Raw genomic sequence first — 72089 nt, forward strand, 5'->3', positions numbered from 1 at the left:
GAGATAGCTTTAGACAAAGTGTTTGTGAGGGGTGGAGCCTGTTGAAAGAACTAAGGTATATGTGAAGTTAGAGTCTGTGTTCTAAGAAAGATTAAGGCCACTGGAGATCTCTACAAACTTCAGTCTAGGAAGAATGAACAAGATCCTGAAAAGATCAATTTTAATCCTAGGCCTTCACTTAGCCTGTGAGTCAAAGAGAAGAAACTTTAGAATATTATGAGATTAATATGGAGGCATGAGAAATTAGGGAACCAAACAAAATCAGAAATGTCAAAGCTATAAGCAAGTAGTACATTCCTGGAAACCTAATGATATCTGTTATTTCTCCACACAGGGGTGAGTGGCCAGCAAAAGGGGAGACCTGATCAGCTGCAGGTGAGGCAAAGTCCCCAATCTCTGACAGTCTGGGAAGGAAGGACTTCAGTTTTGAACTGCACTTATGAGGACAGCACATTTGACTATTTCCCATGGTACCGGCAGTTCCCTGGTGAAGGCCCTGAATTACTAATAGCCATACAACTAGTGTCAAACAAAAAGGAAGATGGACGATTCACAGTCTTCTTCAGGAAAAGTGATAAACAGCTCTCCTTGCACATCACAGATTCTCAGCCTGGAGACTCAGCCACCTACTTTTGTGCAGCAAGTGCACAGTGATCTCCAGGCACCTGCAGCCCACACCCAAACCTGCAGCTGTGCTCCCTCAAAGCCCTGCTGTGGGGTCGAGCCTGGCAGAGGTGCAGAGGAGTTTTCATTTGCAAAAACAGGTGACTGGAATCTCAGTGAACTTAAGAATTAGACTCATTAAGGCCACAGACAGACCAAGATGAAGTTACAACTTGCTTTTCTCCAGTCTCCCTTTGTTCCTCAGGCAACACTGGAGTTATTCATGTATTTACTTAACTAGTTTAATTAAAATGTTTTCCGGAGTAATTGTACAAATATTTATCTGTTATGTTGGTTTGTACTAAGTAGAAATTATAAATTCCCCATCTCCCTACACTCTTGTCAACAATGTTATTAATGTGTGGTTATTACAGCACAATGTCGGTCACTTTGTACCTTATGTGATAGAAATCACACAGAATTGTCTTTTACCTTAATCTCCTCTGAGGACAGGAAAGTGATGATTTATGTGACCACCGACTACATCTACTTTTTCTTTTCCTTTTATATCCCCATCCACCCTCAATAAATTAAAGTGTGTAAACCAGGAGGCACTCAAAAGGATGCAGGTGTGTTTACAATAGATAAATTACAACTGCCTGTAAAGAATTCAATTCACTCATATCATGAAAATATATAAATTTCACCAAGGAAATTGCTTCACACATGCATTTCATAAATGAACAAAATAAAATTTCAAATGTAATTCATTTTTAGATAACATAAAGAGCTGCAGGTTTTATGGCCATCAGCAGTGCATACAATGGAGAAAGGACCTCTCATTGCCTAACACATTGCAGGGTTTACTCACTTAATGCTACATAAATACTAACAAGATTGCCACTGGGGAAAATTTTAATCAGCTTATAAATTTAAATGCTTCCATGCTACATAGTTGAAGGTTGGGGGAGCTCTAACCACCGAGGAAACCAAGAAGGAGGCTTGAGCTGGATTTTGAAGTCTGGCTTGAGCAGCATAGTGAAACTACGCTGTCTGAGAAAACCAAATCCAACAAAATAATGTGGATAATGTTTAACTTAAATATGTAAATTCTGCAAGTTCTCCTTCTTATCTGCAGTGAGTAGTTTTTCAATATCCAAAAGGGAAAGTTAAGCAGGAAAATATGTCAGTTGACTCTTAGCAGTAGGAGACATATCTCACATACCAGTGGGTGAATTGCCCTTATCTTTCAAAGTGTTATATCCTTGTCAAGTTTAAACTTGAGTTAGATTTGGTAACTGTTTGTATCATATTGGAAATGGCTTCACTGAATACAAACACTTAGTTTGGAAGTCAGCAAGAGAAGAAACGCTTTCTTGAAGATGCAGAAGAGAGAACTGTAAAACTCTGGGCACCTCAAGACAGAATCCTGATCTTCCTATGGGTTGAGAGGCTGGAAAATATTTAAAGAGATCTGAGAGCAAAAGAAGACAGTTTAATTATAATAACATAATCATCACTACTTGGATGTCTTCATGTGGTGTCCAAGGCAGAATGTAAGTTTCAGAACAACTTGGTCTACTGAGTGAGTGTCAGGACAGGCAAGCTAGATAGTAAAAGAGATAATTGAAATCAGAAAGGTGGTGGATATGTAATTCAAAAAGGGAGACAGTTCTAGCCTTAGCAAACAGCAGAAGTTGGCAGCCATGGTCACATGGGTTCTATTTTAGAACCAATGATGAACTCTGTGGAACTCTCCCTGCAACCAAGGGAAGCCACTGTGGCCAGGTATGTAGTGGTGATGTGCCTGAATGGAGGTATAGAAAGGCAATTCCATGAAGTTGTAAAGGTTCAGCCTGCATTGCATTGGAGACCCTAGTACCATGTTTTCTTGAATGACTGAATTCTTTTTTACTATTCTTTAAATATAAAGCTTTATTTTTTAAGATATAACTTTTATTTACATTTGTGTGTGTGCAGACCCATGTGAATATCCGCAAGCTTGTGTGTATACATGGGTACATGCACCTGTGTGCGTGTGAAGGACAAAAGATGGTGTCCACTCAAAACTGGAGCTGCAAGTTTTACACGATGCTTAGCTTGTCAAGTAAGTTCTGAGATCTGAACTTCCATCATTATGATTAGCAGCAAGTGCTTTCCACTGCTGAGCCACCTCTCCACCAACCCTAAGCTTTATCTTCACTGGGAAGTATTGTTTGTCAATTACATCACAAGGAAAGACAAGGCAGCATTTAGAATGAGACCAATTGTCCAGCCCATCACTCAAACCCAGTGCGCTCCACAGCCCCATCTCAGAGGCTGTGGCTATGCAACATGGAGAGCATTCAGCTGCTCTGTGAAGAACAAGAGCAGGGGCACAGCCCTGTCATCCTGAGCTCCATGGGCTACTGTGGCTCCCATGGTCTCCTGCTTAGCCACAGAGACTGCAGTCCAGGGCATGTGCTGCCTGTCAGCCCTCAGCAGTGAGATGGGCAGAGGAGTATATCTCAGATACCAGAAACTTGTCCCTAGTGTACATGTTGACCTTGCTTGAACTGTCTTGAGACAAATGAAAGTTTAAGAGCTACAGTCTAAATGACGATACAGCAGTGCCCCAGATCCAAACTATGGAGCTTTAATTTTGGATTAATCTTACTAAAACTCTCAATGTTCACAAAGATTCACTATAGCAGGCAAAAACCTGACTAATAGGGTTTGAGGGTAAACGAAATAAATAAACCCACATGAATCTTTCATCATGTCGCATGTATTATTTCCATGCCCTCTCTAATGCCCGTGCTGTTCCTCGTTCCTTGCTGTTTCTGTTGTTCTTACTGTGGTTGTGTACTGTTGTTCCCCCACATATAAGGATTTTAATCTAAATAACCCACATAGACATTAACAATGGTATCAACATGCACTGCAGAACCAGTAAAAGCCAGCACTCCTAGAAAAGATGACCACACCCAGAAAGTAGAAACTCAAGACAGGAATCTGGAGGCAGGGATTAAAGTAGAGATCATGGAAAAATTCTACTCATTGCCTTAATTCACTGACCACTCTGATTACATTTTTATACACCCCAGAACTTCATGTCCAAGGGAGGTCCTACCTACAGTGCGATGGGCCATTGTTGTAATAAGAGCGGCGGGGCTGCTTCCCACCACCCGGCTAGCTTATGTCCCGAAATAATTACACAGAAACTGTATTCTTTTAAACACTGCTTGGCCCATTAGTTCTACCCTCTTATTGGCTAACTCTTACATATTGATATAACCCATTTCTAATATTCTGTGTAGCACCACGAGCTGGCTTACCAGGAAAGATCTTAACCTGCGTCTGTCTGGAGTGGGAGAATCATGGTGACTCCCTGACTTGGCTTCTTTCTCCTAGCATTCTGTTCTGTTTACTCCGCCTACCTAATTTTTTGTCCTATCAGGCCAAGCAGTTTTATTTATCAGTTAACCAATGAAAGCAACAGATAAAATACAAGACCCACCTCCATCAGCCCATCCCTCATAAATTATTAATCAAGAAAATGCTGCACAGATAATCCTACATTTCAGTATGAATAAGAAGATTACTCAGTTGAGGTTTCTTCTTCCCAAGTGATTGTGGTTGTGTTTAGTTGTAAAATAATAACATGTCACTATTAAACTATAATTTTCATATCTTACTGATTCTTAGGATATCATAATAATATCACAATATAAAACATCATAATACTTTAAAATATTCATTCTTTTTTAAAAATATTCAGACTCTAGAATCTCAATGTCCCTTAAAATATCAAAATTCTTTTAATTATGAAACTGCATATAATTAAAACAAGTAAAAAAAACTATTTTACTCCAAGAAGGAAGAACTAGGTAACAATTAAAATCAGATCAAAGCTAAAACCCAAAGCTCTAAAGAAAATATTATATTGACTGATGTTTGGAACTCACTCATGATTTTCTGGGCTCCAAGAGACTTGGAAATATACACTTCTATTGGTTTGCCATCTATAGCAAAAATAACTTCTATTGTAGGGTAAACTGATCCTACTATATTTGTTGGTGGTCCCACAGTCCTAGTATCATCAATATGTTTGAGTCTCCACAGCTACAGAGGTTGAACTTTCATTAATAGCCTCTCTTGCTTCTCACCATGATATCTAACCCTGGTATCTCTACTAAGACTATGTCCCCTTTTAAGTCATTGTCATGCTGTTTTATTATTATGGTATTGTAGTATATTTTGAAATCCATAATGCTGATACCTCCCTCAGTTTTCTTTTTATTTAGGTATGCTTTGGCCTAGTTTGGTCTTTTGTACTTCCATATAAAGTTTTAGGTTTTTTTTATTATTATCTGTGAAAAACAGTCTTGAAAATTTGTTCATGGATCACATGAATTAATCTCATAAAAAAAGGCTCCTTAACCAAAAAATTCAGTATGTAGATACAATGTAATCACAATAAAATTTCCGGGTATATTTTAAAAGTGGTTTCCCTTTCCTTCTCTAATGGTATTAGAGTTTAAGGTCTTGCATTGAGATAGTTGATTAATTTTTAATGAATTTTGCTCAGGGTGACAAAGGCATAGTTTTATTCTACTACAGGGAGATATTTATTTGTACCATTTGTAGGGATAAGTCCCGCCCCTTGGGGGGCGTGTTCACCTCGGGCTAATGTTTGCCTATAAATTTGGCAAGCGTGCTCCCAGCCGTTGCTTCTGCTTTCCTGGTCTCCACAGGAATGGTTGTTCTGTAAGTAGATTTCTACATTAAAGATATATATATATATATATATATATATATATATATATATATATTTACAATCTGTTTGCATTCGTTTATGCCATTACATTTTGGCATCCAACATGGGCTATTTTTCCCCCCAACTCAAGCGGGTAGCCTGCTAGCTAACACAGCACCCTACCGGTGCTGTTTTTTAGTTCGTGGCTCGGGCCCCAGTGTCGAGTCCGAGACACACTTGGCCACACAGGCCCATTCTGCCTGCCTTGGATACGTTTGCCATGGAACCCCACTGCCTGAATTAGCAGAAGCTCAAGTACCTGCGGTTTTGCAACCAAAGCCGCCACAGTGGCAGATTTGGTCTGATACAAAGTGACTTGGCCAGGTGGTGGTGGCACACACCTTTGATACCAGCACTTGGGAGGCAGAGACAGGCAGATCTCTCTGAGTTCGAGGCCAGCCTGGTCTACAAGAGCTAGTTCTAGGACAGGCTCCAAAAACACAGAGACCACTGGCAGGAACTGATCATTGCAGGTAAAAAAATTTTTCTTTTATAAATAAAATGTCTGAACACGTTAGTATTCAAGAATTTAACAGTTTTTTTAATTGTACCATGTGGGAGATTTTACAAGAGGTGTCTATCACCCCACATCTATGGATCCTTCTGGGATTCGTAGTTTTCATTGCCACTAAATGGTTTGATAATAGAAATATGATAAAGTCTTTACGAGATGAATCCAGGATTCTTAAGGCAGAGATTGAATGCTTAAAAACAATTGAGAATGACAACAATCTTCCCAAGAATCAGTTTGAAGTTCTCCAGGCTGATGTTAAGGAGAAATTCATTACTATAGAAGAGGGAACAGCTGATTTGGATCGTAAGCTTCAGTCCCTTTCTGTAGGAACTGAAACATTAGTGGCTGATATTAAGGAGAAATTCATTACTATATAAGAGGGAACAGCTGATTTGGATCGTAAGATTCAGTACCTTTCTGTAGGAAATGAAACATTAACTGAGAGAATCAAAACTGCTGAATGTGACAATCGGATTTTGTCTAAAGCTTATGACAGATTGGTGAAAAGATTGTCAATACAAGAAGGCACAGTTATGCCATAAAAAATTATGTCCAAAGATGAGATGTTATCTCTAACAGACAAACTTCATACTTTAGAATCCTCAATGAAGGCTTTGGAACATAATTCTGGACAGGAGATTCAGACATTGCAGAAGGCAATGGTGAATAGAATTGAAAAGATTGAGGAATTTCTAAATTCTGATGAAGAAGAGCAAAGGGTAGAAAGGCAAATTTTAACTACATCTATGGGTAAATCTCTCTGGGACAATTTCCACAAAGCTCTACCTACAGCTCTACCTGCCTTTCCAATAATAACAACAGAGAAGGTGATTGGTTCCAGAAACCCTAGGGTCATCAAGGAGGATACATGGGAGCCTGTCCGTATGAATGATCTCAAGGAAATAAAACAGGCTGTCATGACTTTGGGGTGCAAGCCTCATTTGTTAAAGAGATGCTAAGATCTTGGGCCACAACAAGCAGAGCAACCCCCTCGGACTGGCTCCAGCTGAGCTCTGAGGTACTTGAGAGTGGACCGCAATTGAAATGGAAATGCTTATTCAGGCAAGAGGCTAGACTCTTAGAACAGCAGGAAAAAGCGAAGGGAATTGACATTTCCCTAGATAAAATTCTAGGTGAAGGGCTCTTTTCCGACCTTCAGGAACAAGCTAATTTGGATGAAAACACACTCTCCATGTGTACTACAGCAGCCTTAAGGGCTTGGGACAGGGTACAAGACCCAGGACAGAGAATGGAATCATTTGTCAGAGTTAAACAGGGTCAGAGAGAACCCTTTAGTGACTTTTTACAAAGATTAACTAAGGCTGTATAAATAGGGATATCTGACCCAGAAGCAAGATGTATAATGATTGAGTCTTTGGCTTATGAAAATGCAAATGTGGAATGCAAAAAGATTTTGGGGCCTTTAAAACTCAGATCAGCACCCTTGGAAGAATGTGTCTTGCATACACTCAATGTTGATACATTTGATTATGGCACTGAAGCATGGGTAGAAGAAGCAATTTCCAATGGTAAAAGGAGACACCAGAATACCAAATGTTTTAATTGTGGAAAAATGGGTCATATGAAAAGGAATTGTAGACAAGGGATTTTCAGAAATAATAATAGTAATAATAATAATACATCTTTCAGACATAATAATAATAATGCATCTTCTAGAAATAACAGAAATAGGAAGACTCAGCCTTCAGGTTTATGTAGAAGATGTGGAAAAGGCAGACATTGGACAAATGAATGCAGGTCTACAAGAGATAGACAAGGCAACCAAATACAGTCGGGAAACGTGAGAGGGGGGCCTCACAGGCCCCCATGGCAAAAATGGTTCAGTCATTTCCAGTTTCTGCAGAGAACGTGCCTCATCAGGACAATTAGGAAGCCCCATGCCTACTGTTACAAGCAATAATGATCAGAAAGATAAGTTACGTGTGTTTTGGCAAACTTCTATAAATGATCAAAGACCTAAACTGAGAGTGTGTGTAAATGGCATTTTTATTACTGGCCTGCTGGACACAGGTGCTGATGTAAGTATCATTACCCCAGAATCTTGGCATCCGTATTGGCCTCTTCAGAATGTAAATGTTCAGCTCCTGGGAATTGGAACCCTATCTCGAGTAAGGCAGAGCACGAGATGGGTTGAATGTATAGGGCCAGAGGGACAAATAGGAAAATTAAAGCCATATGTAGCCAATATCGCAACGAATTTATGGGGTCATGACCTATTACAACAATGGAATACCGAAATTAACATTCCTGCTACTTCTAGAGCCTATATTTCTGAGAATAATATTAAAAGATATTACAAACGGAGAAAACCAGCCATTCTGGCTGTACAAGAACAAGCAATTGATGTCCCTTTAGAGATACCAACAGCCTTACCTCTAAAATGGTTGACTGAGAAACCAATATGGACAAAACAATGGCCTTTAGCTGAGGAAAAGTTGCAGGCTTTAGAACAGCTGGTACAAGAGCAATTAGATGCTGGACATATAGAAGAATCTACCAGCCCTTGGAATTCTCCTGTATTTGTGGTTAAGAAAAAATCAGGTAAATGGAGAATGGTGACAGATCTCAGGGCCATCAACAAGGTTATTCAACCTATGGGCCCCCTACAACCTGGAATTCCTTTGCCCTCTTTATTACCAAAAGGATGGCCTCTCATAGTTATTGATTTAATGGATTGTTTTTTCATTATACCTTTGCAAAAAGAAGATAGATAAAAATTTGCCTTCACAGTGCCTACTTATAACAATTCTAAACCTTTGAGGAGGTACCTTGGACCGTCCTCCTGCAGGGTATGTTAAATAGCCCCTCCCTGTGCCAATATTTTGTGAACCAACCATTGCAAATTATACACAAGAAATTTCCCAAATCTATAGTATACCATTAGATGGACGACATTTTGTTATCCAATTCAAACATGGATACCTTGAACAGACTGATGAAATAAAGATACTTTTACCTAAATGGGGATTGCAAATCACTCCTGAAAAGATTCAGAAGGGAGATTCTGTTAATTATTATGTTATAAAATCGGTTTGCAATAAATTAAGACACAAAAAGCACAAATTAGGAGAGATCGCCTACGGACTCTTAATGACTTTCAAAGATTGTTAGGAGACATTTCCAGTCTATGAGCAGCTATTGGAATAACACCTGATCTAATAATTCATTTGAACAAAACCTTGGATGGTGATAAAGATTTAAACAGTCCCAGAGAATTAACAGCTGAAGCAGAAAAGGAACTGACAATGATTGAGGAAAAATTACAACAGGCACATGTGGACAGGGTGAATCCAGAGCTCGATTGTATTCTCGTCATACTACCATCAAAAATTTCTCCTACATGAATTTTAATGCAGAGAGATGATATTATTTTGGAATGGATCTTTTTACCACATAAACCAAGTAAGAAACTGAAAACTTATGTGGAGAAAGTCTCTGAGTTAATTATAAAAGGCAAGCTGAGACTTTGTCAACTAGCAGGCATAGACCCAGCAGAAATTATAGTGCCTTTCACTGCTGATGAACTAAAGAAATTATGGGAAGATAATGAACCATGGCAAAGAGCTTGTGCTAATTTTTTTGGGAGACATTAATAACAACTATCCAAAAAGCAAGAGGCTTAACTTCATAAAGAGAACATCTTGGATTCTTCCTCGAATCATCCGTGATGCTCCAGTAACTGGAGCCCGTACATTCTATACTGATGCCAATAAATCAGGGTAGGCAGGTTACAAATCAGAAGACTTGGGTAAGGTGGAAACAAGTCCGTATAATTCTGTCCAGAAGGTGGAATAATATGCCATTCTTATGGTGCTAAGGGATTTTAAAAAACGTATTAATATAGTTACTGATTCACAATACGCAGAAAGAGTTATTTTACATATTGAAACTGCTGAATTTATACCTGATGATACTGAACTAACCTCATTGTTTCTCCAGGTTCAAGATTTGATCAGGAACAGGCTTTGCCCTATGTACATAACACACATCCGATCCCATACGGGTCTGCCAGGTCCTCTAGCACAAGGTAATGCAGAAATTGATCAATTATTGATTGGTAGTGTGCTACAAGCCTCTGAATTTCATAAAAAACATCATGTTAATAGCAAAGGTTTGAAGAAAGAGTTTTCAATTACATGGCAACAAGCTAAGGAGATTGTAAAGAAATGCCCTACTTGCTCTTTCTATAACCAAACGCCACTGCCTGCAGGGGCTAATCCAAAGGGCACCCAAAGGAATGAAATCTGGCAGATGGATGTGTTCCACTTTGCAGAATTTGGCAAATTAAAATATGTTCATCACACCATTGACACTTATTCAGGCTTTCAGTGGGCAACTGCTTTAAGTTCAGAAAAAGCTGATTCAGTAATCAATCATTTATTAGAGGTCATGGCTATCATGGGTATACCTACACAAATAAAGATGGATAATGGTCCTGCTTATGTCTCTAGGAAAATGAAACGGTTTTTTGATTATTACAATATCAAACATGTTACAGGTATACCATACAATCCTACAGGTCAAGCAGTCATAGAAAGATCAAATCGAACTATAAAGGATATGTTTAACAAACAGAAAGGGGTGAAAAACACCCCCAGAAATAGGTTACATAATGCTTTGTTAACCTTGAATTTTCTCAATGCTAATGAGAAGGGAACAACGGCTGCAGAAAGACATTGGATAATGGAAAAGTCTACTGAACTAAATCAACCAGTTTATTTCAAGGATATGCTGACCTCACAATGGAAGCCAGGAGATGTGCTATGTTGGGGAAGGGGTTTTGCTCTGATCTCCACAGGTGAGGAAAAATTGTGGATACCGTCAAAATTAATAAAGGTTGGTTTGAAGAAGAGAAGCCACTTGGAAAAGATAAATAACAATTCTTTCATAAGGATGGCGAGCATACTGATGGTAAGAAATACAGATAGGTTGGAGGCAGGGTTCTTTTCTTATCTCCACAGAAAAATACTCATCTTCAAAGAAATTAAGGGACCCTGAATATTTAATTACTGATGGATGGACACATTTTATAAGTATTAATTTATATATATATATATATATATATATATATATATATATATGTCTTATTAAACATTTCTTTATAAATATGTAGAGCTGGTTTTGAAGTTGGACTCTGGCTCAGTCCCTCTCCAATTCCAAATCTGTTAGTAAGAGAAAAACCCAGAGTTTCTGGAGTTTCTGTCTCATGTCAAGAGCCATGCTATGGGACAGAAAGAAATATGAGTTTAGAAAACATCTTTGCTTTTCTTCATATCTATCATACTTTTCATTGAATATATCTATCATGCCTTTCATTGAATATATATATATGTATATATATATATGTCTATATGATTAATGTTTAAGTTTTTCACAATGAACAATGAGTTTTTCCTGAAGTGACATTTGAAGTTTCCAGGAAGAAGATGGGGCCCCACAACAACAACTCTACCTGGTTGATATGATGTCATGATACTGATAGCGCTACTACAAAGCCTGTTTTGGATACCAGCTGCACAAGACGATCCCAACTTGGTTAGCTGAAATGGTGCACATCTTGTACAACATTCTGGCCAGACCTACACAAAATACTCAGAGACTGTTTGCAATTTTAAAAGACATTTATCTTGAAATTTAACCATCATTTTACTTTCACAGGATCCCCCAGAAAGAACGTCGCCCCCATGACAGCTGGAAGTAATTCTAGAGGACGATGTCCCCTCTCCCAGTAAAGTTTACCCCTGGGTTTAGGGACATCATTTAGGGGTTAGGAGGTTGGGGGATGAATTTTATAAACTCAGGGATCATTTTGGAAAAAAAAAGAGGGAATGATGGGATAATAGATTTATAGTTGTGAGTTACTGCTTTTAGACAAATATATTGGTATCTATTCTTGTATATTGTTACAAAGTTAAATTACATTGACTATTGTATGCATGCATGTTTCTATCTCTGTTTAAAACATTTTTTATGTATTGACATATATTGTATTTATAAATATATATTGTATATATTTACCATACTGCAGTGTACATTTCTACCTCTGATTAAGATACTTATATAATGTTTGTGTATTGATATATATTTACCATATTGCAATGTATATTTGTACAGTGTTTATATTTGTAGGTCATTATCCTCATTTGTTACACAGTTGTTTATTGTCTTAGTCTTTAAGTTAGATAGATATTGAGAATTATATAGATAAATAGTCATCTAAGTTTGTCATTTATAATTAGGCTAATCAGGTTCTCTAGATATATAGAGATTATACTCGGTATAGATAGATAATCTTCGACCTCTTCAAAGAGCTGTAGAAAATGGCCTTTTATCTAACTCAGAGTTTCGTGATAGTGAGACACAATTGCTCCTGGCAACACTGCTCTATTCCCGAGAGAATGATGAGCACCAAAGACACTCCACCTGGAGCCTTTCTATTTGGCAGAACTGGCCTTGGGGCAAAGAAATGCCCATACCTCAACCACTGACAGAGATACAGAGCGTGCATCAATGGATAAAACAGGACTGTCTTATCCTGCCAAGACAGGGTAAGATAGTTTTGAAAAGTTCCTTGCCTTTAATAATGGTATGTCAGTTATGTTAGGCCTTAGCCAAAATTGGTTGACTCAACATTGCAAACGAGATTTTGGGTGATTGCCCAGGTAGTCAGTTGTCTCTGTCAATTGTTGCACATTTTGGATATATCTCGTTTGTTGAATAGTGTTTATTCCCTTCTCAGATCTTTGACGGAGTTGAAGATTATATAATTGTAGTTACTCTCTACATTATTTGGACTCCTTGAGATAGAATGTTTAGCAAAGCTTTTGTTCTCAATATTGTTTGTTATATTTATTATTTGTTGTTATTGTATATAGTTGTATTTGGTTTGGTTCTGTCTTATTTAGACAAAAAGGGGAGATGTAGGGATAAGTCCCGCCCCTTGGGGGGCGTGTTCGCCTCGGGCTAATGTTTGCCTATAAATTTGGCGAGCGTGCTCCCACCGTTGCTTCTGCTTTCCTGGTCTCCGCGGGAACGGTGGTTCTGTAAGTCGATTTCTACATTAAAGCTATATATATATTTACAATCTGTCTGCATTTGTTTACGCCATTACAACCATTTACTGAAGGTGTCTTTCACCATTGCATGTGCTATAGTTATATTGCTTTATGAGTCTTCAAGTATAATTCCATTGGTTCATGTATCTCTTTCATTAGAACAAAATGTGTTTTTCATCCATAATGTAGCCTTATAATTAGATATCATAAATTGTGCTATCTCATACCTTACTATTTCTACTTAGGATTAGCTTTGACTATTTTGGTAATTTTGTTAATTCATATGTTATTAATGCTTTTATATCTCTGTGAATCATAGTATTGGATTTATGATAGTACTATTATTGAATCTTTAGATTTCTTCCAGTCGAATACCAATTTCATAAAATTAAAAACAAACAAAATTCTTGGCAAGGAGGCTGCACTGTGGCCCAGTGATTCACACAGTATACTCTTTAGTCCATACATATTTTCTTGTAAGTCCTCCATGACTCTTGTAGGAAAGTAAAATGGCAGGAGCACACACTATCCCCCACAACTAACCCTCCTCCTGCTAGGTTTAGGACTACCAGAGGGAGATTCACGGTGAAAACTATGGGACAAGGTACTGAGAAGATACCAGAGAGCTCAGAAGGTAAAAAGGTATAACAATACCCAGAAGCATTAAAAATAAAAAAATAGCGTTTCCTGATGAAGTTCTTGTTGACTGGGCCAGCATATTACACTGAGGTTTTCTTTCCCTTATTTTGACTGAGAGACATCCAGATGGCGAGAATCCTCAAAAGGGCAGAAATCTGTACTGGTGACCTACTTGGTTCTAACTGATTTTCCCAGCTTGACCTCCTACCTCTTTTTGGGAACACTGCCTTGATACTGCAGCTTTTCTGCCAAGTCTCTTTGTGGGGGAACCAGCTCCTTCTTCTTCAGGAGGGTTTTCAGTCTTTTATCTATGCTTTCTTGCTCCTGTTCATTAGAAGATTATGTTCTCAGTGGATGGTTGTTCACTCACATACACGTACACTCATGAACATACACATGCATATGAATGCACACATACAAGCACCGTGTAATGCAATAACATGTGTAGTTTCCCAGGTCATGCTAATATAAGGAGCAATCATCAGGGATACTATTGAGAAGAAGGCTCACCTTTGATAGATAAGAGAAGAACACAGTGGACATGAGAGATAGGCCAGCTCAGTCATTGAAATCCCATATATCTAATGCACAGTCAGGTGGAATTCCATGGTCCTGGCCCATTAGCCAACCAAGCCTGCTTAGAAATTTTCCCAGGCTGTATAGTTATGTTACAGAAATGTTACAGCTCCACCCACCAACAGGATGGTGGCTGGTTAGCCCGCTGGTCTTGTTCACTGCTTCCTAGTTGTCCCCAAAATGAGCAACTTCTTACAAAAGGAGATCCATATACCACAGGCTGCCTCACTTTAGACCTTAAGCAATGAGGTCAGGAAACTAGAAAATCTTTCACAACCAGGAGTCAAAATCAACATTTCCTCCCTGTAAGGTGATTGTTTAAGTGATTTTTTTGAGTAATAAAAACTGACTAAGTCAGAGTCAAATGCTTACACTTATTACTTCATGTTGAACAATATTCCATGGAAGGACTCAACCACATTATCATTTTTCACTAATCAAATGATGGACATCTAGATAGTTTCTACTTCAAGGTTACTCTGAGGATTGATGCTACAAGCTGGATGTCCCCTAGCTTCTCTGTGGGTACCTACTTTATGTTCTAGAATCACTGGGTCACCTGGGTATGGCTTCTCACTGTGATACATCATTTTATACCACCAACAATCTCTGAGGGTCCTCATTACTCCCAAATTTCAATGAGGCTGATTTTAATTCAGAATGAACAACTTTGAGTACAAGCAGTAACTGAGTTCTTAAGATACAGCAGAGGGTGAGTGCTTTAGACCATCATGACCCTAAATGGGGTGCACTAAGACAGCCATTCTCACACCACGGTGTGACTATAGGACATGTGCTGGAGTTAGATGCAGCTAAAAGAACTCTCCAAGTCAGAATCACTCAACAAATAAATTCCAGTCCAAGCTGCAAGACCAAGGTAAACTATGCCAAGGTTAGGCAAAGGTAGAAAGAAAATGTTAGCAAGCAATGCATATGAGGACAAAGCAGGGGACAGAGAAGACACAGTGAGCCAGCTGACCATTGAGTGTGCAGTCATCATACACCCAGAGCAGGGAAGGGACACAAATGCTCAGCAAGCCTATCCTGCCCCTCAGACACCTTTATTTACCACAGTGGCCTCCTCCACTGTACTGCATTCCTTTGATTTGCTCAGAATTTGCTTTTCTTGAAGATAAATATTTTTCCTCTACAAATACCAGAAACGACTGAATTACAGTAATTTTGTGTTCTAGAGAGCTAGGTGGATTTGCAGAAAGCTGGACAGCAGCATACAATATTTGATGGATGTAAAGTGAGCAGGCACAAACTTTTCAAAATAATTGGGCTCTAGCATCATTAAAGATAATTCATGAGGGGCGAAAGTAGCCGGAGCGGGCGGGCGGCAAGGTGAGGCGAGAGCTGCACAGGGCCCTACGCGACCGTGTAAGCATGTCGGACTTCGACAGTTTGAGCGGCAGCTCAACGAAAATAAACAAGAACGGGACAAGGAGAACCGCCATCGGAAGCGTAGCCACAGCCGCTCTAGAAGCCGGGACCAGAAGCGCAGGAGCCGGAGCTGAGATCGGCGTAACAGGGACCAGCGCAGTGCCTCCCTAGACAGACGAAGGCGAAGCAAACCTTTGACCAGAGGCACTAAAGAGGAGCACGGTGGATTGATTCGTTCCCCTTGCCATGAGAAGAAGAAGAAGTTGCGTAAATACTGGGACATGCCACCACCTGGCTTTGAGCCCATCACCCCAATGAAGTACAAGGCCATGCAAGCTGCGGGTCAGATTCCAGCCACTGCCCTTCTCCCCACTATGACTCCTGATGGTCTGGCTGTGACCCCAACGCCTGTGCCTGTTGTTGGGAGCCAGATGACCAGAAAAGCCAGACGCCTCTACGTGGGCAACATCCCATTTGGCATCACTGAGGAAGCTATGATGGACTTCTTCAACGCCCAGATGCGCTTGGTGTGATTGACTCAGGCCCCTGGCAACCCAGTCTTGGCTGTGCAGATTAATCAAGACAAGAATTTTGCCTTTTTGGAGTTCCACTCAGTGGATGAAACAACCCAGGCCATGGCCTTTGATGACATCATCTTCCATCTCAGTGGATGGTTGTTCACTCACATACACGTACACTCATGAACATACACATGCATATGAATGCACACATACAAGCACCGTGTAATGCAATAACATGTATAGTCATTGAAGATTCGAAGGCCTCATGACTATCAGCCACTGCCTGGCATGTCAGAGAACCCCTCTGTTCATGTGCCTGGCATTGTGTCCACTGTAGTTCCAGACTCTGCCCACAAACTGTTCATCGGGGGCTTGCCCAACTACCTGAATGATGACCAGGTGAAAGAATTGCTGACGTCCTTTGGGCCTCTGAAGGCCTTCAACTTGGTCAAGGATAGTGCCTCAGGGCTCTCCAAGGGCTATGCCTTCTATGGGTACGTGACATCAACGTCACAGATCAGGCCATTGCGGGGCTGAATGGGATGCAGCTAGGGGACAAGAAGCTGCTTGTCCAGAGGGCGAGTGTGGGAGCTAAGAATGCCACACTGCGTACCATCAATCAGACACCTGTAACCCTTCAAGTGCCCGGCCTGATGAGCTCTCAGGTGCAGATGGGCGGTCACCCGACTGAGGTCCTGTGCCTCATGAACATGGTGCTGCCTGAAGAGCTGTTGGATGATGAGGAGTACGAGGAGATTGTAGAGGATGAGCGAGACGAGTGCAGCAAGTATGGGCTGGTCAAGTCCATTGAGATTCCCCGGCCCGTGGATGGCGTCGAGGTGCCTGGCTGTGGAGAGATCTTTGTGGAGTTCACCTCTGTGTTTGACTGCCAGAAATCCATGCAGGGCCTAACCGGCCGCCAGTTCGCCAACAGAGTGTTGGTCACAAAATACTGTGACCCTGACTCTTACCACCGCTGGGACTCTGGTAGAGGTGGCTGGGGGAGGGTGGGGACAGGGCTGGCTGGGGACTTTACCCCCACCTGTCCCCCCCTCCTTTCTCCGCTCTGAAGATGATGGGCAGAGGAGTGACAGCCGAATGACAGCCAGCAGCAACTGAAATGGCAGCAATTACGGGGGTGGGGGTGGGGGGCTAGGGCAGGAAGGGGACTGGGCAAGTGCACACAGGCCCACATAGACACAGAGGGAAGGGACAGGGATGGGGACTGTGTGCACAGCAGGGCGGGTAGGACCCTCACAGCCCCGTTCCAAACAGCCTCTTCTTATCCCTTACACCCTTTTCCTCGGCCCTTTCCCCATGGTAGGAACATAGCCTGTTTATATTTTATGGCCAAACTATTTTGAATTTTGTTGTCTAGCCCTCAGTGCCCTGCCCTCTCCCTTTGCAGGACCACAGCTCCCGTCCTCTGGCTTTTGGTCCTTCCAGTTCTCCACCCTGGTTTCTTAAGTAGTTGATTCTTTAGCCTTTTCCTGACCCCCAACCCTCCTGTCCCGCTCCTCCTCTCTGTGACAGTTTCATATTTGCTAATAAGAATTTGCTCATTAAACATTTTGTTGTATTTTTTAAAAAGAAGATAATTCATGAGTAAGTGAGCATATAAATATACAGAAATACAGACACAGTGATGCTCACAAACACATACCTGCACATATAAACACACATTCACCAAAACTCACACAAGCACTTATCCTTACATATATAGGAAACACGGGCAACACAACCACACTCAAACTACACATGGGCATACACACACACACACACACACACACACACACACAAAAGGACACTACTGTACAAGAAACAGGCAGGAGAAACACTTAGAGACACATACAAACACACATAGAAATCCACACACAGAGATATGCAGAAATGTACCACATAACACAGACATAGATTCACACACACAAAACACACACATACAGACTTCTGAACCCAGAATAACCAGGGAGAAGGTTCTTACCTTTCATAACCTTTTCTGATGCAGCGGGAGGGAGTGGGTCCTCCCTGCTGTCTACAGGCTATTAGACTAAGTCAAACTCTGCTCCCCTGGCCTGCATTTACTTTTCCTTCCATGAACTTTATCCATACTGATATTCACTGACCCCACAGGTGCCAAGATGATCCATCATAGTCTCATCACTAAACCTACCCTGTCACCTCCACAAAAGACCTTGGCAGCTTAAGTGAAAGAAAGTGACCCATGGTCAATACTCAGGAAAGTTTCAACAATTACAGTGCATATAATATGAATTCATCTCCAGTGTTAGTCAGAAGGAGGCTAGTGATGTCACCTGAATTGCTTTTTAGGAATGCAGATCTCTGTACAACTATGAGAGGGAGTCTGTCCTAAGACACAACCATGCCCATATCATAGTCAGCAACACCGTCAGCAAGGAGATGCACTGGGGGATTCCATGCTGTGAAGTCAATGAGACAAACCAGACATTTCCTGTGGTGTTAGTTCTGTGTAGTGAAAGGAAAGAAGTCTATTTTTCATTTTTAAAATAAGTTTCGTTTGAATTTTGTTATTTATTACAAAACACACAAAAGTAAATATGTGTAAAATGCAGAGAGAGCTACTATGTCCTTCTCCTTTACAAGCAATTGAAACTTAAAACAATTAGAAGAGATAAAACAATACAGAAGGTCCACTTTAGAGAGCAGAGGAGATCCAAAGAGTGCTGACCAAGCAGATACACTAAAACATAAAATTTCAGGGTCCTCGAGAGACTTGAGCTCAAAGCAATAAGGAAAAGAGAAACAGAGGGTAACTCTAAGTGTCATTTTTTAAGTCTGCAACAAACACACAAATGTATTCATCTACACATGCATGCATACATCACAAAGACAACATAAATCATAATTCAGTAGAAAAAATGAAGAGAACATTATTCTGAATGAACAGTTGAATTTATATTATGTACACCAGGTATTTCAATTGAGACCCACAACGCTATTATCCATCCAATGGGAACTAAAAAATTCTAGGGGAGCATACAACTTAGTCAATCTATGTTGAGTTGATTAAAGAAAATGTTCTCTTGAAGCCTAAGATGTGTCACCCCAACCTTCAGCCTGTCAAAAGTCCTACATATATAGTCACCCAGACAGCTCCAGAGGAGAAACTCCAGGGAGAACTGTCCAGGACCCCCCACAGAAAGCAGGGTTGACAAACTGATATTCAGGATTCTTTCAGTGTGAATCAAGAGTTGAGCAAAGGAAATAGAACACATTGGGCTACAGGAAGAATGGAGCAGACCACACCCCCTTATCTGACAATGAGAACCACTTACCTGGCCCTGGCACTGGGCACTTAACAACGCCACTCACCTGGCACTGTCACTTGACCTTCCAAGCTGCTTCCTATCTGTGATCTCAGGTGACCTCTGCTAAGCAAATGAACCACAGAACACTGATCTCATCAATGAAAGCTCTTTCCTATTCCCTAAGCAGCTCCTTGCACAGCAGCCCTTTATCCATGATGAAATGTAGGTGCGTGCTTTGTAACTGATCCATCTCTCTCAATGGAGAACAGTTTCCAGCAGAGCAGGAGGCTTTGCTTGCCAATCATCCAGTTTCTTTCAAGAACATAACTCCAGAAAGACTTGTGAATGATCACAGAAATGAACAATAGGATGTTATGTAGGTGAGGGTCTGGACGGATGGGTGGGTGCTTGGTTGCATGTGTGTCTCTATGTGGTTGAACCGGTGAGCAGTTTGCCTCCGTCGCCTCAGTCTACCTCCTGCTGCACAGCACAGGGGTCACAGATCCTCTCACGGACCTCCTTCGAGAGCCTCTTCACCTCCTCACAGCACTCTCACAATGCAGTCTTCCTCTGCCACAGCTTTCTCTTCTTGAGTTTCAACACACGTACATTATTTTTAAGCTCAGTCAGATCTCGTTGGAACAGGCTGTGGAAGTAACTGAACCACCATCCAAACATGGTGAGCTCCATTCAACCTCCATTTTCCATCCTTTATTTCAAACATCACCATCCCTAAAATGTCCCAGACCCCAAGAAGAACAAGACTGGAGCTCACAGTAGCCAAGCCAGCATCAGTCAGATATAGTCCAAACCCAGAAAATAACCAAATTCCAGAAAAATTGAAACTACATCTAAAAACCTTGGGGATTCTCATTGGTACCTATTGCTGTATAGAGTACCAGAGCACACAAGAAGTATTTCCATAGCAATGACCCAACTTCAGGATGCCTTTATAAACTCCACAGAGGATTTCAATATTCCACCAAGGTGAGCACAGTGACCAAGAGTTCTGCTGATTAAAGTGGGGAATTCTGGCCTCAGCACTGACTGGCATGCCCTGGAAACTATGAAAATGGCAATTCCTCATGCCCTGCCACAGACCCCAAGCTCCCAGGAGTACCGACACACACATGACTTCTACCCCACACACACACACACCACCACATACAGTCAGGATTCCCATGACATGCAGGGAAGAGGCACTGTCTCATAGTATAAAGATGAAGACCAGAGAGGAGAAGTGATACGCTTTAGGCCTTGCAGTGTCACAGTGAGATGGATGAATGGGCCAGGCCCCTCCAGCTACTGCCAGGAGCTGTGACACACAATCACATGATGGTCAAGTATAAAGACTCACCACAAACTCACAGGACTTAGCATGTCCTACAGGCCAGCACCTGTCAAGGCCTCGTTTAATGCTTTATGAGCGCTCATACATTACTCTTCCTATCCCCAAACTGCAACTCAGGCCACAGGCTCTGCTTTTCATTGGAGGAAGCAAAATATCCTGTGTCCCAACTCACAACTACCCAGGTTCCAAGTGCTGCCTCTCCAGTGTTCTAATGAAATAGCTTAAGTGCCAGGACAGCCTGAGGTTCAAACTCATGATCCTCAGGAAAGTTTGGCTTACCAATGTGGTATCAAGATGGTGAGCAGAGAACTGGGCATAGTGAGTACATGTTGTTCTAGTTCAAGGTGGAGAGTTGGGATGGTGCATCCCCAGTAGTCCCTTCAGGCATATAAACACGAGTGAACTTGTGTATTTGAATGGAATAAGGCAAGGAGAGTCCATGATGAGTCCCAAGAAAAAGTCCGAGGAAATGCTAGAGATGCAGTTAGGTACCTGAAAAGCAAAAAAGCTATCCTCAACCTGGTGTCCATGAGCTATGTCTCTGCCCTAAACTATCATGGCTAGGCATGTGCCTGACTCCCTAATGCAGTATCCTGTTCCTCAAAGGCAAAAGCTAGCCTGACCATGTAGATTTGGAGGACAGTGTCACCTCATATCTGATGTGATACACGTTAAATCCTGCTGTCCTTAGAGCTTAGAAATACCAAGTCCTGATTAAATGTGTCTAGGACCAAAGCATCTGAATGTCTGAGACTTTGGTTCATGGCCAGGGGTGTTTCCTTCCCTTTTTATTATCATCAGATTCCCATAGAAACTGAAGGAATCCACTACAGTGAAGGGCAGCAACAACCTACACTGAGAGGGACACATAATTAGTCATTCTTTTGCTCCTGCTGTCCTTCCTTCCCATTCAGGATGAGATTAAGGATCACACAGAAAAGCAACTGCAGGTTTGCACAATTTGTGGATCTCCCAAACTAACCATCAGAAACCGTGTACTCTGGACATGCTCTTTGGGCACCTAGAGAAGCAGCATAGGCCCATTTTGCTTCCCAGAATCTCCCAGATGCTAACCCCCACTACTGGAAGGCTCAACTCAAGCTCCATCTTCTTTAGGAACGTCTCCATTTCCTGTCCAGGAATCCCTGTGCCTTCCCCAGAATCATTTATTTGTCCATGTTTAACACTGACCCTGAAGGCTAGCTTTCTTCTGCCCGTCTCTTCTCTCCCCATGTTCTCCATTTTCTCTCCAAAGCAGCCTGTTCAGTCTTGCCAACATGTTAAAGGGCACTGAAAGGCTATCCCACAGTCACTTGGTGATCCCAGAACACTGGTGACATCACAGAGACTACCAAGGACTCTTCGGAATACAATAGAATGTCCAGAGAAGGCAATAATAGCGTCCTCAGCAGCAGCCCTCACCTGCCGGCCTGCTAGATCTTCTGCAATTCACTGAAAACTATACTGCTCTTTCCAGGACCCTTCCCAGAAACACAAAGGAAAACCTTCATTGCCTCCTCATTATAAAGTCAGAAATCTCTCTCTGCTTCATTAGAATATACTCACTACTTCATGTACTAGAAATTGAAGACTCACTTCCAAACACATCCCAGGTAGTGGCTCATCTCCTTCTTGGGATCTCCAATCAATAGCATGAGAAATAAAGATTTCTAGGTAATTAAGTCATGCTTGTGGGGAGGAAAGTTCAGTTCCCTGAAGGTAACAAGCACATTAGGGAGGCTCTACAAGGCTGTTACAATAAGTTGGTGTAATGGAAGATTGTGGGTGTCCTGTCAGAACAAAGATAAGTCCCATAGTTGATGTAAATTACCCCTAAACTGCAGCAGAATACATACCAGCTATCCTAAGTTAGCAAATGTGTAATCAACATGTGACAGGTCATGCTAGACATATTAGGAACTGGTACTCCCCAGGGGAGTCCTCAACACAAGAGCAGACACTTCCATGAAGAGTGATTCCTATACTCAAGTTCAAGGAAACATGAATGGCTATTGAGAGACCACACAGAGATATGCAAAGGCATTTCCTAAAAATCAAATTTCTCATAGTCATGGGGAGAATATGTAATGTGTCACTGCTATGGTACTTCGCCTATGTCCATTCAGATGTTATATCACACTGAAACCATGTTAGACAAGATTAGGTATCTCAGTAACACCCATTTTTAGAATTCAAAAGACAGCCTCTGCTCTACATATTACCTCATCTCAATCAAACATGACACACCAAACTTGAGTCTCCCCTTCTGTGGACATCACTTCCCCTTTCTTTCTGTAGGGAGATGAGTGTCTCTAAGAAGTTACCTGGTTTCCTCTGTCTCCCTGAACAAGGTGACTCAGAGGACAAACTCCTAAGACTTATTCAGTGCTGCAGAGGATGCACCTTGGCTTTACAGCCATGTGCTTTCAAAAGCCTGGAGATAATTGCTACTGCCTCAGTCACTCAGGTAGTGTAGGAATGCCCAAATCACTTGCTTGATGTGTCAGACTCTCACGTTAATGGAGAATTCATTCACGGCAGAACATAGTCCCCAGATTCACAAAGCTATCCTTATGGCAGCCCAGGACACCCAGAGCTGTTGGGAAGGGACAGTCTCTGCCTAGGTACACTGACCTAATAGCTCTCAGTCTGAACTGGACATCTGTGTGCCACCCACAGCTGGAAGTGAGAAACCTTAGCGTCACTGGAAGACAGCAGCACTTGGTGCCTCAGTCCTGCTAGTGGCTGTAACGCACAGCATGACAACCTCAGGCTTTTCCAGGACACTCTCCATTCCCTATTATTACTGGCACACAACTTAAAGGACTCCAGTGGGGCAAAGTGCAGTGATGGTATTGAAATCTCATTAATTCATATGTCTCCTTCTCCACTCAGAATGAATGCAGAGGGGTCCCAGCCTTGTCAATTCCTGACTCTGTCAAACTAACCATCGTTAATCATTGGCGTGGATCAGCCCTTTAGAAAGTCAGAGAATCAAGATTGGCCTATTGCATCCCAGAAACCCCCAATTCCTGAGCTCTACCCCTGGAAGGCTCAAGACCATCACATTCAGAAAGCTTCCTAGTCCCTGCCCTGAACTCACTGTGTCTTTCCCAGGACCATTTATTTCTCTATGTTTTCCAGTGAGACCGAGGGCTTGATTTCTTCTTCCTCATTGTGGTCTCTCCATGCTGTCCATTCTCTCTCCCAAGTAGACTCCTCAATCTTGACATGTCTATAGGCAAACCAAATAGGCACTGAACTAAGTGCCTGAGGGCACTTGGTGTTGCTACAACACTAGTGACATCACAGGGGATGCTAAGAAGACTCCAGGATACAACAGAATTTCCAGAGAAGGGACTACTGATGTCACAGGCACAGCCTTTGCCTCCTTGCTAATTATTTCTCTATGAACAGAATAGAAGCTGAGGTTTCCTTTCCATGAGTCTCTCCTGTGACATAGGGGAAGTCATTCAGCACCTTCTTCTTCCAAAGCTAGAGATTTTTCTGCTTTATTAGAATCTTTTCACTGCTTCACCCAAGGGGAGTTGAATCCTCACTTTTTAAGCACTGCCCAAGAATGGCTCTTCCCTCCTGAACCCAATTATATGAGAAATAAAGCATGCCAAGAAATTAGGTCAAGATGATATGGAGGATGAGGGTTGATCCTCTGAAGTGAACAAGCACCTTGGGAAGGCTAAGGTTAAGGGAAGGTGGCCATTGTGAATTTGTAAGTGAGCTGAGAGTGTTATGAGACCCAACGTGCTCTAGACTGTTCTCTCCACATGCCTGTGTATTAGTCAGGGCTCTCTAGAATAACAGAAATTTTAAAATAAATCTGTCTATATATTGAAAGGAGATTTATTAGAATGGCTTATAAGCTGTGCTCTAGCTAATCCAACAATGACTGGCTATGAATGGAAAGTCCATGAAATCAGGACCTGCTCAGTCCAGAAGACTGGATGTCTCAGCTGGTCTGCAGTGTCTGCTGGAATCTTATAGAAGTAGGCTCCAATGCCAGGGAAGAAATGGATGTACTAACAGGGCAAGAGCGAACAAAGATAGAGGAAAAGCTTCCTTCTTCTATGACCTTATATAGGTTTCTAGCAGAAGGGGTGATCCAGACTACATCTGAATTAAAGATCTGAACTAAAGGAATGACTCCCTACCTCAAAGACACAGACTAAAGTTGTTCTTTTTATTTCTACTTCACATTAAGCAAAAATGATCCCCAGGTGTGCCCTCTATTTTTGGAGGAGAATTGTGGTAGTGGAATTGGAAGGAAATGCTCATACCTCATGCCCCCTGGTGTCCATGTATGACATAGTCTCCATCTGTGGGAAAGGCCTAGAAGTGGCAGGTAATACTTCTAAATTATGCTATATTTTATATGAAATTAAAAGGGACTACACTGACAACTACATCTCTCATCAATCTGATGTATATTGAATTTGATCTGAGTTCATCAAAGTGAAGATTGCTCCTCAGAGTCCTTTTTGCATATGCAACACCCTCACCATGCTCTCCAACACCTCCTGGAGCTCACACCAGGAAGCCAGCCTGTCTCAGCCATGGAGGGTCTTCAGACTGATTATGGGAAGGGTGAAAACACACATAACTAATAGCTAATAACTTACAGACATAGTCCCCTGACAATGGGGCTGAGGGAGGTGGGTGTTCCTCTGCCCTGACTCACAACTGCAAACTGGACACAAACCACTTGAGGCTGCAGAGTAAGAGACCATGGTCTCAGGCTAAGACACCTTCAGGAAATTGGCATGTTCCCAGAAGGCAACACAACAAAGAAAGTGGAATCTAGGAAAATGCTTCATTCCTGTGGGATAGATCTTAGTTAACATTTTCTTGTTTTGCAAAGAGAAGATCTGACTTTTCCTTCAGTAGAACTATGACCCTGAGGGGCAAGAGATAAGTAGCTGCCCCTCAGCCCCAGAAAAGCTACTGTAAATGGACAGATGCAGTCATCAGGCTGAGGCACCAACTGGGCTCTGCATCCTCCTGCAGCACTGGTGCTGTGTGGGGAACTCGGCCCAAAGAAGGAGCCTGGTTCAGAGGGAAACAGCAGTTTTCCGAGACAGCATTTTTGTTTTACCTCAGTCAAAATTTCACCAAAAATACCCTATAAGATTAGGGGACATTTGTTGCTCCAATACTGTTGGAGACAATGATGAACTGAGATGGTGTAAGGTTGACAGTAAGTTAATTTTGAGGAGATTGTGTGTTTTCTTTTCATTACAAGTCTCATTTCTCAAGCAGTCATATTAATGATGAAAATTTTCAAATGCATTGCTCCATTTTTATGAACTCTAGTGCACTGTCCCCTGCAGTCACCATGTGCGACAGCACAGCAGCTGCTGGCCCTGTCACTGAGGATGCAGCACTCCTGCATTAGCTTCCCAACCCACTTCCTTCATATGTGGTCATATTTTTAAACTACATTTAGAACAAACCGTGACTCTGCAGGAGTGTTCCAATTGTTAAAATGCGTTTGAAAACTTTAAAACCTTTACATTTATATTTACTGTATCATTATGCTCCTGTTTCTTTTCTTTTTCTATAGTGGTTATTTTACTTAAATTATTTCATAGGTGAAGATTCTTGTTAGTTTTGATAATGAGTGTGAGAGTGGGTTGACATGGTATTTGTGTGCAGATCCTGAGGAGGACAGAAGAGAGTAAGAGGGACCCTGGACCTGGAATTACAGGTATCTGTGAACCACCTGATGTGACTGCTAGAGAGGAAATTAATGGCTCCTGGAAGGACAAGGACCCTTATCTGCTGAACGATCCCTCAGGTCCCAGTAAAGGGTCTTTTGATGTACCTATTTCCTGAGTTAAAACTTTAGCTATTGTTTCTCTGAGTATGTTAGGCTCTGTGTGCAGCTGAGACTTGTTCTCCCTCAGCTGGGCCTCTTCTGCATCTAGGATTCCTTACATCCATTCAACCCCAGGGTCATCTCAAAATGTTCCCAACATTGTGCTCCACCCAGACTCTCAGCCAGGTCTGGTGTGGGAGGAGCTTAAGGTTCAGAAGGCTGAGAGGAAACTGCAGTGTTTGGCCTGGCAGGGTCCCTGGGTGGAACTGACTGGTTGCTGGAGGAGGGACACTTCAACAGCCATCCTGACATCACAGCCCAGAGTTTAGTTACTTGCTTCTGTCTCCAGCATCCAGACAAGCAACATGAAGAGGCTGCTGTGCTCTCTGCTGGGACTGCTATGCATCCAGGTTTGCTGTGAGTCTGACTGTCCACATTCAGGGAACAGAAAAGATCCTGCTCAGCACATGGAGGGGTGGGGAAACAGTTCAGGGGTCCTGCGGAGCTCCCACCTTCTCAAAGGACATGGAAATGAGTTTAGGGTTCCATAGATACTCATTGCCCTGTGTCTCTTTCTCTGTTTCTAATCAGGGGTGAAAGGGCAACAAGTGAAGCAGAGTCCTGTGTCCTTGGTTCTGCAGGAGGGAGAGAGCACGGAGCTGCAGTGCAACTTTTCCACCTCTGCAAAGCAAATGCAGTGGTTTTACCAAAGTCCTGGGGGACACCTCATCAGCCTGTTCTTCAATCCTTCTGGAACAAAGCAGAATGGAAGACTGAAGTCCACGACAGTCACTCAGGAACGCCGCAGCTCTTTGTACATTTCCTCCTCTCAGACCACAGACTCAGGCACTTATTTCTGTGCTGTGGATCCACAGTGCTCCCCACACACCTGCAGCCAGCACACAAACCTTCAGCTGGGTGGGTGTGGCCTTCCCCTGTTATAAGACATCAGAATTCCACAAGATAACATATGCTTGATTTAATATCCCTTTTCTGTATAAGTAGAGTTTTAACCTCAAGTAAGCTTTTGACCATTAAGTTGTGGATTTGGGTCTTTAAATTCTCAATATATACTGTCTCCTGAATCACAAATGTCCATCTTATAACTAACAGAGAAGCTGCTGGAAGGATTGAATCAATGTGATCATTTAGGATGCACAGTGCAGAACTCACAAAGGGTAAGGAGAAAATGGAATGAAAGACAAAGGCAGGCTTCCAGGTAACCCTGCTGTGGACAGGGTCACTGTCAGTGAGGAGAAAACAAACTGCAGCAACAGCAAGAACATCAAGTCATGGAAGATACAGAATGTACAGAGAGCTGGATGCTCTAGCTTCCTTTCTGTTGCTGTGATAAAGATCTCTGAGAAAAGCAATAGAAAGTGAAAGGATTCACTGAGTTTCCACTTCATGGTCATAGTCCATCATTGATGGTAATCAAGTCAGGAACTCAAACAGAAATAATGGTGATGCCCACAGTGTGCAGGTCTACATTCATCAATGAAAAAAAAATGCTGCTTGAAGTTTTTGTGTTGTTATTTAATTTATAAAAGACTTTGGGGTAATTGAAACTATAGAATCTTTTAACTCATTATTTTATACCCATTTGTATATTTAACTTACTTGTAATTGTTATGATGTTTTCTAGACAGATGTCTGAACATCTTTAAGAAAATAATGAAGCGGGCAACTATGAGAAAGTACTCACACATGTATCTTGTCCAACTAACTTTAAATATAATATCTAAAATGTCTTACAACTCAATAAAAAATAATGAATGTCTCATCATAAAATGAGCCAAATGAGCAGACCCTATGTAAAGTAATGCATGTATAAGGACAAATGATTAGGATGTAGTTAGGGATTGTGCTGGTTTAGTAAAGTGGTGGTTGTAGGTTCCCCTCAAAGTTCCATGACTGTGCTAACACCTAGAGGGCATTGCAGAAACAGAAGCAGTAAAGATGCAGAGTTGTAGAATCTAGTCACAGTGGCTATGACTACAATATAACTCCTGTATCTAAGGTTCAGGAAACATTGACGAAAAGGGGAGGGAATATGATAAGAGCCAGAAGATCAGGGCGTTTGTTGTGAAATTGTGTCTCCTAGGACTGTTGGAAGCTACACTGATGAAGACTCACCACCATGACTGTCTAAGCCTGAGAAGATAGGACAATAATAGAGATGCTAAACTGGAGGGAGGAAAGTGCACGGAGCCTCAATCCTGGACAATGAAGTACTGGAACCTAATGAATGCTGGGAGTGTGAGAAATAATGTTTCCCAGAGTAGAACACAGCAATTGGCTATTCATTACTAATTGGTCAGCCCTGAAAATGTACTTACAAATAGTATTTGGACTAAACAGTTTGTATTTATGTATCTAAGGATAACCATCTATTTTCATCCATATTTAACAGTGATTTGTGAAAGAAGAGACATAAATTTGAAAGACAGCAAAGAGGAATATATGGGAGATTTTGGAAGAAGGAAAGGGAAAGAAGAATTAATGTTATTATATTGTAATATCAAAAATAAAGGTGATAATATAATATTTGGTGTAAAAAGTATATTTATGTCTTAATAATCACCATATGTACAAGTGATCTATATAAGACTTGTAATAAGATAGGACTCATGTCAAATATAATAATCTATTATTTAATAAAGCTTGACTGTAATTAATAAGCATTGGCATTTCCTCATTTTTATAAAAGCCTTTTCTCATTTTTAAAAACAGATAGAAAGATTATGAATTATGATGATGCATAAAGAAAAGGCTAAAAGGGGAATGAAGGAAAACTATGCTAAGCTGACCTCAATACAGACAAAAATCTCTTTCCATCTCAAAAATCTTGACTCCAAAGAAAGATTCAGTGCCTTTCTTCAAGGTGTTGGCTTCTAAGCTCAGGACATTGTTGAGTGAAGGCCTTCCTATTTGTCCATAGAAGGGCAGTGCTGCTTCAGAGCAGGCGACACTTGTGGTTCTTCTACGTCCTTAGGTAAATTAGAGATTATTACTTAAAATAAGTAAATCATCTCCTATATTTCTTAAGTTTCATTAAAGAATACTTGCAGACATTTATTGAGCTCTTTACCTTTGTTATATTCTTGGCCCATAGTGTTGACAAACAGGAACTTGCATTTGAAGACGATGAGGATATATGCTATCCTTCAATGTTGAGGCCACATCATCTTCTCTAATGTACGTGTCGAAGGTTGTCACACACCCTTGGTCCAATCTCCTTCCACATTGATTTGACCTGTGCAGAGAACTATGCTACATATTCTTTCCACTGGAAAATCTACTATGGTGTGAAACCAGCTCAGTCTTCTCCTCCTTGTGCATCCTCTCTGACTGAACTGGGAAACAGTGTTCACACTATTTTCTTCATTGTCTTGTCTGGAAACACAGGCATCTTTAATTTTCTGTTCTTGAGTGCTGAGCCTAGAATGAAGATTAGAAGCCTGTGTGTCACGAAAGACACCCGAGCACTCCCCATACAGCAGGCAGGTAGGTACTCAGCAAACACACAGGCTTCTTCCTCATCCTAGTTTAACTGTTTCAGTTTTGAAGTTCTTGTATTCACTCATGGGTTATAATATCAAATGAAAACTTCAGAAATAAGCAGTCCATTTGCTTTAAATCACCCATTCTTCCTGGCAGTATCCAAAATCCCTCAGTTCTGAGGTGAAGCATTTTCTTCAGGAAGTCCCTGCTGTCCGTGCCGCCAGCCTGCGTCACCATCTGAGCAGTCATCTCTGTCATCAGGATGACTCTTCAGGTATCATAGTGCTCTGTGGTACTGTGATTTAGATATGCAAAAGAGCAGACACGTGTGCTTCCCTCACATGAAAATATTAAAGTTTTTCATAGATGCAGATGTATGTACCAGAGAAAACAATATAGTGTGTGTGTGGTTTAGCACTATTTGTAGTTTGAGGCCAAAGGGCATCATGGAATATATCCACCACAGATATTGGATATATGTCTTCCTGAAAGGAGTAAAGAAAAAAGAGAAGACACCAAAATGCAAAACCAAAAAAAAAAAAGCAACAAAATCACCTAGGATACTGAAGTATAACCTGTTTGATTAGATTCTACCTCCTCCTCTTCCATCTTGAGACAGTTTCAGGTATCAAGACTGACCTCAATTTTGCTACCTTGCTACCTCAGCTTTTACATAGCTAAAATGTCTTTCCATTTCTAATCTTCCTGCTTCTACCATCAAGTGGTGAAATTACAGGCGTGTGTGCGTGCCATGTCCAATTTATACATACAGGCAGCCAAGCCAGTGTCTTGGAGGTGCACTCTACTGACTGAACTACATCCTCAGTCCTTTCTGGAGACTTTGTGGAACGTGGACCATTGCCTGCTGTTGGACTGTGGTTGGACGTGTGATGATGTCACATACACAACACAATCCTCTCTGTGCTGTAGCCTCCTCATGGTCTCTTAACTCCTGGTATTTATAGCACAGAGGCTCCCTGCTTTAGCAGATGCCGTTTTATTTATTCTCCATTTCCACTCGATGCCGCGATGCCTTGTTGATATCAACATAAAAGCCAAACTGAGTTTAATATTTATATTTCATCTATGAAATTACATATGAGAAAGATGTTAAATGTTTTTCCAAACTCAGAATGAGAGCCGTCAAAATGCTAATTCTTGAAGGAATGTGTTCTGTACCAGCTTTAGAATGTGTTCTACCCTCTCTCACCCACGTGAAGACCAAAACCTTTCCAGAGCAGATCATTTTACTAACTTCTAATTTTTTCCATAGGCATATTCTTAGAGTTATTTAACTTGGTCTTTGTTTATAAGAATACAATGAGAGTTTCACGACTGTAACACATAAACAGAGGGCCTAGGTCAGACCCATGCAGGCTTCTTGGGTGTCTGTTTAGTCTCTGTAAGCCTCTATGAGCCCAGGTTAGTTGATTCTGTCAGTTTACTTGTGGTGTCCTTGACCGCTCTGGCTCCTACAATCCTTACTCCAAGTACTCTACAGGATTCCTTGAGCTCCACCTAATATTTGACTGTGGGTTTCTTCCTCTGTTTCCATCAGTTGCTGAGTGAAGCTTCTCTGATGACAACTGAGCTAGGCAACAATCTATTAGTATAGCAGAATATCATTAGGAATCATTTCATTGACTTTATTTTCTAGTTGTGTTTGCTTCTATTCTAGATCTGTGGGTTATCAAGACTCTGGGTTGTGGCCTTCCAGGCATTCTAAGGGGTGGGTTCTTTTTCACAGTATGTGTCTCAAGCTGGACCAGTCATTGGCTTGTCAGTCCCACAATTTCATTGTGACATTTATCCATGAACATCTTGAAGGGAGGACAAATTGTAGGTCTGAGGTTTGTGGATGGATTGGTGTCCAAGTCCCTGCACTCAAAGTCTTACCTGGTTACAGAAGATGGCCAGTTAAGGCACCGTTTCTCCCATTGCTCTGAGTCTTAGCTGGGTCACCCTCATAGATTCCGGGGAGTTTCCATTGCACTAAGTTTCTAACTCATCCCAGAGATGCCCCTGATTCCAGTTGTCTCTCCCTCCATCCCCTACTACCTGATTCCTCCTGTTCCCATCCCATCCAGAGCCCTCCCCCATCTACCATCAATGATCTGTTCTATTTCATCTTCACAGTGAGCTTCGTGCCTTCCCCCTTTAGACCTACTTACTACTTACCTTTTCAGGGTCTCTGAGTTGTAGTATGGTTATTCTTTATTTAATGACTGTCTTAGTTATGCTTTCTATTACTGTGAAGAGACATTTCAAAGTTGTTTTAATTTATATTTCCCTAGTTGCTAATGATGATAAACAATTTTGAGATTTTTTTAGCCATTTTTATTTTTTCTGAGAATTCCATCTAAACAGTCATGTTTTCCTACCAACTGCATTTCCTTCATCAGGAAGAGATCTAGTAAAAAGGGTGGGTTTAGTGAGAGGTGTGGAGATGGTGTCAAGTCACTTTTGTTAGGGGTGTACATCCACTAGGGGGCACTGCAGGACTCCTAGAAATTATTTTTTGTTTGTTTTTCGAGACAGGGTTTCTTTGTAGATTTGGAGCAAAATTACTTTGTTTTAAGATGCCTAATGGTTGGTTGATGATCCCAGAAAAGACATAAGGCAATCCGCTTACAAAGCAAGGAGTAGGCGTGACTGTGTTGAGTTTCCTGGATCCCAGATCCCAGGTCTTTAGATATCAACCATTGCATATAAAGCCACAGATATCTAGAGCCTGTTCACTGGATCTTATGTGTTTATAAATTCATTTTAAAATAACTCTCGGATAGATTTCTGTTTTGTCTATCAGCAAATAGATATGATGTCATTTATTCTTTCTTTGTCCTTCCCAGGTTCATTCCTTGGTAGCTAGAAATGCTTCTTAAGCTTGGGTTCCTCATTTGCCTGAAGCTCCTGCCTCTGACTGAAACTTATACTTGTTCTGAAATAAAAAATAACTTCCCAAGAAAAATAAATAAATAAATAAAATAACTCTCTGAACAGATGCAAGCAAAAATAGAATCTCACTGGGAATTGTGAGAATGGACATTCAAGAGAAAATATCTCCACTGCTTTCATTTTTGTTAGTTTTACTTTAAAAGTTTCCAAAATTCAAAAACCTTGAAATTGCTCCAATTTTCTTTATATCATATATAATTTATAAATGGTATTTACATACCTACCTACCTAGCTATCTATCATCTATCTACCTATCTATCCTCTGAACTAGAAGGAAAGAGAATAACTACTTAAGTCATTAGAAGTCATTATATTTCTGCATATGTTTAGTTGGACAATGATATTTTTGGCCACTGAAGCAGTATTATGCATGAATTCCATCTCATGGATTGTGCCCTAAGTTCATTCAGAATGTGGTAGGTCACACCAATATCAATTGTGTCTATTTCATACCTGTATCATGTATGGAGATCACTACTGTTGATCAAAGGACTTATAATTGAGTTTCTCCTCTGATTTCATTATGCATTAGCTTTGTTAGATTTAAAGATAGAAAACAGGTTCACTAGTATGTGCAAATACCATTCTTGATTTCTCAATACTAGAACACACTTGATATGACATATTCGTGTGTTATGTGTCTGAGACCCTCCCAGGTCAGAGAACACTTAAGCAGAGGGCTCACTGGTTAAGGTGAGGTAGTAGACCTCAGATACTAGGAGAATGCACAGGACTTACTTCCTTGAATGCTGATGATTCAGGCTTAGGGCAGAAGCACAACCTTTCTCTCAGTGGATGAGTGGATGACTTGAGAGGTAGAATTGTTCCTTAGAAAGAACAACATGCTGATAGCAGTAGCTGACCAACGAGTCATCACAATTTATACTGGGCCTTAATTTATTTGGACTAATGAAGAAAATAATAATGAAGACATATGTTCCTTCTTTATTCATTTTGGTGTAGCTACAGTGGCATGGTGAGTTAAGACTTTAGAGCCAAAAATAATCTGTGGGCATTTCTGACACATCTAGGAGGAATTCTATTTTAGTCAAATTTTATCTGTTACTATTTAAAAAAAATAAGAGATAATTCAGTAAGTGATGACCTGACCAACTTTCTCCATTATTTCCATCTTTCTGCATATGGGCTGAGCCAAGGAGAGCAGGTGGAACAGCATCCTTCTACCCTGACAGTCCAGGATGGAGCCTGCGCTGTCATCAACTGCATATATGTAGACAGAACCGCATACAGCTTCCCTTTGGTATAATCAAGGACCTGGAGAGCATCCTAAGCTCATTGTTGACATTCATTCAAATATGGAAAGAAAGCATGATGAAAGACTGATAGTTTTACTGGATAAGAAAGCCAAACACTTCTCCCCGCACATCACAGATGCCACAGATACACACTGCTCCCCAGGCACCTGCAGTCTGTCCTCCAATCTGTCATAGAGCCTGGAACCCCATCCACATCCTGTGTCACAAGTTTCCAATGGAGAATATGCCAGTTGTTAGTGGGCAAGTGACAACTATAATGTCGACATTAAAAACACAAAATAAGAAAGTTAGCTTCAAGTAACGGAAGAACTTTTGGAGAATTTTCTCCTTTGTTTTCAAAAAGTATTTTAAAATTTGAAACACAGTTTTGCCATTCCCTTTCCCTGGTTGTAGACTTAACTACCGTCACAGATAACCAGAACTCACTGTTTTTCAGAGAAGATGCTGTAGCACACTCAGCCCCAGATGGCAGATCTCCATCACACAACCTCCTCCCAAGATCAGAGGTCACCGAGAAAGAGGGGATGAAAAAAAATGTCAGAGCCAAAGGTGGGGGATGACTACAAGGAGACGGTGTTTTCTGGACACAGCAGGGCAGCTGCACACGTGAACTCACGGAGGTTTGCAGCACACATACATTTTGCAAATGACCAGGTCAGACAAAATTTGATCAAGAAGTAAAGGTGCTCATTCCTACCTTTAGCTAAGAAGCTTTGTGAAGTTGGTAGCTGCTGGGGGAGAGACTCGGGTTTCTCTAAAGGTAAATCTCCTAGTGCATAGACCGCCCTCCAGTGAAGACCACACTTCCAAGTGTATATGGGTTGCACATCCTATAATGCAAACTTTGATGTGTTTTATTTTAAATGGGCGGACGAAACTGGGTTTGTAGTGAAGAGTGGATGGGTCTGGCAGGATTGAAGGGAGCAGGTGTCCATGATCAAAATTAATTGCATAATATATTCTAAGAACTAATAAAATGAGAAAAAGTAGATAAATTTTATCAGAAATGTGTAGGTTTGTGTGTGTGTGTTATTTTATGTATATTCATCACACTAAATACCAAAGGGTGCACATAGTTCAGTAACACTGGTGATTTCAGGCACCCACTGGGGACTTGAGACCTGCCTCCTTTGGGTGAGGTTTCAAGTTCATACACCTTGTGTTGTGCAGACATCTGTGGTGTGGTTTGAACAGAAATCAGCAGACGATGCCTCTTCAGGTGGAGTTAATGTCTCATCCAGGTGGTGGTTTTGTAGCACAGACTGTCACTGTGCAGAAGGAAGCCCTTGTTTATGAGTTTCAGTAAGGTCCTGAGGAGACTTGCCTGTGAGTTTGGTGAACTCAAGAACAAAGTGTCATTGACTTCTATGAACATGCTTCCTGACACCTGCTCAGTCCTGGTGCTCCTGTTAATGCTCAGTAAGTTACATTTACCCTAAACGCTGATGATGTCATTTTCTTACAACTATGGAAGCTTTTACCTACTTTCTTACATAAAAAGTGATTTCTTCTTATTTATTTATTTATTATTTATTTTCAGGGAGTAGCAATGGAGACTCAGTGACCCAGACAGAAGGCCTGGTTACTGTCACAGAGGGGTCACCTGTGATGCTGAACTGCACCTATCAGACTACTTACTCAAGTTCTTTCCCTTCGTGGTACGTGCAATATCCCAACAAAGCCCTTCAGCGACTTCTGTGGAGCACCACAGACAACAAGAGGACAGAGCACCAAGGGTTCCACGCCACTCTCCATAAGAGCAACAGCTCCTTCCACCTGCAGAAGACCTCAGTGCAGCTGTGGGACTCTGCCCTGTACTACTGTGCTCTGAGTGACACAGTGAGGGAGACTGCAGGGGAAGCTGCACACAAACCAAGGGGGCAGGAGGGCTGAGGGGAGTGGCCCTGTGAGGGAGGGCTGTGTATGTCTCTAAGTGGGGTTTGCTCAGCCTCCTGAAATACATCAACAAATTTCAGTCAAATTCCCAGGAAACTAGGACTCTGTGGCTACTCTGATGGGACAGGATGGAAGTCATTACCAGAGACAACTCAGGCTTTGATCCGCAGAAATGCTGTTCTCTCCCTAAGTGGAGAACCTCTCAAAGAAAACATCTCCAGGAAAATTCTGACATGATTTATCTCTACCAATATGTCTTACAAAATTTAGTAATTTATCTTACTCACAATATTTTGTTACTAGCCTACAAATTTATGACCAAATGAGGAACATAGACTCTAATCTTTGAAAATCTCCTTCAGTCTCACTCCACAAGTTACTTAGATTCTTCCTCTACCTGGTCCATCTTACAGAGAGTTCAACCTGACTTCCAGTCTCAGTTACTGTTCTATTGCTGTAGAGATAACCATCACCAAGACAACTTACAGAAGAAATCATGTAATTGAGGTCTTGATTACAGTTTCAGAGGGTGAGTCCATGACGATCATGGTGGCGAGCATAGTAGCAGGCAGGAAAGCATGGAACAGCAGGTGAGCGCTTCTTTCTGATCATAAACAATAGCCTAAGAGAGAGAAAGTGGACCCAGATTGGGCTTTGAGATTCCCAAGCCACCACCAGTGACACCTCCTCTGATGAGGCCACACTTACTGACCCTTCCTACACAGTCCACCAACTGGGAACCAAACATTCAGTTCCTATGAGGGCCATTCTCATTGTAACCTTCACACTCCCCAACAGCCTTCACTTTGTGCAGCTGCTCAGGAAATAGAGCTGTTGGCTCTCTCAAGATGATGCCCTGAGAGCAGCTCCTTCTCTTTCCTACATGCCGTGTAGGAGGCCATCTGGTCATGAAAGACTCTTTGGAGAAACCCTTTCCCCCTCATGTCCACTCTCATCCTCCACTGCACTTTACTTAAATTCCCAGCACATGGTGTAGTCACTCATCTGGGATTAGAGTACTCTGACAATTAGGGTTCTCTGATAATTCTGTGAAATATGGAAAAGAAGAGGCCAAGGTTTTGATTCATCTCAATTCTGGAAAGAAAATACTGATTTAGAGTAACATGCTCTAGTACTCATATTTATCTCTCTATAAAGGAAGAATGATCTGAAATAAAACGCAATGAGGTCCCTCAAAAAAGTTTCATGCTTGTGTACACAAAGAGCTGCAAAAATGTATATATCTTGGACTGGATGGAATCTAGCAGAATGGTCATCAAAGGGATCAGAGAGTCTTCACTTAGCAGCTGATGGGAGCATATGCAGAGCCCCACAGCCAAATATTGGGGGGAGTTTGTGGAGTCCTGGAGAGGAGGGGCAGAAATGACCAGAGGAGTCAGAGTGGTCAGGGACACCACAAGAGCACAGCCCACAGAATCGACTATCTGGATCTCATGTAGGCCTGCAGAAGTCAGGGAGCCTATAGGGATCTGACCCTCTGCATATGTTACGGCTGAGGAACTTAGTGTCCTTGTAGCATCTGTAACAGTGGGAGTGGGAGTTGTCTCTGACTCCTTTGCCTGCTTATGGGACAATTTTCCTCATCCAGCCTTGCTGTAATGGTATGTGTCTGGGCTTACTGTAGTTTGTTGTGCCATGTTTGGTTGATGTCCCTGGGAGGGTGCTCTTTTCTGAGGAAGGGCAGATGGGAGTGTCCTTTGTTTTCTTCCTTTGACACAAAGTTGCCTCACTGATAGGCAACTGTTACTCGGTAGCCGGGACTGGATTTGCTCCTGGCTTCTGCTTCCCGTGGAGCTTGCTTCTTCAGCCTAACTAAAACAGTTTGTGTCCATTTTTTGTTTATTTTTTATACTCTTCTTTTTGTAGAGGTCACAAATTTCATGCCTTAGAAAGCATGGGTCATGCTCTGCACAATATGATCAAGCTTTGCTAATCAATTCTAGAAGAACAGGAAAGGCAATGACTTGAGAAAGCAGCATATTGAAACTGTGAAATTATGTTTATGTTTGGCCCCTAGGGGGCACTGCTAACAGGGAAAGGGCCTTTATGCAGATTAAATCAAAGACACAAAAACCTAATTTCTTTGCATTTAAATATTTGTTTTGACTGAACATATATTAGATAGTAACAGAAAGACTCTCAGACACCAGTCAAGGCCTATTACCAACCAAGACATACTATTCCAATAGTTCAATCAAGGTTGCTGTGGAGAAGGTTTCTAAATCCCACTGTCTACCTCTCCCACTCCCCAGGTTGTATTCACTTCCCAGGAATCTCCAAGAAAGAGTGAGCTGCTTCTTGTTCTCCTTGGTGACCTTGCTGTGCATCCTGAGGCTCAGAGCAGCCCTGCTGCTCACTGTCACTCTGCTTCAGAGCCTCATCCCCAGAAAGAACTCTGTGCTGTTTCACTCTGACTAGAGACCTCCTTTCGGCTGAGCTACCCACACAGAAGGACGCAGAGCCCAGTTGGTGCCCCAGCCTGATGGCTGCATCTGTGCATCTGCAGCAGCTGCTCTAGAGCTGAGGGGCAGCAGCTACTCATTCCTTGTCCCTTAGGGTATTTTCCTGAACGTACAAACCCTCATCTGTATCTCCAGTGCCTCTTGAAGCTCACACCAGGAAGTCAGTCTGTCTCAGTTATGACAGACATTCAAACTGAGTGTGAGAAGGACGGAAACTCCTTCTACCCGAGGATCCTCTCACTATGGGACTGAGGTAGCTGGGTGCTCCTCTGCCCTGAGTCACAAGTGCAGAGCTGGACATAAACCACCTGAAACTACAGAGTAAGAGACCAGGGTCCCAACATTAGACACTCTTAGGGAGTAGCCACATTCCATAAATTCCCAGTGGGATCTTGGAAAATGCTACATTCCTACAGAATAGATCTGAGTTGCCATGCTCTTGTTTCTCATTTTGTAAAGGAAAGATCAGATTCCTGAAGGACAGCATTTTTACCCAAGTCAAAATTCAACCTCAATTACCCTTCAGGATTCTATTCAAACTGGGGGACATTAGTTGCATCAGCACCATTTGAGACAGTTGATGGGCTGAGATGGCATAAAGTTGGCTGTGAGTTATTTTTGAGGAAATTGTATGTTTGCTTTTCATTACAAGTCTCATTTCTCAAACAGTCATCTTTATGGTGAATCTTTCAAAATGTATTCCTCTAATGTTATGAAGTCAAATGTGTTGGCCCCTGCTTCTCCATGTGCAAAAGCACAGCAGCTCTGCTGCCCCTGTCACTCAAAGGCAGCACGACTACCTTAGCTTCTTCAATCCACTTCCTTCTTATGTGGTCATTTAACAATCAAACAATTATATCACAAACCTTTGTTATAATGGGAGTGTCTATTAAAATAAACATTACATTTTTTGAATGCATTAATAATAGCCTCAGAGTACCCAAAATGTTCCAGTGTCACCTTAAGAAAAAGAAGTTAAAAAAACACTCCCTTTGGTTTAATTTAAGACCTAGCCTGGATTTGAATTCTCTGCTTCTCCCTTTCCTTGACTTCCATAGTTCTACATCTGTATCTGTCTGTTGTATGAGTCTAAATCTGTGTCCCCCTGAATGCTGTCTTGTGTTGTTTGTTCCTGTGTCTGTGTAGGTTTGTCTCCAACAAAGAGCTCTGATCTATATTTATTGAACAGCACAGAAATCATCACATGGGAAAGGAATGGAAGAAGATGAAGAGAGAAATGAAAAGAGCTTACATAAATCTTTAATAGCGTTTACAAAGGAATGAGTCATTGACTCTGACTCACACCAAATGGCTCAGATAACAAGCAAACAAACATCATTAAATAATCTCTATATGCTGTCTTTAACATTTATAGCAGATATTATTTTATAAAATTGATTTCAACCTATGTTTGCCGTTTCTAGAAATTATTACCATAACATACATACACATATGCTTTATCTGGGTCAGGAGCATGGAAGTGTACAGAATTTAGGATTAAGTCTATACATTCACTTAGGTTGTAAAACTTGATTACATGGGAACCCAACACAAGTAACATTGGTTGTTACACTGCTCTCTTAAACTCAGGTTAAATACTGAGTACATGCTAGGATATCAGCGTTAAGTCTTAAGGAATCTTAACGTATGTTAATAATTCTTATGCAGGGGTCCAGCAAAAGTTCCAGTCTCATAGAGTGCAAGAGATAATTTTATAATGATGTATTTGGCCCAATGCATATTTTATCTATTTCAAGATTAGTAAATCATTAAAAACAGATGATTTTTACTTTGCATGATTGGAATGCCTCTCTCTTTGCTTAATAAAGGTTTTTTTTTTTCAGGCAGGGGTAGTGTTTTAAGAAAGGATTTTCCTGTGTAATCATGACTTTCCTGAAACTCACTTTGTAGACCAGGCTAGCCTCAAACTCACAGAGCTCCACTTGCTTCTGCCTCTATTATTCTGAGATTAGGGGTGTGCACCACAACAGCCCGGCCAGTAAAGATTCTTTACTCAGAATGTGCAACTCTTTCCTGACATGATTGTTTAGCTGTTTCTTTTTAAATGTTCTGCAGTTAATTGTTATACAATTGAGACATTTCTCTTTAGAAGGAAAAAAAATTCTCTTTTTCCTCAAAGGTCAATCACAATGCCTAAAATTCAGGGTCTTCTCAAAATATGCCACACCCCCTCCCACTGTGCGGTACCCAGACTCTCAGCCAGGCCTGGTGTGGGAGGAGCTTCAGTCTGAGAAGACAAGGAGGGAACTCAGTAGTTCTGGCATGGCAAGGTTCCTGGGTGAGGCTCACTTGTTGCAGGAGGAGGGGCACTTCAACAACGATCCTGACACCCCAGTCCAGGGTTTGGTTACTTGCTTCTGTCTCCAGCATCCAGACAAGAACCATGAGGAGGCTGCTGTGCTCTCTGCTAGGACTGCTGTGCGCCCAGATTTGCTGTGAGTCTGGCTGTCCATGTTTAGAGGACGGAGAGAATTCTGTTCAACACATAGAGGGGTGGGGAAGCAGCTCAGGGGTCCTGCAAAGCTCACACCTTCTCAAAGGACATGGGGGAATGTTCAAGATTCTGTGGATGTTCAGTGACCTCCACCTGTGTCTCTTTCTCTGTTTCTAATCAGGGGTGAAAGGGCAACAGGTGAAGCAGAGTCCTGTGACCTTGGTTCTGCAGGAGGGAGAGAATGCAGAGCTGCAGTGCAACTTTTCCACCTTTACAAACCAAATGTGGTTTTACCAAAGTCCTGGGGGACACCTCATCAGCCTGTTCTTCAATCCTTCTGGAACAAAGCAGAGTGGAAGATGGAAGTCCACAACAGTCACTCAGGAACGCTGCAGCTCTTTGTACATTTCCTCCTCTCAGACCATAGACTCAGGCACTTATTTCTGTGCTGTGGATCCACAATGCTCCCCACACACCTGCAGCCAGCACACAAATCTTCAGCTGGGTGGGTGTGGCCTTCCCCTGTTATAAGATATCAGAATTCCACAAAAGAGAACATCTGCTTGATTTAATATCTTTGTTTGGTATAGGCAGAGTTTTGAGTTTTAACCTCAAGTAAGCTTTTGGCCATGTAAATTAAGGATTTAGCTCTTTAAATTCTCAATATACGCTCCTTTCTGATGCATAAATGTCCATCTTAGAACTAATAGAGAAACTGATCGAAGGACTGAACCAATGTCAGGTAACCTGCTGTGTGTGTGTGTGTGTGTACAGGAGAAAACATAATGTGTGTGTAGATCAGTAATATTTGTGATTTGAGGTTTAAGGGCATTTTGAAATTTATTCTCTGTAGATTATGGATGTAGTATGTGTTGGATAGATGTCTATATAAAAGGAGTAAAGAAAAATGAGAAGACCCTGAAGTGTTAAAAAAGAAACAAAAAAAATTCCTAGGATGCTGAAGTATAATCTGTTCAGATAGATTTTATTCTCTCTCTCTCTCTCTCTCTCTCTCTCTCTCTCTCTCTCTCTCTCTCTCTCATGTCTTTCAAATTCTGATCTTCTTGCCTCTAACCTCAAATGCTGGAATTACAGATGTGTGTACCATGGACAGTTTATACATGCTGGCAGCCAAACAAGGGTCTTGGACATGCACTCTCCTGACTAAAGTACATCCTCAGTCTCTCTGGAGACTTTATAGAATATGGACCATTGCCTGCTGTTGGACTGTGATTGGACCTATAATGATGTCATATATGCAACACGATCCTCTCTATGTTATAACTTCCTCATGGTCTCTTAACTCCTATTATTTATAGCACAGAGGCTCTGTGTTTTAGCAGAAGATGTTTTATTTATTCTCCTCTTTCACTTGATGACTCGATACCTTGTTGATGTCAACATATAAAACCAAACTGATTTTAATATTTGTATTTCTTCTATGAAATTACATATGAGGAAGATATAAAATGCTTTTTCAAATTTCAAGATGAGAGCAGTCAAAATGCTGTATTCCTGAAGGTGTGTGTCCTGGGCAGGTTGCAGAATGTTTTCTATCCTCTATCACCCATCTGAATATGAAAGCCTTTCCAGAGTAGATCATTCCACTAACTTCTACTTTCTTTTCCATGGGAATATTTTTAGATACTTTTAGTTGATCTGGTTTTATTTTATAAAGATATTATGAAATTTCAATTAATACAAATCTATCACTTGTAAAATCATGCACACGATGGAAATGTGAACAATTATAATAAAATTTAAATTCTCTTAAGTGAATGGAGCACTTATTACCTATGTTTCACTTGTTCATGACCTTATATCATAGTGGGATATTATATTCATTGTGTATCTTGATATATCTTACTAATATTTGCAGTAAAACTCGAATGTTCTGGGCCTGAAGAGATGGCTCTATGGTCAAGTGTACTTGGTGTATTGATGCTCACCTTGCCTGTCCATGCTAGGATTTTGTCTGACTTAAACTTGCACAGGCCTTGTGAAAACCACCACAAAACTGTGGTTTCATGTGTGCAGCTGCCCTGCTGGATCCAGATGTCATCATTTCCTTTTAGTTTTTCAGCACTGCTGACTCCAGCACACTTTCTGTTTTTTCTTCCCCACTGATCCCTGAACCTTGGGAGTGGGGATCAGCTATGTGATAATATCCCATTCCACTGCCTCTTATTCTTTGCCTATTGGCTGATATGAGGCACAGTGTTAATCATCTTGACTTTATAATGATGTCATGTATGGGTTTCATCTTCTGGAGTATTGTCAGAGACTTGTTAGTTACTAAAAAGATTTTTGTGCAACTCCTGCAAAGGTGGGTGTATCTTTCCAGGCCAGTTCTTATTATGGCATGCAGTGTTCACAGCTGGGTGAGACAAAATGATTGCTTTTCTCCACTGGTAGCCTGTATAACACATACCAGCAATATGGAAGCCATCCAGCAGGGATTAAGTTTCCAGGCCAGTACTAGCTTACTTTGTGCATGCTCTATGATACAGATACGTGATATCTTCAGCAATAGGTAGTCAATATCAAATTCTGGAGGGAAACCAAGGTCATTTTTAATGTCTGATAATGTTCAACAGGAGTTGTCTGTAGGACTACACTAGCTAACAGTGGTGGCTGCTCTAATCAATTTTTGTCAAATTGATGCAAACTAGAGATACTCAGGAAGAAATAACCCCAGTTGAGGAATTGTTCCCCTCAGATTGTCACATGAACATGTTGTGGAGGCAATTTCTTCATGCTTGATGTAGGAGAGCCCAGCCCACTTTGGGAAGTGCCATCCCTGGGCAAGTGGTCCTGAGTTGTATTAGAAATCAAGTTGAGCAGTCCATGGACTGGGAAATTGGGTGCCTCAAGATAAAACTCTGAGCTTCCTAGGAACTGAGTGGTTGGAGAGTATTTATAGAGACACAAGAGACAGTGAACAGGTTAATTTATAATGACATAATCATTACCACTTGGGAGTCTTAATATAGCAATCAAGGCAGATCTCTGAGCTAGAAGCCAGTCTGGTCTACAGATGCCAGGGTAGTCAAGTTTAGACAGTGAAGGAGACAATTGTGATCAGAAAGTTGTGGAGACATAATTCAACAAGGAGGCTATGTCCCAGCCACAGTAAGCAGCAGAACTTAGCAACCTTGGACATGTGTTCTGCCCTTAGAGTCAAGGATGAATACTTGGAATCTCTCTCTGGAACTAAGAAAAGCCACTGAGCCCAGGCATATCTCAGAGGTGTCCTGAATGGACATCCAGATATGCAAGTTTGTGAAACTATAAAGTGTAAAATCCAATGCCTTGGAGAACAGACGTTGTTAGCGATGCCAGAGTTATAGGATATCTACTGAGGAAAGTCCTAACAGGTAGTGGAATGAGCCCAAGAGAAAGAAATGTGTTGGAGTCAAGAATGCTGAAAGAAGTTGGAGATCTGAAGAGCATTTTGACATTAGACACAGAGATGCAGAGTTTGTAGTTTGCTCAGCATGTTTTCAGTCTTGCTTTGTTTCAGCATTTCCTTACTATGCTCCCTTTCTTCCCTTTTTAATAGTAATACATATTCTTTGGTGTTTTATGTTGTAAGTATGTAATCTGCTTCTTTATTTTAATTTTATATGGGATTACAGTTAAGGGATTGTCTTGAGTCAGAAGAGACTCTGAACTTTGGACTTTTAAACATATTGAGACTATGATATATATTCAAGGTTTTTTGAAGATGGGCATTTTTGCATTATCATAGGTCTGCAAGCCTATGGGGACCAGGAAGAGGAATGTAGTGATTTGAAACACAATGTCCCCACAGGATCATACATCTAAATTCTTAGCCACTAGGAAGTGATGATATTTAAAAGGATTATGAGGATTAGAATGTGTAACCCTGTTGGAGGAAGTTTGTCACTGTGCGGCAGGGGAGTAGCAGTCTCAAAATTCTATATCAAGTCAAGAGTGTGTGGGGCTCTCTATTTCTGTCTCTCTGTCTGCCTTCACATAAGGATATATGTCTCAGCTACTGCCCTATTACCTGCCTGCATGCCACCAAGTTCCCCTTCATGATGATTTGTTGACTTTCACTGGCCTATGCAGGTCTATCTGATAGACAAGGGATCTAAGGACCTGAAAGAATGCAGCAAAATACAGTCTAATGTTGTAGGAAACCTTAATTCAGTTTCAGTGATTTTTATTCATGAGTATAACAAATAAAGCAATGATCCAAAGAAATTTGTTTGAGAAAAATAAAAACAAACAAAAAACATGATTGGACGTCAAATAACAAACGTCAATAAACTCCAGAAATCATATATTAAATATTAGCAGAGATGCCATTTCCCAGAACTTTTTTTCTTTTTTTTTTGCTAATGCATACCTTTATTTATTTTTTTAATTTAATTGATTTTTTTAATTTATTTATTTATTAAAGATTTCTGTCTCTTCCTGCCACCGCCTCCCATTTCCCTCCCCCTCCCCCAATTAAGTCCCCCCCCAGCCCGAAAAGCAATCAGGGTTCCCTGTCCTGTGGGAAGTCCAAAGACCACCCACCTCCATCCAGGTCTAGTAAGTTGAGCATCCAAACTGCCTAGGCTCCCACAAATCCAGTGCATGCAGTAGGATCAGAAACCCATTGCCATTGTTCTTGAGTTGTCAGTAGTCCTCATTGTCCGCTATGTTCAGAGAGTCCTGTTTTATCCCAGGCTTTTCCAGACCCAGGCCAGCTGGTCTTGGTGAGTTCCCGATAGAACATCCCCATTGTCTAAGTGTGTGGATGCACCCCTCGCGGTCCTGAGTTCCTTGCTTGTGCTCTCTCTCCTTCTGCTCCTGATTTGGACCTTGAGATTTCAGTCCTGTGCTCCAATGTGGGTCTCTGTCTCTGTCTCCTTTCATTGCTTGCTGAAGGTTAATATTCAGGAGGATGCCTATATGTTTTTCTTTTTCCCAGAACTTTTTCAGGACTGGCCAACTTAAACATATTGCCTATGATTTGGGATGCACTGTATATTACATCCAGGAAAGCACAAAATCAAGGTAGAAGACCATATGGAGATTCAACACTGACCATATTGCTATGATCCAACAATAGTAAACATGTCTTATGAATTGAATATAAATGTTTAGCATAGGAGGCATGAAACCATGTCCAAGATCAATCCAGGGAGCATAGTACACTTGAGGTAAAAGTCCTCTGTCTTGTTTCCTGGAGTTTGTTTTATAGCTATCCAAGATATTGTTCACCATGCATCATTCTTTTGACCATTACATTAGTTTGGAAGAAAATTTCCCACCAATGCAAGTGGCCCTATTAAGCACTGTGGTTTTGTTGGAGGTTTGGTCTTGTTTTGGAAGAAGTGTGTCACTGTGTGGGTGGCTTTGAGGTCTCTGTTGCTCAAGATACTCCCACTGTCATGGACCATTTTCCTGTTGCCTTCTGATCAAGATGCAGGCAGCACTATGTCTGCCTACAGGCCACGATGTTTTTTCCCTGTGATGATAATGGACTGAACCTTGAAAACTGTAAGTGATTCATCCCAATGAAAGTTTTCCTTGTAAGAGCTGCTGTGGTCATGGTGTCTCTTCACAGCAATATAAACCCTAACCAAGACAATGATGTTCCAACAATAATGGACTAAAACTCTGAAACTGTAAGCAATCTCCCAATTAGATGCTGTTTTTATAATAGTTGAGTTGATCATGGTATATCTTCACAGGAATAGAACAGTGACAGGGATACACACCACCATTATAACTAATCCTTATTTACATGAATAAATAATACCTTCGGTATGATTCCTTAATTATTAAGCCTTATTTTTAAAAAGATTTTATTTTTATTTAGTTTTGGGTGAGTACATGCCCATGTAAGTATACACAAACTGTGTGCTTATAAAGGCCAGAAGATGGTGTCCAAACATTAAAAACCTGAAGTTGCAGGCTTTACGGGGCACTCAGCTTGTTAAGTGAGTCTTGAACTTCCATCTTTATTATTAGCAGCAAGTACTTTTCACTGCAGAGCCACCTCGCCACCAGCCTTAAAATTTATTTTCACTAGGAATTATTGCTTATCAATTACATCACAAGGAAGACAAGGCAACATTTAGAATGTCCAGCCCATCACACAAACCCAGTGTGCTCCACAGCCCCATGTCAGAGGCTGTGGCTATGCAACATGGAGAGCATTCAGCTGCTCTGTGGAGAACAAGAGCAGGGGCACAGCCCTGTCATCCTGAGCTCCCCAGGCTACTGTGGCTCCCATGGTCTCCTGCTTAGCCACAGAGACTGCAATCCAGGGCATGTGCTGCCTGTCAGCCCTCAGCAGTGAGATGGGCAGAGGTGTATATCTCAGATACCAGAAACTTGTCCTTGATGTACATGTTGTCTAGTTGTTTAAACTCATAGTAAGACCTGGTATTGGGGGCCTCTGAGTTCGAGCCTCAGCACCCCTCAATGTTCAGAACAGAATGCTTACAGCTAGTGAAAACTGACTAAAATTGGCTGAGGGTGAACAAATCAGTTCAAATATGTTTCTTCTTCATGTCTTTATTCTTCAAAAAAGTTCCCATCCCCACAAGGCTTTTAGATTATATACACATACACACAATTAGCAATTCCATCTATAATAACAGCAATACCATGCATACACTTCACAAAGCCACAAAAATAATTAAGTTTGACAAACCAGGCACCTGTTAGTTTACTACTGTCTCTGAGGGGGCGTGGTTATGAAACTCTCCGGCAGATACAGGGAGGATTAATTAAAGATGGGACTTTAAATCAGTACAGAACTCTTAAGAAGAGGAAAAGGGGGCCTTTCATGTACTAACTACATTTCTAGTGACCAGTTAAACTAGAAGTTTGTAATAAATTTAGAAAAAGAGAAAAGAAAAATGTAGAAGTGCTGTTGCATATTCTGAGCACTCCCACTTCCTTCCCTGGCAGCTGGGAACAAAGCATTGTGGTAACCATGACAATCAGTGTAAGCCACTGGGGGAAAGCTATGGTGGTGAATTAAAGAGAATTTCTTTGGAGATGGTCACTACCAACCCCTGGCTAAGCAATGGTGTGCCTGTTGACACCCAGGTAAGAAGGAATTCCTTTCTCTGGGGCTGGTTTAGTGATCCAAGACTTTTTCCTGTACCACTAGGGGCAAAGACACAAACAGTGAATTTCCTAGATTAAGATCGCGTGACAATTGAAACCAGGATAAAGTTAAATATAGAATAATAATAGCATGTTAGGATAAAGCAAAGGCCAGTAGGTTACACTTTCCAGAGTCTGCTGTTAGAGAGTTCAGGGCCACCAGATCTGTTTATCAGTAAGGGTAGACATGCTGTCTTTCCTGCTCAATGCTTATCTCTTGAAGTTCTTTTTTTTTTTTTACTTTATTAATGCTAGGAATCAAAATTTCCACTTCCTCCCTTCCACCCGCTTCCCTCCCACTCCCCAATTTACCCTTCTCTCCTCCCTCTCCAGTCCTAAGAGAGGAGGGCAGGGTACCCTGACCTCTGGGAAGTCCAAGGCCCTCCCCACTCCATCCAGGCCTAGGAAGGTGTCATCCAAATAGACTAGGAACAAAAAAAGCCAGTACATGCCAAACAAATTCCAGTACCATTATCATTGGCTTCTCAGTCTACCCCAATTGTCAGCCACATTCAGAGGTTCATTTTGATCTCATGCTCATTCAGTCCCATTCCAGCTGGCTTTGGTGAGCTCCCATTAGTTCAGCAGACAAGATCACCAGTCAAAAGTTGGGAGCATGGAGGTGTGGCTGGGGTGGGGGAAGGAGAAATGGGGAGAGAGAAGGAAGAAGCAGAGGGTTGGGGAGAGCCTGGGGGAGTGGGATGGCTGGGATGGAGGAAGGACAGATATGGGAGCAGGGAAGATATTATCTTAATTAAGGGAGGCATTATGGTGTTGGCAAGAGGCTTGACTCTAGAGGGAATCCCAGATGTCCACAGGGATGCCCCCAGCTAGGACCCTGGGCAGTGGAGGAGAGGGTGCCTGAACTGGTCTTCTCCCATAGTCAGACTGATGACTATCTTGACTATCACCACAGAAATTTCGTTTGACGACAGATGGAGAGCAAATGAAATATTAAGAGATACAGTCTAAATGATGATACAAGAGTACACAAAAATTCAACCAACAATTTATGTGGCATTAACATGGCCCTCCCTATGTGCTTTCTCATTATATGTGTCATGTGCTTGTAATAGGCTTGAATCAAAGAGACACCTAGCAAGATTATCATGAGCCCATTTCATACATTAAAAAAGACATAGAATTTAACAAGTGAGGCTAAATACTTCAGGGCAATGGTATAGAAACTTCTAGGACTTGTAATAAGTAGAGTCCTTTGTGGGGAGAGAACAGGACATCTGAATAAACCTTGATATTACACTTTTACAGTTAATCAGGTTTTGTAAAAGTAGATTTTCAAATTAGTGTGACTTCTTTCTGTCTCTGTTCTCTATTTCTCTCTCTCTTTCTCTCTTTCTCTCCCCCTTCTCTTTGTGCATATAATCCAGTGGTCATCTCTATTGCTTTCCACATTTATTCATTCATATATTTGTTCATTTATTTATCTATTTATCTGTTTATGTGGTAGTCTTTCTCACTGAAGTTAAAGTTCACCAATTGGACTAGACTGACTGATTAGGAAAACCACAGTATTCCCGTCTCTGGTTCCCAGAGCTCTGACTTCAGCTTCACCCATGTCCACTAGATTCTTATGTGGCTGGAGATCAACACATAGGTCCTCATGAGTCCCAGACGGAACTGACACGTGAGCATCTCCTTAGTCTCTAAGGGCCATTATTTTACTCCTATTCCAGTTTCACAGAACATGAACAAATGTGAATCTTCTGGAATTCTGATGGACTGCCCTTCACCATGTGATTTAAAAGTAGCTCTGTAAATTGCTGAATTTATAGGGACCCTAGTACTCAGTAAAGGAGGAAGATTCTTTCAGATGCCAGTGTTTCACAGGAAACGCATGGATTCATCATGACTTTATTTATTTTAGTTAAGTTTTATTAGAAAACAGATATAGAAAAATAAACATATAACAATTATATATAAGTATATTATAGAGTGTACATGGGTCATAATGAATCTGACTTTGGGTCACCCAAATATTCCCACTAAATAACAACTATGTGTGCAAAATAGCTTCACCCTCAGCCAGGATGAGTTTTCTCACTCTTGCTTTTAAGTACTGCCTCTTTTAATGACCAAGAAAGTCAGGAAGCAAGTAAAACTCTGTGGTGAGCTACACTCTTTCTCTCTGTACAAGGAACTTGTGGCCTATGATCATACAAAACCTCATTTCCTGCTTGAGGAGATGTAGGAAACAGAACCAGTGCATGAGCAGTGTCAAGCACTGAGACACTTAACACTGATCTAAGGCCCAGGAAACACACAGACATGCACCCCATGCCTCTCCACAGCCTGCTGTCTGTGTTGGTGGCCTTGGCCTTCTCTGGTATGTATGTTTCACATATAGTTAAGTACATTAAGCAGGAAGCATTGCCCCAGAAATATGGCAGTTCACATTGACATGATGGAGAACAGGAACTAGGAAAAAACAAGCAGCATATATCTTCAGATAGGGTTGTCTTGTGTCTCAAGGTACCGAATTCCAGTGTTTTATTCAAACTCTCACAGAATAAACTTTTTTCTTTCTTTCAATTGTTCTGCAGGATCCAATTTGGGCCAGGAAGTGACTCAGCTCCAATCAATAGTAAGCACGCAGGAGGGGGAAGAAGTCACCATAGACTGTTCATATGAGACAAGTCATGGCTTATACCATCTTTATTGGTACAAGCAGCTTCTTAGTGGAGAAATAATTTTTCTTCTTCGCCAAATGTCTTATTCTACTCAGACTGAAAAGAGCAACCGCTACTCTGTCACCTTCAAGAAATCAGCCAAGTCCATCAGCCTTGTCATTTCAGCCTCACAGGTGGAAGATTCAGGGAAGTATTTCTGTGCAATCTGGGAACGGACTCACAGTGTTTGAAAAGATAGCACAAGCTGAACAAAAACTAGAGTTCCTTGAGCATAGCATCTCTCAGGGAGCACTGATGAGAACACCTGCAGGCCAGAATGTCCAAACTATGACTCCTTCGTCTGTGGTCTGCTCAGAAGTGTGTTTCTAAGTAAAACCTCAAATTATGCAATTTATTAACTTCCTTGGTAACTGCCTTTCTTTTAATACTTTGTTTCTGAAAGAATTTAGTAAAAAACCAAAAACCACAGAGATCCATGTGTAGTATTTATCTTTACTTGGGAACCTTGCACCAGAAATATTTAGAGTATTAGTTTCTCTTTAAGCTGATAATAGCACATACCTCAGTCAAGGCATCTAGAAAAGCAAAGAACAAAATTCCCTTGTGAAACTTAGAGAAGCAGAGCCATCATGAATGAAGCAGTCAGAGATACATTATGAGGAGTTCAGCCCATATAACTACTGTGATTCCTTGGGAGTCCCTACAAATCATGGTCTTTGCATCTGGTACTGAGCCTGAGATACTGAAGGTCAGCTGACCAGAGTAGGGAAGGACAGATGCATGAAGGCAGCACCTGATTGTACTGATGCTCTTCAAAATACAGTGAGGCTCATAAGGCAAGTGAAATCTAGAAAGACAAACTTCCTGCCTATCCTCAATCTCTCTAGTTTGAGGGAAATTCAGAAGAATCCATGGAATTTTCCTGCATGCTACACTCAGACTTGAACCAAAATAAAGAAAAATCTTAGAAGTAAGGAGTAGAGAGTTAACTGTAAATTGAACTAGCTCGTTGAAATCATGTGTGCCTGGACCTGGATCTACTGAGGCATATATAAAAAAATACATCATACCTGTTTCTCAACTATTTTACTGTTGCTTTTTCCATATCCATCCTACAAACAGAACAGTTTGGGGAATATAATTCCATGAAATGTGTTTCCAGATACGTTTTCAAAGATTATTTATTTCATATGTATATGTATATGTCTAATACCCATGGAGGCCAGAGGAGAGCATTAGATCTTCTGTAATTGGGATGATTAAAGAATATAAGTTGCCATGTAGGTGCTGGGAATTGATTCTGCATACTCTGCAAGAGCTGCAAGTGTTTTTAACTACTGAGTCAATGTTCTAGTCCCTGTTTCCAGGTAGTTTACATTGAGACTACAAAGTTACCATAGGACTTTTGGGAAAGCTCTCAGATTAGATGTTGGGTTTTTGGGATAGCCTGAAAACAGCTAAGGTAAAAACATAAAAGCACATTAAGTCCTCTAAGAGAAATAGCTAAAGAAACAGATGGCAGCTGATATGGTACTTTTCTCCACAAAGCACTAGTCAAACAACGGAGTTGTCACATGCCCAATACCAGCAGTTGTGGCCAGCATTGAAGTCTCTGCCTACATGGTCTCTACAGGAGCCACAAAAAGAAAATTCATCTGTCCCATTGCATTTTCCATGCTCTCTGCTTCAGTTCCTGGCTCTGGATTTTTGCCCTGAGCTCTGACTTGGTTCTCTCAGTGATGGCATGTGAGGTAGAAGTATGATCTGAAATATTCTCTTTCTCATCCAGATGGATTTTGATCTGTTTCGTCACAGAGCCCAAACCAAATTAGATCAGGGCATCACCTCAAAAACTTCTAACAGAAAAATAGTTTTTCATCACAGAAATTTTCTTTTGGAAGGATAAAATGATAACTTGTTTGCATTTGTAAGACTAGCAGCCTTTCCCATCTGTAGAGGCTGATATAAAATCAACCCAAGCAGAGGAAGAAACCACCTCATCCTGAAGAGGATGAAACAGTGTCTGTGCATGATGCCTTCTTATTTAAACTACTGGGTGATCTAATGTTGTAAAATTATTAGTAGTATTATTGTGCTATTTTACACACACACACACACACACACACACACATTAAGTGCTTTGATTGTATTACGCAATTATCTTCTTTGACTACCCTTTATCTTCCCTTAAACTCCTTTTTCTTTTCAACAAATATCATTTTCGTAATATAAATATATGTTGTTGTCTATTGCCTTTAAGTAGGGTTTCTTCCATGAGCATGGACCTGGGCAAGGAAGTTACTGGAGTAAAAACAACTGCTTATCTGCATTACACCACTGAGGAATATGACTCCCCCTCCCCAAGCAAGCACCAACAGAATGTTGCTCCTCAGATAGTATTGAACCTCCAGATAACGATAAATGTTGTGCTTGTAGACACTGCTTTTGTGATTTCATCAGTGCAATATCCATGTCATTTCTAGAAGATTATGCTTATTCATATCTCTAGGTTTATATTTTGTTACGCTACTATCTTATAATTTGATCTTGCTGCCAAAGCTTTTATGACTTTAGTCTTAAAACAGTTTCTCTATTGCCCAAAACTGTGATTCACATGTTTCCTTTCCTATTTTAATTTTAGTTCTTCTTTTCCTCTTTTCCTTATTCATTTTATGACTTAAAGGATAGTGCAGAAGAAGTACATTTTCACTCAAAAACTGTCATTGAACTCTTTGGGGATTTGCAAAAGCATACTAGTGTTTTCTACTGTAAGTCAGCACCAAGAATTCTGCTAAGTCACTGTGTTGGGTAGTTAAATAACAGTAGGTAACATAAATCTAAGTAAGGAGAAATCACCAGGAGAAATCACACAAAACAGACAGAAGGATAAAACAAGGAAGAAGGTTAGAAGACACATGGATGAGCTGCACAAGGCACAGAGAATAAAGAAGAAATATATGGGACAAGCACACACTGTGACATCCTCCTAATCTCACAAGTCCCCAGTGGTGGACAAAGAAATGGACTGCTAAAATATAAGATAGAGACTTATGAAAGACTATGAGTGACCATCTATGGGAGTCAAGTAAGCATAAGAACAATATATGAGACAGCTCAAGGATTGGTTAAGGAAGGGATCAAGTGAACAAAATAATCAAGAACTTGAAGAAATTTTTAAATGCCCTTCAATGGAAGAATGAATGAAGAAAGTATGGAATATATACACACTAGAGTACTACGCTGCGGTAAAAAACAATGACTTCTCGAATTTTGCATGCAAATGGATGGAAATAGAAAACACTATCCTGAGTGAGGTATCCCAGACCCAAAAAGAAAAACATGGGATGCACTCACTCATAATTGGTTTCTAGCCATAAATAGGGGTCACGGAGTCTACAATTGGCGAACCTAAAGAAGCTAAGTAAGAAGGTGAACACAAGGAAAAACATATCGTGATCCTCTTGGATAAGGGAAGTAGACAAAATTGCCGGGGAGAAAAGTGGGATCTTGGGGGTGGGGTGGGAAGGGGGTAAGGGGAGATGGGGAGAGAAAAGGTAGAAGGGAAGGAGGGGGGACTTGGGGAAACAGGAGGATCGGGATAAAGGAAGGTTGGATAGGGGAGCACGGAACCACAATTCTTAGTTAAGGGTGGGCAGGAGAAGTGACCCTAGAGGGGCTCCCAGGTGCCCAAGCTGAGGTTCCCAGTTAGTTCCTTGGGCAGCTGAGGATAGGGAACCTGAAATGACCCTATCCTAGCGCAATACTGACGAATATCTTGCATATCATCTTAGAACTTTCATCTGGCGATGGATGGAGATAGAGACAGAGACCCACACTGGAGCAATGGACTGAGCTCCCAAGGTCCCAATGAGGAGCAGAAGGAGGGAGAACATGAGCAAAGAAGTCGGGACCACGAGGGGTGCACCCACCCACTGAGACAGTGGAGCTGATCTACTGGGAGCTCACCAAGGCCAGCTGGACTATTACCAAAAAAAGCATGGGTTAAAACTGAACTCTCTGATCATGACGAACAATGAGGGCTGATGAGACGCCAAGGACAATGGCACGGGGTTTTGATCCTACGCAATCTGCTGGCTTGGTGGGAGCCTAGCCAGTTTGGATGTTCACCTTCCTAGATATGGACGGAGGGGGGAGGACCTAGGACTTACCACAGGGCAGGGAACCCTGACTGCTCTTTGGACTGGAGAGGGAGGGGGAGAGGAGTGGGGGGAAGGGGAGAGGGGTGGGAGGAGGGGGAGAAGAGTGAGGAATTTTTTTTAAGAATAAAAAAAATTAAACTATAAAAAAAAGAAAATTACTAAACTGAAAAAAAAACTGAAAAAAAGCTTCAGCAAGAAAATTAATAGTCTGAAAAATGAACCAATCATAACTGTCAGAAAAGGAAGAATCAATCAATCAAAAAGAAAACATCAGAAATCACCATTAACAGACAAGTCCAGGCAGAAGGATGAGTTTCATAGATGAAAGGCAAGGTTGAGATAGCAATACAGCCATAAACTGCACAGAAAAATAACAAAAATATCCCAACCTTCCAAGAACTGTGGGACACATCTGAAAGATTTGACATGAGTGACTGTGGCAGGTCCCATGGCATGTGTGAGACCATGCAGGAAACAGAATACCTCACACACCATGCAGACACAGACTGAGTGTGACGTTTATTTAAAGGGGGTGTAGAGAGATGAAGGGAGGGGAGAAAGAGAAAGAGAGAAAGAAAGAGGAAGAGAGAAAGATCAAAGAAGAGAGTGAGGAGGGAGGGAAAGAGGCAGAGAACTGCCTCCTCAGAAAAAAGACACACACACACACACATATACACACACACACGGGGGGGGGGAAGGAGAGTAGGAGTGGGAGAGCTTGTCTCTTAAAGGGACAGGGTATTGCTGTGCCTGGATTTATCCTGCCCAGTGACAGGGCAGAGCAGTAAAATCATAACATCCAAGAGACCAAACCCAAGAATCCATGGGGCAGAAGAAGGAGCTGAGAAAATGTTTGAAAACAGACAATTTATTCAATCAGAAAATAGAAGATCCTTCAACTGAGTGAAAGGAAAAGAGATCCAAACTAAAGAGCATTTATCCTAAGCAGATATAACCAGAGAAGAAATGTTCCTTGGTAAGTAAGGAAATGATAGGAAGTAGAAGGAAAGCTAGGCTGGGAATGTTTTTAATAACAGCACTGAAGAGGCAGAAGCAGGTGGATCTCTGAGTTTGAGGCTAGCCTGGTCTTTAGATTGAGTTCCAGGACAGGCAAAACTACATAGAGAAACCCTAGCTTGAAAATCCAAACTTAAAAAGACCAAACAAAACAAAGCACTGCAAAAAACAGCAACAGTAACAGCAACAATAAAAAAAAAAAAAACCTTGTAAAACTGTGGCAGTGCTTGCCTATAATTCCCACACTCTGGAAGCAGAGATCCTTCAATTTTGGCTCATCTAGTCTACTGAGTGAGTTCCGGTACATCCAGTTCTTCACAGGGAATCCTTGTCTCAAAAAAATAAATAAGTAAATAAATTAATAAATAAATAAACAAACAAACAAAAAGAATTACGAGGAAAAACACCAATCTACATTCAGATCAGAAAAAAACAGATTATACTAAAAGCCAAGAAATTATGCCATGATATGCTTGGCAAGTGATTTCTTTCATTGTCAGGAGCCATTTCAGGCTTCTCCTTTCTCACAGGGCCTTGAAGTAAAAACTTTGAGACAGAAAACTTAAAGTTAACCAAAACATTATGTGCTAACCTTGGAGACTCACGCTCTGGAAGGAAAACACAGAGCATCTTCATTGCTTGCTGCTTATCACTAACAGCAGGTGTTCTAGCCACTGACCTTGCAACTGCCCAGCTTAGCTGCTGAGCTGCAGAATTCCTTTCCTTTTCCCCCTTCCCCAGTTCCCCATGCCAGACTTCCTCACTGAGGAGTGTTTAAGACAAAAAGCTTGTTTAAATAAACGAAGACCTTGACAAATTGAGAACAAAATTATGTTTAGCTTGCTTTGTCTTCTTTCCCTCTCTTGCCCATGTTCTTTCAGGTAGTGCCCCTTTAGACCCTGGAATAACTGGACCTATTTTTTTTCATTCAATAGAGAAATAAAAACTTTTCAACAAAAACACAAATCAAAACAGTTCATAAAACCCATGCAACAATGCAGAGACTACATAGGGCAAAACTATAAATGGAAGAAAGGCAGTCTCATCCACAAGGACACAAAATAATATATTTCATGAGAGGAATGGATAAAGGAGGAGAGGCAGGAAGGAATAGCTCATATCCAACACAACCAGCCAACAAGACCCTAATATGAACACAGGATGAAGGAAAGAACTCACTAAATGTAACCAATTAAATCTTTTTTTATTGAATCTATTGAGCTACACATTTTTTCTCTGCTCCTCTCCTGTGCTCTCCCCTTCCTTTCAACCCTCTCTCATGATCCCCATGCTCCCAGGTTACTCAGGAGACCTTGTCTTTTTCTACTTCCCTTGTGGAATAGATCTATGTGTGTCTCTCTTTGTTGTCTATGCTCTCTGGGATTATGAATTGTGGGCCGGTTTTGTTTGTTTTAAGCCTAAAAACCACTTATGAGTGAGTACATATGATGACTGTCTTTCTGGGTCTGAGTTACCTCACTCAACATGATGTTTTCTAGCTCCATTCATTTGCCTGCATGTTTCAAGATGTCATCTGTTTTATTCTGCTGTGTAGTACTCCATTGTGTAAATATACCACATTTTCCTTATCCATTCTTCAGTCGAGGAGCACTTAGGATATTTCAGGTTCTTGCAATGACAAACAAAGCTGCTATAAACATAGTTGAGCACATGTCCTTGGGGGTATGATTGAGCATCCATTGGGTATATACCCAGAAATGGTATTGCTGTGTCTACACTGAGGTTTTGCTTTGCCTAACCATAGTGCTGACCCATCAAGGCCCAACATGGTGATGCTCTGCACTTCCTGTAAGACTTGACACTAATGCAACTGCCTGTGAAGAATGTCTAAATATTTCCATTTTTCTTCTGAAAATCAGGCTTTAGCATACACCTAGTGTGAAAAAGGAAAGTATTAATTTTTAAAATTTTATTTATACCTTAAATCCTTTTATCAGTCTCAAAAATTAGGACTGGATATGATGAACTTCTGAAAGAGTTAGAGAGAGGGCTTTGTGGATGAGAAAGCATAAGCAGCTCCTGAGGTGGAAGCTTCTTATTCCTAGAAGACACGTGAATAGCAGTGGTTGGAAGGTAAGGGTGTTGTTATCTAAACTGGACCAACAGAGGATAGAGGAGGACCCAGAGAGCTACAAAAGACTCAGGTCAGAATCAGTTTAGTGAACTCCTGTCCTTAGGGTATCTCCCATCCCTAAAAGATCAAGCTTTGCTTTCTCCTCTTGAGGCTCATCTTCTGTCTTTCCCTGGCATCCAGTCCTTTGTCTATTCCTGGGAATGTGCTCTGTAAAAACCCTACATGACCCCCAACATTACTGCTACATTCTGCTTCCCTAGTCCCCTTCTACTGGCTCTTTGGCTTTCCCTTTGATCCCCCATCTGGTTTCATATCACCTGTTCTCTCTTGATGTATAATTTTCTGCTTGTTTTCTTTTTTAAGACTTCTGCTAGATCTCTTTTTTTTTCTCTCATGCCTTTTTCTATTTCTATTTCAGTGGAATTCCTCCACATTTCTACGTATGTGTAAACATTAAAATCTAGGAGCTGTATATGAGAAAAAAAACATGCTATATTTGTCTCTCTGAAAATCAAAAGAAAGAAGTGTTTTACTGAACCTTAGCCACCAGAGGTCTGAAGTATTTAGATATTTGAGCTGAGCTGCTGGTTGCCCTCTACTGCTTATGAGTTAAATTATGAGAATGCACAGGAGCAGCAACAGCTATCTTTTCTAGACTGAAGCTACAACTTTGTGAAAATCATGCCAGGCAGGATTCAGATAGAAGGTTGTAGAGTTTGCTCTACAGCTCTCAGATATGGTTATGATTCATGTAATATTGCCAAATATGATTTCTGGTTGTTATGGATTGGAGACCAGAAACCTGCTTAATATATGGGACCAAGCCTTGTTACCCAAGATAGGGTGTTTTTGTTTTTTGCTAAGTGAAATTTGTGTTTATATGTTGCCCCATTTATACTCCAGAAATATGCTGGTTGGTTAAAAGAAGAACAAGAAACCACTGTAGGAAACAAGGAATGATAAGCTCTTCTCATCATCCACTCTGCCTTCACCCTTCCATCATAATGTAAGGATTTTTACTGGGCATTAAGACACGTCATGGACTACATATATCTGGGAGAAGCCATGAAATCTGTCATTAGTATGGACTGCCAATTAGACCTCAGAAGACTCCATAAACTTTCTCATGTAGGCAGACACTGCAACCTTGGAGTGTGCCTGCTTCTCTTTAATGGAAGACACAGTAAGCAGACTCAGCAGGTGTCTAAGGTATAAATACTACTGTGCTGTGGGATATCCATGTGTTTTCTTCTTCAGTATTTAGTGGATATGCTAAAGTTCTTGAATCTTCCCTCCTTGAGCAGCATAGCAACATTCCAAAGACATAGGATTATTTACAAGCATTCTACTGAGTCCATCTACTGAGTATTATCTATATGCACATGTGTTCAGTCTTGAGGATGTGGAATTGCAAAACCTATGTGAGGAGCTGTCCCTGGAAGAAACTGATTCTACCTCTGTCCACGGGTTTGACCACCTGATGTTCTTATCAGTTGAACAATGTGTACTCTCCCTTATCCAAGTTGACATGCCAACTGGTGTTATCATGATGTTAGCTTTGCTCAGGCAGCCATATTTTTGAGATTTATGGGTACATTTCACTTGTCATTTCTAGAGGAACCTATCTAGGATCAGGAATTCTTGTCCTCTATCTCTAGCAATTTTTCTGCCACTTCTTCTGTGATTCTCTTGAGTTTTAGATAGAGGGGTTTCATTGTAGATATTTCAGTTGGACTTTGTACCATATTGGGTCTCTTACTTGTATTTTGACCAATGTGGTTTCCTAACCTATGGAGAACAAGGTACATAGATTTGTCTATGGGAATTGTCTTGACTGTTAATAGGTATAGGGTGGTCCAGCCCACTGTGGGTTAGAGCATCCTAGGCAGGTGGTCAAAAATTGTATAAAAAAATCTAGATGAGTATTACTTGACCTGCAAGCCAGATAGGAAGTCACATTCTCCTTTGACCTTGTTGAATCTCGTTAGCTGTTGAGTGCCTTCTTTAAATAGAGGTAATAATGTATAGATGATCAAACAGTCCTGGTTTCTGCACTGATTCCCTCAGTGATAGACTGTGACCTGGTATCATAATTCAAAAGGAAGGTTTTCCTTTCCAAAATTGCATTTCATTAAGATATTAGCCAAAGCAACAAAAGAAAAACTAAGATATAAAGTCCAATAAATGTTGCCAGTATGTGTATGGGTCTGGGCCATCCACTGAAGCATGTGGAGACTACACATACCTACACCTTCAAAGAAGAGTGATTTGTCCTCCTCCAGTCACTATCAACTGGTCATAGTCCTCTGGATGGAGTAAGACCCACCTAGAGCACCTTCCCATTTGTATGAGATGTTGACTGGCTTGGTCTTATGTATGTTATTCTCACATGAGTATCCACATAGATCAGCTGAGGAAGAACACCACATGATCACGTGTTCTCTGCATTTTTATTGGTCGTAGTTATTGTTTGATTGAGGACTACATTATATGTGGTTATAGTGGTAGATATTTAGAATGTACTTAGGGATTATGCTGGTTTAGTAAGGAGGTGGTTGTAGGTCTCCTCCAAGATACCTAACCTCACTAGCCTGATTAGTTGACAGTGTTCCCAGGACCAGACATGATTTTCCTCTTGTTTTTTTATGTCCAATTAGAGAGCCGTTTATTCCCACAAAGATATGAGTCCCACTATTGCATACTTAGGTTTTCATACCGTATTGATCATTGTAGTTGGTAGACATAACAGTAGGGGAGAATAATTTGTTGCTTCTCTCTCTTGGAAATTTGAATGGCACCCTCTGGTGTCATGAATGTTAGTAATCGGGGAGGATGGCTTCAAGTCAGATCAAGCTGGAATCCTTTCAGTACTGTGTTTTAAAAGATGTCATCATCAATAGAGATCCAGTGAAATTTCTGGGTTACAAGCAAGGTCAATAGTAATAGTCTAAAAGGGTTAAGAGTCGCTTGAAATTTCCTGACCAACAACTTGCATGAGGGTATCACATGACTGGTATTGAGTTTATTTTTTTTTAATATATCTATGGTTCTTGAGAGAAGTACTGTCAGCACAGATGGGAACATTTAATTCAAACTATATATTTATATGTACACACACATATACCTATACTTATGTATTTCTATGTAATTTTAGCTAAATAGATACTAATGTGATTCTTTAAAATGTTTTAAAATACAGTTACTGTAATTTCACCCTCCTCCATCTCCCTCCTTCTGTTAGCCTTCTTTCCCCTAATTTTTTTCCTATTTCTCCCATTAAATTATGTTTACCTTGCTTCCCCCAAACACAGGATCCCTTTTGTATCTTTCTGGCCTCTGTGGATACACCAAGTTGTATTTTTACATTTGAAGATTTGGAATTATCTCTACAATTTCCATTGGAGTTAGTTCAGTAGCAGAACATGTGGCATTTTTCTTTCTGCGTCTTGGTCAAATCACTCAAAATAATTTTTCTAATTCCATTGGTCTACCTGCAGAGTTTATGGTGGCTTTTTCTTCGCTTTACTGTATATTCCATAATGCATAGGTACCACATTGTCATTATCCTTTCATCACTTGAAAGACTTTTCGCTTGTTTCCATTTCCTAGTTACTGTGAATAGAAGAGCAATAGAACATTGCTAAGCAAATACCTGTGGAGTAGAACAGAGAGTTCTATGGACATAGACCCAGAAGTGGCATAGCTTGAACATATGGTACTTATCTTCAGTATTTAGAAAATTCTCCACACCTGTTTCCAGAGGAGCTGCACCAATGTGCATTCTCCCAAGAATGAATTTGGGTTCCTACTCCCAACACAACTTCCCCAGCATTTGTCGTCAGCTGTTTCTTATTTTGTTTTGTTTTTCAATTCTAGATAATCTGTCTAGATTGAGAAGAAATCTCAAAGTTTTTTTTATTTCTCTAATTACTAACAATAATGAGCAATATTGAGATTATTTTTAGCCATTTTTATTTCTTCTGAGAATTCCATCTGACAGTCATGTTTTCCTGACATCTGTATTTCCTTCACCAAGAACGGATGGAGTGAAAAGGTTTGGTTTAGTGAGCGTTGTGGAGATGGCCTCAAGTCACTTTTGTTGTTGTTGCCAGTCCACTAGGGGGCACTGCAGAGTTCCTAGAAATTATGTTTTCTTACACTGCCTAGAGGTGGCAGTGCAAGCTGGGACAGCCACTTTGGATATCAGCATGGCGATTTCTCAGAAAATCAGGAAACAACCTTCCTCAAGACCCAGCAATACCACTTTTAGGTATATACCCAAAGGATGCTCAATAGTACCATAAGGACATGTGTTCAGTTATGTTTACAGCAGCATTGTTTATCATAGCCAGAACCTGGAAACAACCTAAGTGCTCCTCAACCGAAGAATGAATAAGGGAAATATGATATATTTACACAATGGAGTACTGCGTAGCAGAAAAAAAAATGACATCTTGAAATCTGCAGGCAAATGGATGGAGCTAGAAAACATCATGTTGAGTGAGGTAACCCAGACCCAGAAAGACAATTATCATATGTACTCACTCATAAGTGGTTTTTAGACATAAAGCAAAGAAAAGTCAGCCTACAATTCACAATCCCAGAGAACCTAGAAAACAAAGAGGCCCCATACATGGATCTATTCCACGAGGGAAGTAGAAAAAGACAAGACCTGCTGAGTAACTTTGGAGCTTGGGGACCACGGGAGAGGATACAAGGGGAGGGGAGTGAAAGGGCAGGGAACAGAAAAAAATATATAGCTCAATAAAAGCAATTTAAAATTGTCATTGGAAGATATTTGTACATGTTCAATGTAGGTATTTGAATATTATACAATATCTCAGCAAATTGCTATTAATAAGAAATAGATTCCAGAAAAGACATAAGGCAATCCAATCGCAAAGCAAAGAGTAGGGGTGACTGACTGGGGTTCACCGGAAATTAGGATCTCAGTCATTTTATATAAAACCACAGGTATCTAGAATTTGTTCACTCAATCTTATGTGCTTATAAATCATTTTAAAAGCAGGTCTCTGAACAGATGTAAGCAAAATAGACTCTCACTGGGCATTGTAAGGAAGGACATTAAAGATAAAACATATCTCCACTGCTTTTAATTTTTGTTTTATTTTTAAAATTTTTCTATATTCAAAAAACTGGAAATTATTCCAATTCCCTTTATATCATATATAATATATACACATTACCTATCTATCCATCTATGTAAAAACTAGAAAGAAAAAGAAAAAATATTTAAGAAGAAAACTGGAAAATATGTGGTATGAAAAAGCATTAGGGTGTGGGCCTCACTGAACTTGAGCATGAATTCACAGCCTGGTCAGAATCATCTGTGTTTTCATACATAAAAGATCTGGGCAGAAGGCAAGAGATTGAAAATAGATCATGGAGAAAACACGGGCATGCCTCGTTTTTCTTGAAACCAATAAAAAAAACTGTATTGGGGAACATTTTCTATGCACATAACAATCTGATAATTTCAAGAAATACTTATTATTCCTTGTAGTGTATTGCATACTGATTGCCCACTGTGTGACTTAAGGTGCCAGGACCTTCTCACTGGGTACATTAAATACACTGAAGTGTGGTCCCATGGCCCAGCAGTAGATGGCCACACAGAACGACACCAATGATGTTTTTGTATCATACTGCTCTGTTGTTGCTTTTTTTTTCTTTTTTAGTCTTATAGGACTTTTGTATTTATTTTATGCTTACCTCTCTAGTGTTTTATGCATTTTTGTGTGTATGTTTATTCTTTGTTATTATTTTTAAATTCTGGTTGCTTGTTTGACTGTCTATTTCCTTTCTAAAGAGAGAGGTAGCAGGAGAGTGAAAAGGATTGCCTTAGGGTGGAGGAGGAGACAGAAAAGATCTGGGAAGAGTTGGCAGATGGGAGACAAGATAAGAATACAATGTATGAAATTCTTTTACAAAAAAAAATTAAAGAATGTTGCTAGTATTCTTCAAGATTCTGCTTAACCCACTGGAGCCATTAGTTTTCACACCAATATTCAGCATTTATGAATTTCCCTCCTCACACATTTTCCCCTAAATTCACCTTATAAGGAGTGTTACATTAGAAATCTAGTGTCCTGGGCTCTCATTGTCCTCCACAGTTGTGGAGCAATTGCCATGCAGACTCTTGAGACGGAGGTGGGTGGAGTTTCTTGTTCAGATGAATGAGGAAGCTCAGTGCTTCAGGGAGAATCTGTTGTGTGAAGCACAAGTGTGTTTAGATACAAGACTTGATACCCTCACAGCTGGAGAGAAGACACCCGGGAAACTGGACAGGGACCATGGAGAGGAAGCTGAGAGCTGTGCTGGGGGCTCTGTGGGTGCAGATTTGCTGTGAGTTCTGCTCACCTAAGTTGCTTTGGGGATTCTGTAGAGATGGCAGTGGAGGAGGGGGAATGAGCTGACCCAAAGCCTCTGTATGGTCATCTTCATGGTGTCTCAGAGGTATTTGACAGGTGTGAGTGAAAGCCCTTCAGTGATTCTGGTTTGTTTTTCTATTTCTACGCAGGGGTGAGAGGAGCTGAAGTGGAGCAGAGTCCTTCAGCCCTGAGTCTCCATGAGGGAAAAGGTTCTACTCTGTCATGCAATTTTTCTACCACTATGACAGCTGTGCAGTGGTTCCGGCAGAATTCCAGAGGCAATCTCATCAATCTTTTCTACCTGGCTCCAGGAAGAAAGGAGAATGGGCGGTTAAATTCAACATTTGACTCCAAGGAGCGCTACAGTACCCTGCACATCAGGGATGCCCAGCTGGAGGACTCAGGCACCTACCTCTGTGCTGCTTATGCACAGTGCTCCCTGCAAGCCTGCAGCCTGTCTGCAAACTGCAGCTGAGTGTGCAGCTACAGCGCTAACATGAGGAGACTCTGCAGGAGGCTTTTCACAGCTGTGGCTTTATCAGATCTCCACCAATTAAAAGGTGTGAGGAAATACAAAATACCAGAACTTAAACTCAAATTGACATGATACAGACTCGAGGAAGCTTAAATGTTCAGAAACATCCCCCACATGGCTAAGATGTACACGTTTATTTTATCAAATGTTAGCTCTAATATCATGAAATAGAAACCTCTCTTAAACATTCTAGAATCATTGGATCATTTCTCAAAATTAAAAACACAGAGTAACTGTTTCCTTCCTGTGTTTAGAGAACATGGGACAACACTTCCAGCTAATCTGTTCAATATGAAGTTGATAAAAAAAATTAAATTTGAAGATCTAATAAATTAATTTTTAGAAAGGCAAGATAAACCAATCTTATTAAATCGAGACATCATTTCTACAATGTCTTCATATTTTTCAAAATACAATGTGTTTAATTTTGCAATATAAACAAACATTTCACATAAAATGATCAGAGCCAAAATATAAATGAATATATATATTTGTAATTTATATCACAATGATATTTGCAGCAATTAATTCTCCAAATGTATTTATGTTTCTGTAATGTAATACATACAAATCTTCTCATTGAAGCATTGCTTTCAGAAGAAAAAAATGGAGACCTCCTAAAGGTCACACAATAAAGAACTAATTAATTTTGCAATAATTGAATATGATCCAAGCAATTGCTGTTTCCCAAGGCTTGGCAGATGACAATGTACAGTTAAAAAAACAGGCCATTAGTCTCAATAAGGAACCAGAAAACAACCATGATCATTCACAAATTGTCTGTCCATTGCTGTTTTCACATGGAAACAGCAGCTGACTGCTTACAACAGCGACTAAATTGTCCCAAACTTTCTAGAGCTTCACAAATTAACTGACTTTCTTGTAATTCAGTCATCTTTATCCCACATTGCAACCACATTTGTTTAAAATGTAGATTATCTAAGCTTCCCAGGTAATAAACAGTTCCTAATTTCCAATAAGACTTATGTGAGCATGGCTAGAAGTGGTGACAGTAGAAACAACAACTTTACTTTTTTTTACAATAAGAATTATAGATATGGTGTAATTCTAACAGGTCTGCCTTTATATGTACTTGGCCTTTTCCCTTTGTGGATTTTAATATTTTTTCTTGTTCTGTTGTTTAGTGTTTTGCTTATTATATGGCAAGGGAACTTTCTTTTCTGGTTTAGTTTATTTGTTATATAGGTTTCTGGTACCTTTATAGGCATATACATATCTAACTGTAAATATCTAACTCCACACATTCCTTCTTTCTTTATGGAAACACACAAGTACAAAACAAGCCAGAATAGGACAAACAAAGAAAATAGTAAAAAATAAAACAGCATGAGAAGCTTATATATATGCAAAGACATATGGACACACAAAAGATTTTTAAAACAAGAAAATTGGAAGCTATTACACATAAGCAAGTGAGCAATATCTTTAATAATGACCCAGTTAAAGCATTATGAGGCCAAAAAAGAAAAGCCCATAAAAAACAATTGAGTTCACTCAAGTTGGCAATCTATTGCTGGGCATGAGGCCTGCCCTGAAGTATAGTTTGTGTGTGCAGTGAAATGCTCATGGAGAAAACCTAATTTTCCCTTGTAAGCAGTTTTAAATTGGAGATAGTTTCTTGGTTGGGTGGGGGATGTTGTCCATCTTGACCTCTCAGCACTGACACCCCATTGTATTGGACCTGTGCAGGCCCTTTGCATGTGACCACCTGTGGGCTGAATCAAGCATGAGCATATAGGAGGCTGGAGTGGCCAAGTTGCCACAATAAAAGTGAGTTAGAAAAAGGCACAGTTGGTGCCAAAAGCGTAACAGCTATACAAAAAGCATAAGAGCTATGCCAAAAGCATGACAGAAAAAGACTTAAAATTCACAAAGGTAACATTGTAAAGCCCATGAAGAATACTCCCAGCCAAGATAAGGCTGAAGGGAAGCAAGAAGGGAGGAGATCTGACTTATTCACAAGAAGATGATTGGAGTTAGATATGGGGTATGATGATGTAAAGTACCTGATGCCTACATGATCCCCATTAGGGGCTATAGGAGCCACAGCTCCTGCAGATGTGACTGCTGGCATGACTGGTGAATTTCCTTTCCATTTCTTCTGGGATTCATGGGTTTTTGCTTTATAAGTTGCAGGTTGTAAGGAAGTAAATGAGTTTCTGCTTGACTCAACTCCCTGCTACATCTGATTGTCTCTGGGACCCCAGGGGCTAGGTGAAAAGTGGCACACTTCTCCTCCTCAGTCAGGGTAAATGGCAGGTAGCTGGTTCAATTCTAAGGTGGGGTCTACAAAGGGACCCTGCACCTCACTCCCAATGTGGGGCTCGAACCCATGACCCTGGGATTAAGAGTCCCATGCTCTACTGACTGAACTAGCCTGGGCTTCTTTGATGACTTCCTGGAAGAGGAGTGTTGGCAGACAAGGGAACATAGGAAGAGGAATGAATCCCAGGAAATACAGGCCCATGTTAGGTCCTAGGAGGAACATAATCAGAGGCACAATCCCCATTCCTAGAGGCCACTGCCCACCTGGTCCCAGTGATTAGATGGAAGCCCTAAGACCTTATTGGTGGAACAGTGGCCTCTTGCCCAGACTAAACTGGGGGCCCTCCACTCTCTGGTTCAGGAGGTGCTACAGTTGGGACATATACATCCATCCTGGAATCCTTGGAATACCCCTGTCTTTGTAATTAAAAAGTCAATGGGACTTGGTGCATGCTATAGGACCTCAGAAAGATAAATGACAGGATGGAAATAGTGGGTACGTTTTTGAGGGGCCTCCCCTGGGTCCCTGACATTCCAACTGATTTTACTCTTACAATTCTAGATATTGAAGACTGCTTTTTCTCCACCCCTCTCAACCCAGACAATTGTGCCAGGTTTGCATTTTCTGTCCCTCTCTTAATTACTCTAGCCTGGATGAAAGATATGAATGGGTCGTGCTCCCTCAGGACATAGCTAATATCCCTGCCTATTGTCAAAATGACCTAGCTTCTTTACTAAAGCTGATTAGTAAAAAAGAAGGGGTGATTTTATATATGCATATGGGTGACCTCATTGTAGGACACCAGGACACCCGATGGCAACAGGTTCTCTTACAGCAAGTATTTGACCTCCTACACAAAAATGGGTTTAAGGCAGCTGCAAACAAGGTCCAAGAGGTACCCCCTTTTAAAATCTTGGGGGCTGAGCTCACCTTGTCATGGGCAAGCCCCGTCCAACCTAAACTGGACATCCCCACTTGTTTGACCCTAACTCAGCTTCAGAGAATTCTAGGAGACTAGAATTTGATCCTGCCTTGGATCCCCATCCTCAAGGATGCACTTGCTCATCTTTTTAACTTCTTTTGGGGACCCATACCTCATGAATGCATTATACTGACCCCTGAGCATTAGGCAATTTTTTGTTTTTGTTTTTTTTGTTGTTGTTGTTTTTGTGAATCCAGGATGCAGTGGACACCATGTTGCTCAAGCAGTATACAATTGACTTGCCTCTATCCCTTAGGATCTTTGTGGGGATCACCCTACTCTATGCTGCCCTAACCTAGGATGGTGAGTTGGGGGGAGCCCTGAGGGTATATTCCTGGGCAGACCAAACTAGAGGGAAGGACCCAGGCCCTTTGAAGCTTTGGGAAAGAGCCACAGGCTATAATATTCCCTTTTAGGTTAACAGATGTAGACTGGCTCATAGAGATGCATACCCAGTTTGCTATAGCCCTGGAGGAATCTCAAGGAAAGTTCGCCTGTCATTATGGTCCCTCTCTCTGAGCAAGACTGCTCTGGAGACTACCCTTAAGGCTCCCTGACCTTTCTTCCCAAAAGCCTTTGTCTAATGCTATTTGTCTCTACTGATTGTGGCCATGCTGGCTCAGCCTATGGAGCCTTTGAGGAGGGTTTTGATGAGCCAAAGATGCAAAGATTTTGCCCTATTGCATGATCTGCCCAATACAAGGAAATGCTCACAATCATTCTAGCATCTTAATTTAACCCATTTCTATTAATCTGTGTATCTCTGCATGGCTGTGGCTTACCAGGTAAAGTTCTGGCATCTGTCTCTTGCAGGGCTACATGGCTTCTTTCCTGATTCTGCCTCCTTCCTTCCAGCATTCAGTTTAGTTTTCCCCGCCTAACTAAGTTCTACCTTGCTATAGACCAAGCCAGTTTCTTTATTAACCAATGGTATTCACAGCATACAGAGGGGAATCCCACATCAATCTATTACAAAGTTCTTTATGATAGATAAATGAAATTATGGTTGCCAATGCTTAGCAACATGTGCCAAAAAGTGTACAGAAGGGAATCTATGTGTGAGGAAATGAATACCTTGGCCATTTCCATACAGTGCTGTTCACAGCATAGTTTTCCCTGAACTCCTATTTAGAGACAGTCATGAAGACTCATTGGAAACTGAGCATATTGTCTTAATGTATGACACCCATGTGCTTGTCTGCATTCTTTTTAGTTATCTGTTTAGTAGAAATTTCACAAGAGAAAAAAATTAAAGTGACTAGAAATCTAATTTTAAGTCATTCTGAACAATAATGTATTTCTTTATGATATATTCACCCAAACACATAATTGTTTGCACATACTCATCTCACCACCATTCCTTATTCCAATTCCACTTTTGCTAGTTTTCTCTTCCTCCAAATATTCCCAGTTTACATCTCTCTGTCTCCCTCTCTCTACCCCTCTCACTTAGTCTTTATTTTCTCTCTGTCTCATGCATATATAACCTGCTGAATACATTTATATTGTTCATTTGTACATGTGTTCAGGCATGACAAAAAAGATTAGAAAACCTATGTGAGAGCTTATCTCTGAAGGAAACTATTCTACTTCTGTCAGCAGCTTTGACAATCTGTAGGTCTTCGTGTAGAAGTAGAACAATGTGGAATCTCCCTCATCAAGGTTGCCATGACAAGGGGTGTTATCATGACGCTGGTTTTAATGACCTCTCCTGCTTCTCACCATGACTCCTTTAATCCTGGTATCCCCACTGAGACTATGTCTACTTCTATGCCATTATCATGTTGTTTTCATTATTAAGGTTTGTAGTACATATTGAAATCGGTAATGGTGATGCCTCCCTCAGTATTCTTGTTATTTAGGTGTGCTTTGCCTTTTCTTTGACCTTTTGTACCTCCATATATATTTTTAGGTTTTCGTTTTATGCCTGTGAAAAACAGTCTTGAAATTTTATTTATGGACTTAATCTTCTAAAAAGTAGCTCTTCTACCAAAAAGAGGTATGTAGATACAATGCAATCACGATTAAAATCCCTGATATATTCTTAAAGAAGTATGGAAATACAATGCAATCATAATTAAAATTCCTGATATATTCTTAAAGAAGTATGTAGATACAACGCAATCACGATTAAAATTCCTGATATATTCTTAAAGAAGTATGTAGATACAACACAATCATAATTAAAATTCCTGATATATTCTTAAAGAAGTTTCTCTTTCCTTCTCTGACACCATTAATGTTTAAGGTCTCGCATTGAGCTATTAGATGAAATTTTAATTAATTTTTCCCAAGGTGACAAAGGTATAGTTTTCTTCTACTGCATAGAGATATCTACTTTTCCTATCACCATTTACTGAACATGTCTTTTCACCACTGCATATGCTGTAGTTATACTGCTTAATGTTTTCTCAAGTATAATTCCATTGGTCTATGTGTCTCTTTCATTAGATTAAATGTTGTTTTAGTCCAATGATGCTGTCCTACAACTAGATCAGAAACTGTTATATCTCCCGCATTATTATTTCTACTTAGTATTAGCTTTGACTATTCTGCGTACATTGTGGTTCCATGTGTTATTAATGCTCTTATATCCCTGTGAATCATAGTATTGGGATTTTGATGGTGATATTATTGAATCATTAGATTACTTTCGGTAGAAAACCCATTTCGCAAAATTAAAAACAAACAAACAAGCATCTTGGCAAAGAGAATGTAGTGTGACCCAGTGAGTTACACAGTATACACTTGCATCCATACATCTTTTCAGGTAAGTCTTCCATGTCTCTGGCTTCTCTGCACTATAGATAACAGACCTTCACTTATACTCTTCTTGGATATCCTATTGATGTCTTGTGCCATGGAGATTCTGCAGCTTTGGATCTGTCGATCTGTGCCCTTCACATGTTCTAGCAGTTTCTATATTAATGTGGATAACTCCTAACCCTGGCTCTGGGCATGGGTGATAGCAGTTTGCTTAGCCCACCACCTTTCCTCATCTCACCACCCAGGAAAGCTTTCCAGCACTGCTCCAGCTAGTTCACCCAATGCAGCAGGCAGAATGGAGAGGGGCCAGTTCAACTGTTCTCACTCCCCTCCATCTGACTTACCCGCACTGAGTCCAGAAGAGATAGTTAAGTTATTCTGACCAGGTGAGGTGCAAGCCCCGCAATTTCAATTGTTGCAGTTGGTGAGAGGATGCCCCAGATCTTCTGCTCTAATATCCCAGAGGCCAGTTCTCCCACAACTGTAGGTGCATATCCTCAGGTGAGGCAGGCATTTTTTCCTCACCTTTACCAACACAAGACAGATAAGTGGGGGAGGACACAGCTCTTCTACTCTTACACCCTCAGGGGCAGCTCACCTGCACCACCACTAACAGGGACAGCTCTATTGTACTTTTCAGTCCAGGTACAGGACCCACTCTCCTGAGTGCTGCAGTTGGTAAGAGGCAGGTCCAGTTCTCCCTAGTGCTCCAGACTGTGAGGGGTAGGGCTAACTCTGTGTTAACTTATTCTGTTTCAGGGGTAACAGGAGTCATTGACATCAACATAGACTGAGGTTGTGGCAGAGCAACGCATACAGACATGGCTTTTGACAGCTCTTAGTCCCAGAAGACACCAGGGCTCCTGGTGGTAGCACTCAGATCTTTACAACCACAGCAAAAGCAAAACCCTTA

General features: G+C 40.9%; 1 pseudogene; it reads left to right on the plus strand.

Annotated features, from left to right (window-relative positions):
- Nucleotides 1-15595: 15595 nt before the first annotated feature.
- LOC142836076 (splicing factor U2AF 65 kDa subunit-like) lies at nt 15596-26161 on the plus strand (annotated as a pseudogene).
- The last annotated feature ends 45928 nt before the right edge of the window (nt 26162-72089 follow it).

The sequence above is a fragment of the Microtus pennsylvanicus genome, chromosome 15 (assembly GCF_037038515.1).
Source record: "Microtus pennsylvanicus isolate mMicPen1 chromosome 15, mMicPen1.hap1, whole genome shotgun sequence".
NCBI lineage: Eukaryota > Metazoa > Chordata > Mammalia > Rodentia > Cricetidae > Microtus > Microtus pennsylvanicus.